Source organism: Pleurodeles waltl, chromosome 1_2 (genome assembly GCF_031143425.1).
Source record: "Pleurodeles waltl isolate 20211129_DDA chromosome 1_2, aPleWal1.hap1.20221129, whole genome shotgun sequence".
NCBI lineage: Eukaryota > Metazoa > Chordata > Amphibia > Caudata > Salamandridae > Pleurodeles > Pleurodeles waltl.
This window is the reverse complement of record NC_090437.1, coordinates 1,071,945,510-1,072,017,598: the sequence shown is the minus strand read 5'-3', so window position 1 is coordinate 1,072,017,598 and position 72,089 is coordinate 1,071,945,510. Positions and strand designations below refer to the sequence as shown.

Below are 72,089 nucleotides of genomic sequence, written 5' to 3'. Positions count from 1 at the left end.
TGTTAGACTTTGAGGGTCCGGACGTCCTTGGCGATGGCACGCCAAATACTCTTCTTCTGGTGGATGCTGACCTAGAGGAATTGGTACGGGGGAAAGGAAATTACTCACCCGTCCGGACCGTCATAGTAATTGCCCACCAGTTCCCACTCATGTCCTGAGGCACATACACTCACCATCCGCACATGCAGGCCTCAGCCCCCCCATGTATCTTCCATCCACACCACTCAAAGCAGGTATTGCCCATGCAGCATGCTCACAGTGTACTCACCTGTTTGTATGGAGGAATGTACAGTTGCGTGTACTGGGGGAGGACCCCATCCACTAGTTTCTCCAACTCCTCCGAAGTGAAGGCAGGGGCCCTTTCCCCAGACACTGTAGCCATCGTCGCTTCCAGACACAGGTCACAGCACCACTTGCAGTGTAGGTCCTCTCCAGTTAAAGGTCAGGTGTCAAGTGAGTGAACAGACAGAAAATGGTGGCCACGTTCATGGCGGTGCGTACCGTCACTGCCGGCGTACATCGTCATTGGCTCCTGGGACCCATGGGCCCAATGTTAACCAATGCAGAATTGTGCCGCGGTCTTCGACCGCCAACCGCGAAGGTGTACAACGCCAGCGCAGTTATCTCATATCCCCTTGTCCCACCTTACAGGTCAGGCAGCCGCCATTTCAGGGGGCCGCATGGGATGGATAAAAACTGTGTCACACCTATATAGGCAGGGAATACAGACAGATACCGGCACATTGCGGATTAATAAAGTTTCTGCAAATAACACATTGTGATACCTCAGCGTTGGATGACTCTCTGCTCGCTGTTCTTCTCCATAGGGCACGTCCGCTGGGGTAGGTGATGAGATGGCGGCATCCTCCGGTGTACAGACCCCTGGTGGACCTGTCGACAATGGAATAGAGACACATCATAATCACATATAGACTTGATCGTGCAACAGTCCTAGAACTGTGTGCCCAATTGGAGCAAGACCTGATGTCAGCTATAGGCCATCCCACAGGGATACCTCCTCTAGTGCAGGTCCTGTCTGTACTCCATTTCCTGGCCAGTGGGTCCTTTCAAACAACAGTGGCCATGGCATCAGGGATGTCCCAGCCAATGTTCTCTAACGTGTTGTCCAGAGTGTTGTCTGCCCTCCTAAAACACATGCGTAGCTCCATCATTTTCCCTCAAGTGGAGGATCTGCCACAGTGAAAGGTGACTTCCATGCCCTGGGACATATCCCCAACATCATTGGTGCCATTGATGGTACACATGTGGCATTTGTACCTCCCGCAGGAAAGAACAGGTGTCCAGAAACTGGAAGAGCTACCATTCGATGAATGTGCAGATGGTGTGTTTGTCAGACCAGTACATCTCCCATGTCAATGCCAAGTATCCTGGCTCTGTGCATGACGCATACATTTTGAGAAATAGCAGCATCCCTTATGTGATGGGGCAACTCTTGAGGCACTGTGTGTGGCTAATAGGTGAGGCCAAGGTCCCAATACAGTTGACATTGGTGTCAGGGTATGGGGTTGACCCTAAGGGTTAGTGTGTGTCTAACAGTTGTCCCTTGACATTTGCAGGTGACTCTGGTTACCCCAACTTGTAATGGCTACTGACCCCATTGCGGAATCCCAGTACAAGGACAGAGGAACGCTACAATGAGGCACACAGGCGAACTAGGAGGATAATCGAACGCACCTTTGGGCTCCTGAAGGCCAGATTCAGGTGCCTCCATATGACAGGTGGTTCCCTATACTACTCACCGAAGAAGGTGTGCCAGATCATCGTGGCCTGGTGTATGCTGCACAACCTGGCTTTGAGACGCCAGGTGCCTTTTCTGTAGGAGGATGGGCCAGATGGTGGTCTTGTGGCAGCTGTGGAGCCTGTGGACAGTGAAGAAGAGGAGGCAGAAGAAGAGGATATCGACAACTGAAACAACATCATCATGCAATATTTCCAGTGAGACACAGGTAAGAAGATGAAACTGCTTCCCACATCTCATATTATTGTTGGAGCTAGCATAAGTCTGTATTTTTCACTCAGTGGTCTCCTGGGAATGGTGGCAAGCTCCCATGGTGTAGGAGAGTCCCCCTGTCGCATAGCAGTTCTCCCAGCTTCCCTGTTATCCTGTGCCTCTGTCCCCTGAACCATGTGCCCACTGCCACTACCCCCAGGTCCCTGATCGCCCTGTGTTAGTGTGGTTGCCTGGGTTCCCTGTAGTGGTGGACACACTGCTGATTGATGTGTCCTGGGGACAGAGGGATGGGCCCGCTGGGTGGGTGCTGTGGTGGTGTTTCCTGAGGGGGAGGTTCAGTGGTGGTTTGTGACTGTGTCAGGGGAACCGACTATCCCGAGGTCCCTGATGGGCCGGGCTGGTCATCTTGATCTAGGCGTGCAGAGCTGCTGTCATCACAGTGGGTCTCTTCTGTGGGGGACTGGATATGTTTGGCACCTCCTGTCCGGTGACATTGGGTATAGGTTCTGTTGGGATGTAAATGCATAGTTATTGTATCTGTGTGTGCCATCTTGTGCAATGGGTGAGTGACCCTCTACTCCTGTGCTTGCATTATTGGCTTGGTCCTTGTGTGATTGGTGATTTTGGGGCATGAGTGAGTCTCAGTACTGGACATGCTTTGGTGATGGGTGTCCATGCATTGGTGTTACATGCAGGGCTTGATTTTGGGATGTGTGGGTTGTGTTAGTGGGGTGTCTGTGGGTTGTTGGGGTGATGGATGTGAGGGTAAGGGTAAGGGTGGCAGGTTGTGATGGCATGCAGGTGGGGTGTTGGGGATTAGGTAGTAAAGATTTGAGTTACCAGAGTCCAGTCCTCCTGCTACTCCTGTGAGGCCCTCAGGATGCATAATTGCCAAGATTTGCTCCTCCCATGTTGTTAGTTGTGGGGGTCCACTGCCAGTCCTCTGTACAGCAATCTGTTGTCTGGATACCACGGAACACACCTCCCTCGTAGGTCGTTCCACCACTTCCTGATGTCATCCTGTGTTCTTGGATGCTGTCCCACTGCGTTAACCCTGTCGACTATTCTGCGCCATAGCTCCATCTTTCTTGCAATGGATGTCTGCTGCACCTGTGATCCGAATATCTGTGGCTCTACCCGGACGATTTCCTCCACCATGACCCTGAGCTCCTCCTCAGAGAACCTGGGGTGTCGTTGAGGTGCCATGATTTTGTGTAGGTGATGTGTGAGGGGATATGTTGGTGTGTTTTGTTTGAGGGGCGTAGATTATGTGTAACTGATGGTGTTGTGTGTCTGTGGATGCTGGTGTTGTTTTAGGTAGTCTCTCTCTCGGGCCTTATTTCAAAATTTGGGTTGTAAGGGTTTGTGGGTGATGTGGGTGTGTGCTTTATATTGGAGTGGGTGTGTGGGAGGGGTGTGTGTATGTGTATCAGGTGTGTATATTTCGAATGGTCCAATGTGGTTGTGTTTTGTTAATGTATGTGTATTTTCGTGGGTCATGATAGTGTAGGCGTATTCCTGTTGGCGTGATGGTGTCAGTTTTGGTATCACCCGTTTATCACTGACCTTTGGTGTGGCGGATTTGTGTGGGTTTCTGTATTGTGGAGGATTCCGAGCTGTGGGTCATAATACCTGTAGCGGAATTCCGCGGCCACAGCGGTATGTTGGCGGTCTTCTGCACGGCGGAAAGCGGGATTTACCACCAGGGTTGTAATGAGGGCCATAGTGTCTTGTGAGTTAGAAATTATAGGACCCGTTTTGTTTCTGACAGACTCTATAGAACTGTGACACAATTGTTTGGGTGTGGTTAATAGAGTTCATGAGTAGAATGTGAAGTTTGTGGTTACACAGTTGAAATAAAGACATGTGCTCTGTGTGCAGCATAATCATTTACAAGTACAGAGGCTGGGTAGGATGCTACAATATAGTCTTCACTGTCAGGTTCATGCTGCTGATTCATTTATTTGAAGTTTATGAAGAAATATAAAACACAGTTGCAGCATAACCACAATTCAAAAGCAATCATCGGTTCATAAAAAGATGCCTCAGCATTACAGACTAATTATAAAGAGGTTCTTTTACCTTTCCCTGTAGTATGTTATTGGTGTCTGGCTATGTCCTTTCACAATAGTGTGGACTCGCTTCAGTTAAGTTATTGATTTCTGATTCTTGAGAGGAGGTTTACTCTTGCTTGGCTTGTTGGAGAAAGTAGCTGTTTTGCACACAGGCAGACTGACAAAAAAGGCCCTCACAGGCTGCATGTTCTCCTATCTACTTCTTTACAAGGGCAGGCGCTTACAGACTAAAAGCACCTACATTTCTTTTAGAAAGAGGGCATACCTGTTGGTAGAAAATAGGCCATTAGTTGTGTGGCCTGCACAAGTAAGGGGTCAACATTTGTCCTCATCTGAGAACCAAACAACCCCATTATAGCGCTTGACTCTCACAGGGTAGAGATGCAGAGCACTCCAAGGCCTATTCAAGAGAGATGGTATGGACTATCAACCCCATTCAAAGGTACATTTATAACTCACACACTACTCAATCTATGCAACAATTTACAAATATACACTGGTTGATGTAAATACTTCTGAATGACATTGAGTAATTATTTTTGTTCCCTCTAAGGAGGGATTGAGACCAACAAATCACATGTCAAAACATTCTCTTGCAGGCAAATGCAATACTTTTTTCATCAGAGTGGCTGTCATTATTTAAATAAAGCATGTGCAACAATAATCTATAGGCATGTTTGAGTGATTTGTTTATTCAGCAAAAACAATGCAATTCAAATGTAGCCGCTGTTAATATTGGATCGATCAATGTCAATGCGTACAACAACACATTTTTATACATGAATGAAGTTGCATCACCATTGTTAGATTTCCCCAGCAACAGCCCTCTGTCAACCTCAGCACATAGGTACGTGGTCAGGCAGGCTATAAGACATAGGCCAAAGGTTCGTGACTGACAGCTCACAGTTGGGGCACCACTTAGCCAGCAGCCAAATGCACAAACAGGAAAACTCAGATCAGATCCCACAGATAGGCAGCATTACTACAATGGTCCCTGGAGAATGACCCCAATAAAACGCACATGGCCAGAGAAATGCATGCATTCCCAAAAACACTATAAAGTTAAATGCCATATGTAGTTAGGTAAACTTATCCAATCAGGGCACAGCACACACAGCACACACAGTGACCACTCACCCCTCAGGCCGGACATGTGGACACGTACTCACTGGCCCATATTGTGTCCACGCCAGGTCAAGACCCACCTGTGTCCACTATCTGAAAGTGTATTTACAACTCCTTGACAAATGTTCACATTTTTACTAAGAAAATAATGTCTTTTATGGTTTTATTGCACTCAGAGAAATGTATAAAAACTTGCTTCAAACTGATGTACAATGAGGGACATTCTTCGGACCCTGGTTCTGTAGTGCTCTCCCTGCCGTAATGTTTATTGAACGAACCATTCCTGTTTTGCCAGATGCTTCATCTTTTGTTTTGTAAGGTAAATTCTCAAGCGAGCTACGTTTTTGGTCAGCCAAATAGGAGATGATTGTTTTTTTGGTCCCAACTGCCACCAAACCAAGGGGACCCCGCACAGACGGATTCACATGTGCGCAACAGGAAAGGTGAGCAGACGCCACAATTCAGCTAAATCCATGGGGCAGAGGTCCATCCTGAAGCTGCCATCTGAACGGTAAGAGACTACATCAGAGCCTTACTCCTAGCATTTGGTGTGTGGCAAACTAGGAAAATGCATAATCCATGGAAGTCACTGGGCATGACACAGATGGTACGCTTGTCCCCTGGGTGTGATACAGGGTTTTTGGTTTGCTGGTCGCTTGGCCCGCTGGGCGTGACACAGAAGATATGCATAAGGCTCTGAGAGTGACATAGGGCCAGCCCTCTGTTTTAAGAGGAGGGTTTCTCTTCGACTGCTGGGCATGACGCAGGTGGTACGCATAGGCTCTGGGTATGATATAGGGCCCATCTGGGTTTTCTCCGTACCACATGTGTCTTAACACCGGTGGTATTTGAAAGTAGTGAAAAGTGAATTCGCTTGGACCACTGGGCGTGACACAGATGGTACACAGGATCCCTGAGTGTGCAATGGGGGAATTCAGATGTTATGGAACTAGAATGATTGGGATCCAGGAGATCAGGCTTTGCCTATGTTTTTCCCAAAGACGGGTTGATGGCCAATGGACGTGATTCCTTTCTTTCATCGCATAAATTGTTGAAACCTTCACCTCTGATCTGATATTGACATGTTTACCAGGTTCCCTTAGTCGCGCACTGCACTGAACTTCCCTTAGTCACAGGATAACATGCATTAGGAGTGCGCTAAGGTATTGTGGGCAGGCTGTTCCCTTTATTTTTCGGGCCTTGTCAGCTTCTCTTGTGCCAGTTGAAATGGTGTTGTTCTGATATTGTGATAATGGTAGATCAATGTAACTGTGTTTTAATGTTGTGTTTTGTCAATGACTTAATGAATTTTGAGGTTATTGCTACTTCAAACAAATTGTTATTTGATGCCAAAGTAAGGCTCACTATTTTGTCACCAAATTCCACATTGCTATGAGTCAACAATTGCGCTTGTTCCTAGAATTGTAATCCTTCACATGCATTTGTTTGTTAAATATTTATTTTGAGGCATCTTTAAATAACTTTGAGCTCATTAGACCTAGGACCTCCCCTGTGTATATCCTCCCCCTCCAGATTAGATCCAGTAACTCCCTAGTGTATATTTTCCCCTCTACCAGAGTATACCTAGTGATACCCTTGTACATATTTCCCCACTATCAGAATAAAACTTAGAAAATCCTAGAAGAATAGAAAAGTTAGAAAATTTATAACTTAAAAATCCCCTACAAATGTTAAAAAAAAAAAAGAGTGGAAACCCCTTTAAAGGATATGCAGAGTAAGTTCCCCATCACAGGCTAAAACGCCTGACAAGCTCTGCAAAGAGTTACACACACACACACACGAAGTCACACACGTTCTCCTGGCCAAAGGGGGAACCTTCAACACCAATATAATTGAATACACAAGAACATACCTATAAACAAAATGCACAGGGCAAATGAAGAATGGGTAGCATTATTAGAATGATGGGCCATCTTTGAGGAAGCCCATGCCAATAACATTAAGCTGCGACCAGCAAGCAAGGCATCTTCAACTTACCCACCATATGTTGGTATCTCCTCGATTTCTGCTATCCTCGCATTAGGATACACTAACCCACCAGTCAAGGGAGCCCAAGGAGCCCCCACCAAACAGCAGGCTGTTAGGTCTCAGGATGATTGACTAACAGGCCAACATGCCTCAACACTCACTGCACCACCCAAGTCCAGTGCTAGAGCACCCTGAAGTTCAACCTCTTCTCCATGTCATTCGAAGGATTGAGCCTCAGAGGCACGGAGAATACATGCCATCCCTGGTTCTGGTAAGCAAATCCCAATAAAAGGGAGATTCATAGCTGTCTTAGACAGCGGGACAGCTAGTGAGAATGAGGGAAGGGGTCCCCAACCTCCAGTATCTGGTGGTGAGGAGGGAGCCACAGGGTATGCTCAAGTAGCCAAGGAAACCACAGAGTGCAAGCTTGAGAGTAGGTCCTCACTTAGAAGAACAGCACATAGCTCCGAGCCAGGGAGGCAGTCTAGATTGGAGTTAGAGGAAAGGCATGCACTAAGGAAGGAGAGAGAGCTCATGCCTTGGAGGCTCAACGAGAGAGTCGAGCAGTGCGTCCTTCACCTGAGGAGAACAGCGGTACAAACCCCAAGTCACAGATGAATCCAAGGTAAAATCAGAAGGTAAGCTTTCGACTGACTCTTGGTGTGCACATCTTACAAATAAATCCACTGTACACTATTATGAGGCTAATCCATAATGGCAGAATCTTTCTTCCCCTGAGAGAAGCGTGAGTGCCAACAAGAGGTGTGTTTAGGGAAATTGGCCAGTGACCTCCTGTCAATTACAACAAAATGGTTTTTGGGAAGCTCCTCCTTGCACTGGGCTGGTGTCATACTGTGTATAGCAGGCCTAGGGACCAAAAGGCTTCTCTTCCCCAGGTCTCCTGTTACACCTATTAATAATTGGGCAGGCTTCATACTGGTCCCTTTAAAGTTTGAGCAGATATCTATTACAAATTTCACTCCTCGGTTTTCCTGTCAAAAGCGTTAAGCATTGCGTGAAGCACTGATACACTCTCTCTGCTGGCTAATGCAAATGAACCTATTGGAAGTTAAGGTGGATAAAATATAACTTTTATAACTTTTTATAGGTTACTTTTCTTAACTACTTGCTAAAAACATGACAATTAATGTATTGTTTTCTTACTAAATATTAAAGAAATAGTTTAATCTATTTTCTTTGGAACTGTTCAAAGTTAGCAGACATATTATTTATTTTTGGGACTTTAAACACTAGGGGCCAGATGTAGCAAAATGTTGCGAGTCTCAAATGGCCCGAATCGCAATTTGCGACCCTGCAAAATCGGAAATGGGATGCAAAACCCCCATTCCCGAATCGCAAATTGCGACGCAAGCCATTACCGACTCGCAAAAATTGTGACCCCTTAGTGCGACCCGCAAATAGGAAGTCGCAATTTGCGAGTCGCAAACCATATGAAAAAGCCACTCGCAAATTGCGACTAGTCGCAAAAGGCCCATTTTGCACACCCAATTTACCACTAGCTCAGAGCAGGTGGTAACCAGAACCAGAGTATAAAAGGAGACCCAGAAGTCACCTGGGTTACTGAAGGTGGCGGAGATATATCTGATAGCAAGGAGGAGGAGAGCCCACGCAGCACAGCAGATGAGGAGGAGGAGCCAGAGACAGGAGAAGATATACAGAACCAGGCAGACACTTTTCCAACAAACTGAGGAGGAGATACATGATAAATACAGACTCAGCAGTGCAGCAATATTAGAATTAATAGATCTACTCAATCCGCAGCTTCAACGCCAGACTGTGCGCGGCAGCGCCATCCCCACACATGTGCAAGTGCTATGCTCACTGCACCTCTTGGCCTCGGGTAGCTATCAGGGGGTCATTGCTGTGGCAGGTGGGGTATCCCAAAGTGCACTCTCACGGTTCTTCACATCATTCCTAGATGCCATACTCACACACATGTCCAGATACATATACCTACCCAGGAATGAGGCAGAAATCAACAGCACCAACTTCCCGCATGTAATAGGGTGTGTAGACGGGACACATATACAAATATGCCCTCCTGCAAATCTGGAATATCTGCCCTGCAACCGGAAGTGTACCCACTCACTGAACATCCAGGTGGTATGTGACGCCCATAAAGTTATAACTGACATGGTAGCCAAATTTCCAGGGAGTACACATGACACTTACATTTTCAGGCACAGTGGGATACACCAACGCCTAAAATGTGGGGAGTTTGGAGACTGATATCTCCTAGGTATAGCTGAATACACCTTAAAGACATACACACAGGTCAATGTGGATACCATCCATGCCCTTCTAACATTGTTCATTTTTGCCAAACAGGTGACAGTGCATATGCGCTATGACCATGGATACTTACCCTGTACTTAACACCCAGCAATGAGACTGAGAGGCAATACAACAGTGCACATAGGAGGACCCGAAATGTTAAAGAGAGGACCTTTGGACTGTTGAAGGCAAGATTCAGATGCCTCCACAGAAGTGGAGGTGCCCTCCAGTATGCCCCAATAACAGCATTCAAGATCGTTGGTGCATGCGCTATACTGCACAACATTGCCACCAGACGTGGGCTACATCTCATCCCTGAAGACCCAGATTCGGAGGATGACGAGCATGAGCTACCACATCGCCATCCTGGGGATAGAAGCATTGCAAATCAAGGCAGACAGAGACGGGACCACATTGCAAACCAATACTTTGGAAGGTATGTGCTGCCTGTCACCACACACACGAATGTCACACACAAAGAGCCCAGGTGTGAAGTGGAACAAACAAGAACTTTAATTAAGTGAACCAAAAAACTATAGAACTGAACTATTGGTTAGGGGCTGTAAATGTCCACCTGCTATGAGGACACATTAACCTCATGTGCCTCAATTGTTCGTAAGTGCGTAGCTCAAATCCTATGCCTGGGACGCCCAGCATGGCTAGTGCCTGGAGCGTCTGCAGATCCCTGCCGTGCACTGCCACTCCGCAAGACCCTGGTGTCTGTGGGAGATGCACTACTGATAGTGGAGCAGTCCTCACTATCTTGAGGCGTGTCTGCCGCACCCCTAGCCACCTGTCTTGCCTCCATCATGTCCCCAGCGTGGTTTATCCGTTCCAGGCCGCGAGCCACATCGCCCGGAAAGTGGCCTATGTCGGCTTGTAAACTGACTGTCCGGCGTGACAGCTCTGTAGTATTCACAGCCAGGCGGACGATGGAGGCAGCCATGTGGTCCAAACGGTGGATCAGTTGGCGTTCACGGCACCTTGTACTCTCTCTCTCCGTAACAAGTTCAGTCACTAGTTGCCTGATGGAGAGTGCAAGGTCACCTACATGACTGTTCAGGTTTTGAAGGTCTGTGTGGACCTGTGCCAGCCCTGTTGTGTGATTTCTCTCCATTCACCACATGGCCCCTGATATCAGTCTCATTTGCCTTGTTTGCAGGCGCTGACGTCTGATGAGTGCTGCCTCGGTGGCGGACATGGAGGAGTCCCCTACATCTCCCTGGGACACTGCAGGGACATGGACACGTCATCTGCGATGCGGTGGAGCATCAGGGTCCTGTTGACTGGCACTGTGGCTGGGACCGGGTGCTGGGTCAATCTCCACAATGTCAAATGGTGCATTTGGAGGGGACTGTGATCGGGTGGTGCAGGGCCCTGTGGTGGCTGCTCCTGGTTCCTGTGCTGCCTGTTGGCTGACCTCTGCACCCTGGACGGTGTGGCTGGTGGTGGTGTCTTGTGGGAGACCTGTGGGACATAGGGAACACACTGTCAGTATCTACCATCTGTTGTATGCTTCCTAATAAACTGTTGCTGATCAGCTGCCTACTGGACTACATTGCCCATAATGCACCATTCTGGTGGTTGCTACTATGAAATGGAGCTAATTTGGTTGTGCATGCTGCTGTGTACTGGGTGGGTGGGGGTATGGCAGATATGGGTGTACATGCATGTTTCATGGTACTCACTGGTTGATGTCCTGGCACTGACGTGTCCAGCTCTCCTATTCCAGCCACTGCCTCTGGCTCCAGGGTCTCTTGCACTCGATCCTCCATGGGTGTGGGTGGTGGGATGGTAGTTGGGCCTCCTCCTGTGCCCCTCATCTCCCGGAGGCGCTCTGCCACCCTCTCCTTGGTCCTGGAGCGCAGGTCGTACCATCTTTTTTTCAGTTCGTCTATGCTGCTGTGGCTCACCCCGATTGCATTCACCTTCTCCTGGATGTCCGTCCAAATCCTCCTTTTGTCAGACTCAGGCACACTGAGGGCAGTTCTTCCAAATAGTTGATCATGGTGCTGGCAGCATTCATCTGTCAGCACCTCCAGTTCCTTTTCTGAAAATTTGAGTTTCCACTTCCTGCCTGAGTCCTCCATTGTTGCTGCTGTTCCTCCTGGTGGTTGTTCAGCAGTTGGAAATGGTTGTGGTCCTCCCTCCTCCCAGGTGTATTTGTAAACTTCCTGGCTGTGATGTCATCAGCAGGAGCCAGGAAGTGTTTTCCAGAGTGTTCTGCTGCACCTGCATGCAAGTTGCGGCACAGTCGCAATTTGCGACACCCACTCGCAATTTGCGTGTTCGTTTTTAGCGAGGTCGCAAAAAGCGACCTCACAAACAGCGGACTCGCAATCTGCGGTGCGACTTCATTTGCGAGTCGCAAAATGTAGTCGCTTCTTCTTGTTGGATACCTGTCTGCGAGTCAGAAATTGCGAGTCGCAAAGACTCGCAATTTCCGACTCGCAATTTTTTAGCTACCTACATCTGGCCCTTGGTATCTTACCATCTAGGCTACAAGGCCTCATTAGGAGTGATTTACTTAGGAGAATATTTAATAATATGGTTCTTTCCTGTCAAAAAGCATTACTGTGACATGTTCCCCTTTCAGATCGAAAAGCCACTACACATGTAGGCATGAAGCCATGTTTCCTTTGTCAGTCCGTTGGAGGGCACAAGATGTACTGCAGTCCACATGTGACATTTACGTTTTCCATGCCACTGATGTATTTTCTGCACCATATAAAAGGGCCTTACTGGTAAGTTACATTTTAACATGTGTTGGGAGTTAGAGCACATACGCTGGGGAATGGACAGCAGTACCACAATGTGCAGATTGCAAAAAGGAGCAGCATCAGTCCAAAAAGTTGGAGTGACTATGCAAAAAGAGTGATTTTAACATGGTCATGAATGTGAGAGCCAGTTGGATTTGGATGGATGAGTGAGGGAATTAGGGCATGGAATTGGAATGGGTAACAGAGCAAATGGATGGATGGATGAAGGGTTGAATAATTAACATATTCATTGAAAGAATGGTGGACAAAAGAGTGAGTGCATGAATTAGAGAAGGAGTGCACAAACAGATGCAGAGAGATCACAATGAATTTACTGGCCTAAGACTAAAACAGTAATAATGATAATGTAGTAGCAAGCATTGGTATAGCCAAAGGACCACAGCAGAGAAACCTATTGGAACAATGCATCCCAAGACAGCTGTTGGGGATGCACTAAATCTGCCTGTAGCTAAAGGCCTAAGCACGAATCTTTTGAAAGATCAAAAAATGGCAACTCGTACTGTGAAAAGTAAGGAATAATCTCATATTTACTATTGAACTGAATCTCTAATGCTAGAGTAATTATGCAATATCTAGAAAAGTGACATGAAATGCCATACACACAGGGTGATTATTACATGGTGTAACCTATCTGAAACTTGGGGTGCACACAATTCAAGCAGTTCACTTTTACATCACTAGCAAAATTACAGAAACATTGAGCAAAATTATGTGTACTTATGCACAATGCAAAAGTGGAAATTGGCACTACATGTTAGATTGAAATATGCCCTCAAAAGGACACATATTTTACTAACAAATCTGCACAAGAAATACAAGTGCTGCAAACAGAAGCAGCTCTTTTTCTGGTCACTCATGTTCTTCATGTCCATTTTTGTGGTGGCGTAATTGTGTAATTTCAGGAATTTACAGTATGAAGCACAAAGATAAGTTACTGAAATTATGTGAGGTTATGCTGGTGTAACATCAATGTAGCCTATGTCTTAATGCGACACCAGTCCTAGTCCTGGGACTTATTTTCATAGAACTTTATTTATTTGAAGCAAAAGGAGCATGGGACAGGCACAAGATATGCAAATATTCATATTTCACAAAAGGAAACTAAGGAAAAAGGATTAGATAGTAAACAGTCCGAATAAACAATGATGAAGGAAAGAGAAATCATAAAAAGATAGGACACTGAGGATACACTACATCAATATCACTCAAAGGTCTACAATTACATCTTTATCCCTTGTATTATGGAAAAGGGTCGCAGAACATCTCCTCCACAGGAATCCTAATCCCATGTAAATAAAACACAGTTAAAGTGAGGCCAGCGGACTTGCCCTTTCTGGTTTATGGTTTATGGATTGCATCTTGGCATTTAATAAGCATGAGGAATGGAGTCCATATTTTATTCAAAGCACAACATGATATGGTGAATAGTTGTTGATCATTCCATAGCATAATTATCCTACACTTAATTCCACCAAACAGTCAAGGTGGGCCTTTTAGGGCCTTTCTATTTGTGTGCAATTGAGAGCCTGATGGCAAGAAGCAGTTGGGAGATAAGTTTGTCAACCATGGAGCTTTGGGGATAGAGGCCAGCATCATCAGCTGCACCCAGGAAACCGTTCAAAGGGTTCACATCTAGTAATCTTGTGAATTTGTGTCCGAACCACTTCTCCAAAAAAGTGGATGACTGAGCGGTACTACGACATGTGCATGTAAGAGCCTCGTACATCTCACCACTTCCAACAATTATTACCTCTGTGGATGTGTGATAGGCACTTGGGCATTAAATACCACCAGAGGAGCACCTTGTAGGAAATGAGTACAGATAGAAGATCAGGCAGCTCTGTGTCAAAACGTGTTCCACTGGCTTTCAGAAATATCAATATCCAGGTCCAGTATTTTGGTGAGAAGACTAACATCTCAATTGAAAATCAAAATCAAATCAATAGGACCTACATAAGTCTTAGAGTTTATTAGTATTGTGCATTAGAGAGAGTGGACTCCATCATGGACAGGGTGGCCGCCTCAATTTGTACTGAAGAATGTCAATGATGGGACCAGGATTTCCTTGAAAATGAGTTAGGAAATTAATCCTGCTCTGCTGCCACAATATGAGGGAGAGTCTGTCTTTCTTCTTCATTAAGGGACTAATTAGGAGTTTGGTGGTTTTCAGACCGCCAAACTCGAGGTGACAGTCAGGCCGCCAAACTCCTAGCAGTAAACTGACTGTCCGGCGTGACAGCTCTGTAGTATTCACAGCCAGGCGGACGATGGAGGCAGCCATGTGGTCCAAACGGTGGATCAGTTGGCGTTCACGGCACCTTGCACTCTCTCTCTCCGTAACAAGTTCAGTCACTAGTTGCCTGATGGAGAGTGCAAGGTCACCTACATGACTGTTCAGGTTTTGAAGGTCTGTGTGGACCTGTGCCAGCCCTGTTGTGTGATTTCTCTCCATTCACCACATGGCCCCTGATATCAGTCTCATTTGCCTTGTTTGCAGGCGCTGACGTCTGATGAGTGCTGCCTCGGTGGCGGACATGGAGGAGTCCCCTACATCTCCCTGGGACACTGCAGGGACATGGACACGTCATCTGCGATGCGGTGGAGCATCAGGGTCCTGTTGACTGGCACTGTGGCTGGGACCGGGTGCTGGGTCAATCTCCACAATGTCAAATGGTGCATTTGGAGGGGACTGTGGTCGGGTGGTGCAGGGCCCTGTGGTGGCTGCTCCTGGTTCCTGTGCTGCCTGTTGGCTGACCTCTGCACCCTGGACGGTGTGGCTGGTGGTGGTGTCTTGTGGGAGACCTGTGGGACATAGGGAACACACTGTCAGTATCTACCATCTGTTGTATGCTTCCTAATAAACTGTTGCTGATCAGCTGCCTACTGGACTACATTGCCCATAATGCACCATTCTGGTGGTTGCTACTATGAAATGGAGCTAATTTGGTTGTGCATGCTGCTGTGTACTGGGTGGGTGGGGGTATGGCAGATATGGGTGTACATGCATGTTTCATGGTACTCACTGGTTGATGTCCTGGCGCTGACGTGTCCAGCTCTCCTATTCCAGCCACTGCCTCTGGCTCCAGGGTCTCTTGCACTCGATCCTCCATGGGTGTGGGTGGTGGGATGGTAGTTGGGCCTCCTCCTGTGCCCCTCATCTCCCGGAGGCGCTCTGCCACCCTCTCCTTGGTCCTGGAGCGCAGGTCGTACCATCTTTTTTTCAGTTTGTCTATGCTGCTGTGGCTCACCCCGATTGCATTCACCTTCTCCTGGATGTCCGTCCAAATCCTCCTTTTGTCAGACTCAGGCACACTGAGGGCAGTTCTTCCAAATAGTTGATCATGGTGCTGGCAGCATTCATCTGTCAGCACCTCCAGTTCCTTTTCTGAAAATTTGAGTTTCCACTTCCTGCCTGAGTCCTCCATTGTTGCTGCTGTTCCTCCTGGTGGTTGTTCAGCAGTTGGAAATGGTTGTGGTCCTCCCTCCTCCCAGGTGTATTTGTAAACTTCCTGGCTGTGATGTCATCAGCAGGAGCCAGGAAGTGTTTTCCAGAGTGTTCTGCTGCACCTGCATGCAAGTTGCGGCACAGTCGCAATTTGCGACACCCACTCGCAATTTGCGTGTTCGTTTTTAGCGAGGTCGCAAAAAGCGACCTCACAAACAGCGGACTCGCAATCTGCGGTGCGACTTCATTTGCGAGTCGCAAAATGTAGTCGCTTCTTCTTGTTGGATACCTGTCTGCGAGTCAGAAATTGCGAGTGGCAAAGACTCGCAATTTCCGACTCGCAATTTTTTAGCTACCTACATCTGGCCCTTTGTATCTTACCTTCTAGGCTACAAGGCCTCATTAGGAGTGATTTACTTAGGAGAATATTTAAAAATATGGTTCTTTCCTGTCAAAAAGCATTACTGTGACATGTTCCCCTTTCAGATCTAAAAGCCACTACACATGTAGGCATGAAGCCATGTTTCCTTTGTCAGTCCGTTGGAGGGCAAAAGATGTACTGCAGTCCACATGTGACATTTACGTTTTCCATGCCACTGATGTATTTTCTGCACCATATAAAAGGGCCTTACTGGTAAGTTACATTTTAACATGTGTTGGGAGTTAGAGCACATACGCTGGGGAATGGACAGCAGTACCACAATGTGCAGATTGCAAAAAGGAGCAGCATCAGTCCAAAAAGTTGGAGTGACTATGCAAAAAGAGTGATTTTAACATGGTCATGAATGTGAGAGCCAGTTGGATTTGGATGGATGAGTGAGGGAATTAGGGCATGGAATTGGAATGGGTAACAGAGCAAATGGATGGATGGATGAAGGGTTGAATAATTAACATATTCATTGAAAGAATGGTGGACAAAAGAGTGAGTGCATGAATTAGAGAAGGAGTGCACAAACAGATGCAGAGAGATCACAATGAATTTACTGGCCTAAGACTAAAACAGTAATAATGATAATGTAGTAGCAAGCATTGGTATAGCCAAAGGACCACAGCAGAGAAACCTATTGGAACAATGCATCCCAAGACAGCTGTTGGGGATGCACTAAATCTGCCTGTAGCTAAAGGCCTAAGCACGAATCTTTTGAAAGATCAAAAAATGGCAACTCGTACTGTGAAAAGTAAGGAATAATCTCATATTTACTATTGAACTGAATCTCTAATGCTAGAGTAATTATGCAATATCTAGAAAAGTGACATGAAATGCCATACACACAGGGTGATTATTACATGGTGTAACCTATCTGAAACTTGGGGTGCACACAATTCAAGCAGTTCACTTTTACATCACTAGCAAAATTACAGAAACATTGAGCAAAATTATGTGTACTTATGCACAATGCAAAAGTGGAAATTGGCACTACATGTTAGATTGAAATATGCCCTCAAAAGGACACATATTTTACTAACAAATCTGCACAAGAAATACAAGTGCTGCAAACAGAAGCAGCTCTTTTTCTGGTCACTCATGTTCTTCATGTCCATTTTTGTGGTGGCGTAATTGTGTAATTTCAGGAATTTACAGTATGAAGCACAAAGATAAGTTACTGAAATTATGTGAGGTTATGCTGGTGTAACATCAATGTAGCCTATGTCTTAATGCGACACCAGTCCTAGTCCTGGGACTTATTTTCATAGAACTTTATTTATTTGAAGCAAAAGGAGCATGGGACAGGCACAAGATATGCAAATATTCATATTTCACAAAAGGAAACTAAGGAAAAAGGATTAGATAGTAAACAGTCCGAATAAACAATGATGAAGGAAAGAGAAATCATAAAAAGATAGGACACTGAGGATACACTACATCAATATCACTCAAAGGTCTACAATTACATCTTTATCCCTTGTATTATGGAAAAGGGTCGCAGAACATCTCCTCCATAGGAATCCTAATCCCATGTAAATAAAACACAGTTAAAGTGAGGCCAGCGGACTTGCCCTTTCTGGTTTATGGTTTATGGATTGCATCTTGGCATTTAATAAGCATGAGGAATGGAGTCCATATTTTATTCAAAGCACAACATGATATGGTGAATAGTTGTTGATCATTCCATAGCATAATTATCCTACACTTAATTCCACCAAACAGTCAAGGTGGGCCTTTTAGGGCCTTTCTATTTGTGTGCAATTGAGAGCCTGATGGCAAGAAGCAGTTGGGAGATATGTTTGTCAACCATGGAGCTTTGGGGATAGAGGCCAGCATCATCAGCTGCACCCAGGAAACCGTTCAAAGGGTTCACATCTAGTAATCTTGTGAATTTGTGTCCGAACCACTTCCCCAAAAAAGTGGATGACTGAGCGGTACTACGACATGTGCATGTAAGAGCTTCGTACATCTCACCACTTCCAACAATTATTACCTCTGTGGATGTGTGATAGGCACTTGGGCATTAAATACCACCAGAGGAGCACCTTGTAGGAAATGAGTACAGATAGAAGATCAGGCAGCTCTGTGTCAAAACGTGTTCCACTGGCTTTCAGAAATATCAATATCCAGGTCCAGTATTTTGGTGAGAAGACTAACATCTCAATTGAAAATCAAAATCAAATCAATAGGACCTACATAAGTCTTAGAGTTTATTAGTATTGTGCATTAGAGAGAGTGGACTCCATCATGGACAGGGTGGCCGCCTCAATTTGTACTGAAGAATGTCAATGATGGGACCAGGATTTCCTTGAAAATGAGTTAGGAAATTAATCCTGCTCTGCTGCCACAATATGAGGGAGAGTCTGTCTTTCTTCTTCATTAAGGGACTAATTAGGAGTTTGGTGGTTTTCAGACCGCCAAACTCGAGGTGACAGTCAGGCCGCCAAACTCCTAGCAGTCCGATCCCCAGATTACGATCCTGGAGGTCAGACCACAGGGAGACTGCTGCCACCATCAGGATCATTGATTCTTACGGGGTTGCGGCGGTAGAAGTCATGATCAACCACGGCGGTGCCCATAACAGCACCACCATGTTGATCACGACTTCACTTTACTCCAGCCTTTCCATGGCAGGTGCATGGCAATGGAAAGTGGCTCCTGCCATCATCCTAAGAATGCGGACTGTCTGCTAAGCTGGTGTGTGGCAGCATTCGCCTTGTCTCCCTAAGGGCTGTGATATGGGCTGTGATATGTAGGGCAGCCACATCCCCACAGCAGAGATTGGATGGTTGCACCCCATAGAGATCCCAGTAGAAATGGACAAAGGCGTCTAAGGCCTTGTGCTCAAATTTCCACCACAATTTAAGAAGTTTAGCTTTTCTCAGCTGCAGACAAGCAGTTGTGTGGGAAATAAATTGGCCTCTCATAACAACTTTGCTGTATCCCAAATTGGTGCCAAAGTAATGTCTTAAATGTATATGGCCTGTTTATTTGCCCGCAAAATTGGGTCTTAGAATGCAATTCTGGGGGCGATGAATGTGTGAGTGAAAAGTCTAGTAGAAGTGTGACACAAACAAATTCTACTACAAACAAATGCAAGTGAAACAAAGGATTGCACACTACAATTATAAAGTTGAATAATCACACTCCAAGGTAAACCATTGTTAATAAAAGTGTTGCACACTAAAGGGGTGATGTGATAGTCACACCTCAACCTACACAAATGTGGAGAAGGTGTTGGACATTGAAGGAGTGACAAATACTATTCACATTGCTATCTTTACCAATTTGAGGAAGGTTTTGAACACTAAATGGGAATATTTACTATTCCCACTCCAATCTTAATCAATTTGGGAAGGTGATTTACTCTGAAAGGGTAACATTTACTGTTTGCAGTCCAATTTAGACCAACTTGGGGAAGCTGTTAGACACTATAGGGGTGACATTTACTATTCCCACTCTAGTTTAAAACTTATTAGGGAAACTGTTAGACACTAAGGGGGTGACATTTAGTCTTCCCACTTCAATCTTTACCAATTTCAAGGTGTTTGACTTTAAAACGGTGACATTTACTATTCCGACTCCGATTTAAAACAATTTGGGAAAAGTGTTGGACATTAAGGGGATGACATTTACTATTCCCACTTCAATCTATACCAATTTGACAAAGGTGTTGGTCACTGAAGGGGCGACATCTACTATTCTTACTCCAGTCTAAAACAATTTGGGGAAAATGTTGGAAACTAAAAGGGTGACGTTTCCTTTTCCCTCTCCAATTAATACCAATTTGTGGAAGGTGTTGGACACTAAAGTGGTAACCTTTACTATTCCCACTCTAATCTGTACACTTTGGGGAAGGTGTTGGACACTAAAGGGGTGAGATTTACTATCCCCACTGCAATCCAATCCAATTTGGGGAACTAAAAAAGTGAAATGTACCCTTTCCACTCCAAGATTAAACCATTTTATGAAATATGCTTCACGCTAAAAATGTTCCATATACACTCATTACTCGATACTCGTACAAGATTTAGTATGTATAAAATAAAACAAAATGTACATTAACAAAACACAGCAACCAAAACTACAAACCTGTATATTCAACTAAAAAAATATGTTTTAACAGTATTGAGAGTTCCTGTTTTTTTCATTATTAACTATCATTTCTAAACTTGAACACATAAAATAAATCATAATCCAAAATTACCAAACATTGAATTTATATATATATATATATATATATATATATATATATATATATATATATATATATATTATCATCCAAATTATTTTACAATAGTCGCACACTCAGGAAATAAAAAATAGAATATGTTTTATTCAACACAACGCGTTTCAGCTGATTAGCAGCCTTGGTCACGTGTATAATTTCACCAATACATACCAACTTAAATACCCAACATTCATGGCCACAGAAATAGGACTGAATCTTTCTACATAGATGCCATTCTCTTTTTTCTTTTTCCCTCTTTTTTCTTTTTTACAAAGATCCAAATATAAATAAGTATAAATACCAATATAACTATAAATATAAATATAAATGCAACGGGTGTGGGGTTGAATAAATAGAAAATATCAAATTAATATATTTATATATAAATTGCCATATGTCAAAGGCTGGAAAGGAACGCAAGTATGTTAATAAATAGTATCAATATATAAATATAAATATAAATATAATTATAAATATTGATACAGTTCATAGATACATCCAGTAAAATGATTCTTTTAAAAAACAATTAATTTTTCATAATATAGATGAAACTGGTATCACAATTCTAAATCGCATTCCCTTCCACCCAAGATATTGAAATTCACATACCATGTATATATACTATTTAAAACTTCTTCACTCAACCGGGAACCCAATTATTAAATAACATCAGTATTGTTCTTATTATAGGAAAATTAAAATACATTCTCCCTTATATGATCTTTAGCAAAAAGTTATTTTTTTCTTTTAGGAAAAGTACTCGTCACTATTTTTATATGGTCAAAATCTATCACCATGTGAGAAAACAAACACTAATCAATCCACGAATCAGGAATCCATCCGGATCCCACCATTCTAAAAACTATAAATGAAATGAATACAATGTAACCCAAAATAATAATTTGAAATACAAACTCATTAAAAACATCCTTACTAATCATAGTATAACTGCCATAAAGTGTAAAATTCATGATGCAGAATCACCAGTTCCTTATATTTAACAATCTTTCATATTAATTATCAAATAGGTGGGTATTCAACTCTTCCCCAGTATTCAATCCTTTCGGCATCTTAGTTTCTAAATCCAAAATATATCGAGATTCCTTTTTCCGTAAAATCAACTCTCTATTGCCACCTCTGTTGTGTAGTGGCACGTGTTCAATACCAAAATAAGATAACAATGTGGTATCAGAGCTGTGATTATCTTGAAAATGTCTTGCTACAGGATAATGTGGATCCCTTGTTGTAATAGCACGCATATGTTCTAAAATACGTTTTTTTACTGCATGTTTCGTACTTCCCACATACCTAAGATGGCACGGACATTCCAATACATAAATAGTAAATGGAGTACTACATGTCACAAACTGCTTGATTTGTCTGTTTGTTCCTGGTTTACTTGTAGAGTACTCTTTCCTAGATACACTTTTGCGGCATGCCTTACAATGGCCACATGGAAAGAATCCCTGCAGATTGTGCTCTTTTACTTGAGAAATAGGTGAAACATCATTTGATCTCAGCCTCTCATGAAGATTACGCCCTCTTCTATAGGTAATAAGCGGCCACCTCTGAATCTCTTTACCAATAATAGGATCACTATTCAAAATACTCCAATGCTTAGAAAAGATCTTTTTAATCTGTGTAGCATCTTCATTATAGGTTAGGACCAATCTGATGTCCTCATTCTTGTCATAATCCATTTTTAAGGTATTATCAAAAAGTGTCTGAATTCTTTCCACTTTCTTGATTTTATCTGTAACCTTTTTGATTACCCAATCCGGGTAACCCCTTTGTTTGAACCTTACAATCATATCTTTCTGTTCTCTTTCAAAGGCCTCATTTGTATTGCTAATTCTTTGGGCCCTTAATAATTCCCTATAAGGGATACTCCATTTAAGTTTGTCGGGATGTCCACTGGTAGCGTGCAGTAAGCTATTACCTGCAGTAGTTTTACGGAAAAGTACAGTATGGATCATCTTATTCTTAATCTTGATCCTTGTGTCCAAAAAATCAATCGACAGACGACTGATATTGTATGTCAATCTGATGTTACATTCATTCTCATTAAGTTTCTCAATAAAACATGTGGCCTCATTCTCAGATCCTTTCCAAATTATGAAAAGATCATCAATATATCTCAGCCATTCTATGGCCTGATTAGTTTCAGGATATTTTTCTTCATTTTTGAAAATCCCTTCTTCCCATAAGCCCATAAATAAGCAGGTGAAACTGGGAGCAAAGCATATATATATACACATGACCAAGGCTGCTAGTCAGCCGAAACGCGTTGTGTTATGTAAACTTACTCTTTTTTGACCTCCTGAGAGTGCAGCTGTCATAAAATAATTTTGTTGCTGAGAGGAGATTAACCGGAGTGCTCTGCCGTTTTTTTTGCTGCACCACCCCTCTGGGGCCGGTTGGAGCTCGTTTGTGAGCACGTGTATTGAAGAAAAAAAAATATATATATATATATATATATATATATATATATATATATATATATATGTATATATATTTATATATATAACAGCAATTTTAAAATATAATTGTAAAAATAAATTTAACAAATGACATTATAATTTTCAACATAAACAATGGAAAATTATTTCAATTCTAATATTCAAAGTAAATGTTTTAAAAACATTTTACTGTATTACATTTACTGTGCATATTTCTTTTATGTTGTTTTTTAATCATTCATGTTATTATTTTTAATAAAATATTTGTGGTTAAAATATATTATAATTAAGATATTTAAATTATTTAAAAATATTATTTATAAAATGGATTATTGTAACAAAATAAATTTATAAATTTTACATTATTTATATTCAAATCATTAATATAATTAACTCAAAATTAATTTAAAATATCCACTTTTTAAAACTCTCCCAAAAATTATTCCCTACTAACACAATATCCTGCTGCTAAATGTATTATTTTAATACATTAATACAACTAAAAACACAAATTTTAACAATTTCATAATTAATAGATATTTCATATAAAACACAAATTAAAAAGAAAATTAAGAAACATAAATATTAAAGCACACTACAATAAATTATAGACAAAAAACAATTATGAACAATAGTTAATCAAATCAATTTATTTACACCTATATTGAAAACCACACTTCAAACAATATTTTTAACGTTGATATTCCTGTTGATGATATTTTTGACATTCCAAAATACTTGACACAATATTTTTGTATCACAATAGGTTTTATTTCCAATATTTTATTCAAACACTCCAAAGCACACATCAAAATGTTTGATGTTACAGGGCTCTATTAGCAAAACAGTTATACCCCATGGGATAGTGGCTAATTTAGGAACAGTTCTTTGTCAGGATACATGGACCCTCACCCCAAATTTACTGTGATAAAGAATTGGTTATTTATTGCTTTTAAATGCTGGAAAAGGTATATAGATGTGTAGGTATAAATATAGATATAGATATAGAATTAGTTATAGCTGCAGATATAGATAGAGATGTAGATGTTGATATAGATAAAGGGTAGTTGCTATGTTTTAGGTAGGGGGAGATCCTTTATATGAAGCATGCTACAATACAGCCAACACTCCAAATCTGCTCTCTTTTTGAGAATCAGGGGACAATGAAGTCCCAAATGGTACTGCTGAAGTTGGCACGTGGTCCTGGAGGGCGGTAGATAAGGATAAGGGTGCCTCTCAGGGTGTAGTTGGTATTGATGAAGAGTTTGAAAGTGACATGTTCCATGTTGCTGCCAATGCTTTCTGAGGTGGTGGAGCATTGGATGGATTCTTTGAAGATGCTAGCTATTACAACTCTTTGTCCCATCTTGTCTTGTGATCATGTATCCGGTAGGCATTGCCGTTGCGATGAATGGGGCTGACAAGGGAGTTAGCCAGATTTTAGTCAGTAAAAGCAAGTCCAATGTGCGGTTCTGTAGTGGAACCCCTATTTTGGTGGTATCTTTAGTGAGGGAGCACATGTTGAAGAATATGCAAGGGAAGGATGGGTGTGGTGGAGTGGGTGGTTGGGTGTGTGGTTGTATGTCTTCAATATGTTTGGTGTGTGAGGTGCATGGGGGTGTGAGGTGGGTGCTGGAGGGTGCATGTGAAAAGGCAGGTGGTGCAGAAAAAAGCATTGTGCAGCATGGCAGCAGCAGTGTGAAATGTCACTGGGGTCCAGATCCCTGAGAGTTGTGGTGGATTAGCGATGGGGAGAGATTGGTGGGAAGAGGACAATGGTGCCTGGCGGGGGCACGGCCAGACACACAGGCTCACAAAAGGCTTGCCTTTGGAGCTACTTCATCTACACTGCAGCCTCAATTAGGTGAAGATAGTTTTGACTGTTAACCAGTGATATCACTAGTGCAAATTAAGGTTTTGTAAAATATAGTGATGTCACTTCCTTTGGTGATGGATAATAGGTAATCAACTGATGTCACTCCCAATTCAGGGAGATGATGAGAAACATTTCAAATTGCAAGTCAATTTGCACTGCGGCAGCTATGAAAAACTCTCAAAACATCTATGCCTTGTGTAAGTAGCTGATCTTGTCTTATGTCCAATGACAGACTACTTCGTTCTCCGAATGCAATATAAATGATGCAAGGCTAGAAATACAAAAATTCAGAGGTGTAAACAATTACGATTTTAATTAAGTATTCCCACATGATAAAGAACTACCCCTTCCTTAGCCACATTGAAGCTTTGGTGAGACTTTTCTGACTGCAGATCTTGAGGAAAAAGCTCATTGACAATGGATAGATGGGCAGGAAGTTTGATGGGTGTATAGGGGCTGAAAGTAAGGGTAAATACTGTAACACAAAAGAAACAAGATGTGTAAGAACACACACAATGTTGGCAATGATTTTTGCAGTGAAAAAAACTAATTAAGTTAATAAAAATGACAGCCCCATCTCTTCTTCAATCAACAACGTTTTTATCAATTTTGGTGGTATTAGGTAAGACCTATACCCGTGAAAAAGGACAACTACCACGAATGAGAAAGAGTTTATTTTGCATGTCCCGGCCAGAAAGTCAAATAATAAAAAACAAGAAAAATTATATTTAAGTATTGGAAAGTAGAAAGCTATTTGTAGGAAGGTAGCCTCTTTCTAGCCTTGTTACCCCCACTTTTGGCCTGTTTGTGAGTATATGTATGGGTGTTTGTACTGTCTCACTGGGATCCAGCTAGCCAGGACCCCAGTGCTCATAGTGGAAAACCTATTTTGTCAGTGTGTGTGATATGTGTCACTGGGATCCTGCTAGCCAGGACCCCAGTGCTCATAGTTTGTGGCCCATACTTGTTCCCTGTGCGGTGCCTAACTTTTTCACTGAGGCTCGCTAACCAGAACCTCATTGTTTATGCTCTATCTGCTTTTAAAATTGTCACTGCATGCTAGTGACCATTTTCACCAATTCTGATTGGCACACTGGAACACCCTTATAATTCCCTAGTATATGGAACCCAGGTGCCCAGGGTATTGGGGTTCCAGGAGATCCCTATGGGCAGCAGCATTTCTTTTGTCACCCATAGGGAGCTCAGACAATTCTTACACAGGACTGCCACTGCACCCTGAGTGAAATAATGTCCACTTTATTTCACAGCCATTTTGCACTGCACTTAAGTACCTTATAAATCACCTATATGTCCAACCCTCACTTAGTGAAGGTTAGGTGCAAAGTTTCTAAGTGTGAGGGCACCCTGGCACTAGCCAAGGTGCCCCCACATTGTTCAGAGCAATTTCCCCGGACTTTGTGAGTGCGGTGACACTGTTACACACGTGAACTACATATATGTCAATACCTATGTGTAGCTTCACAATGGTAACTCCGAACATGGCCATGTAACATGTCTAAGATCATGGAATTGTCCCCCCAAGCCAAATGTGGTATTGGGGTGCCAATCCCATGCATCCCCGGGGCTCCAGCATGGACCCCAGGTACTGCCAAACTAGCTCTATGGGGTTTTCTCTGCAGCTACCACTGCTGCCAACCCTCAGACAGGTTTCTGCCCTCCTGGGGTCTGGGCAGCCGAGTCCCAGAAAGGAAGAACAAAGGATTTCCTCTGAGAGAGGGTGTTACACTCTCTCCCTTTGGAAATAGGTGTTAAGGGCTGGGAAGGAGTAGCCTCCCCCAGCCTCTGGAAATGCTTTGATGGGCACAGATGGTACCCTCCTTGCATAAGCCAGTCTGCACCAGTTGAGGGAGCCCACAGCCCCTGGTCTGGCACGAAACTGGACAAAGGAAAGGGGAGTGACCACTCCCCTGTCCATCACCACCCCAGGGGTGGTGCCCAGAGCTGCTCCAGTGTGTCCCAGACCTCTGCCATCTTGAATGCGGAGGTGTGAGGGCACAATGGAGAACTCTGAGTAGCCAGTGCCAGCAGGTGACGTCAGAGACCCCTCCTGATAGGTGCTTACCTTTCTCTGAAGCCAATTCTCCTCTGAGGGCTATTATGGGTCTCTCCTGTGGGTTTCTCATCAGATAACGAATGCAAGAGCTCACCAGAGTTCCTCTGTATCTCTCAATTCGACTTCTGCCAAGGATTGACCGCTGACTGCTCCAGGACACCTGCAAAACCACAACAAAGTAGCAAGACGACTACCAGCAACATTGTAGCGCCTACTCCTGCAGGCTTTCTCGACTGTTTCCTGGTGGTGCATGCTCTGAGGCCTGTCTACCTTCACCCTGCACTGGAAGCCAAGAAGAAATCTCCTGTGGGTGGATGGAATCTTCCCCTGCTAACACAAGCACCAAACTTCTGCATCACCGGTCCTCTGGGTCCCCTCTCATCTTGATGAGCGTGGTCCCTGGAACACAGGAGCTGGATCCATGTGACCACGACAGTCCAGTGGTCCTTCTGTCCAAATTTGGTGGAGGTAAGTTCTTGCCTCCTCACGCCAGACAGTAATCCTGTGGACTGCATGATCTGCAGCTGCTAGGGCTTCTGTGCACTTTTGCATGGATTCCTTCATGCACAGCACAGCCCAGGTCCCCAGCACTCCGCCCTACATTGCTGAACTCGCTGAGTTGACCACCGATTTCGTGGGACTCTCTTTTGTTGTGTTGAGATGACTGCCGTGCTCAGATTTCTTTAATGCCTGTTCAAGTGCTTCTGCGGTTGCTGCCTGCTTCTGCATTAGCTATCTCTGTTGCTGAGCGCCCCCTCTGTCTCCTCCTCCAAGGGGCGACCTCCTAGTCCTTCTTGGGCCCTGGCAGCACCCATTATCTTCAACCATGACTCTTGAAGCTAGCAAGGTTTGTCTGTGTTCTTTCTGCATGGAAACAACTCTGCATCATCCAGCACACTTCTGTTGTTGCAGAATCTTGAGCTTCTTCCACCCAGAGGCAGCCCTTTTGCACCTTCATCCAGGGTTTAGTGGGCTCCTGCCCCCCGGACACTTGCGTGACTCTCAGACTTGGTCCCCTTCCTTTACAGGTTCTCAGGTCCAGGAATCCGTCTTCAGTGCTTTGCAGTCATTTGTTGCCTTTGCAGAATCCCCTATCTCGACTTTACTGTCTTTCTGGGGTAGTATGGTAACTTTGCTCCTACTTTTCAGGGTCTTGGGGTGGGGTATCTTGGACACCCTTAGTGTTTTCTCACACTCCCAGCGACCCTCTACACACTACACTAGTCCTGAGGTCCATTTGTCGTTCGCATTCCACTTTTGGAGTCTATGGTTTGTGTTGCCCCTAGGCCTATTGTCTCCTATTGCATTCTATTGTGTTCTACAGTGTTTGCACTACTTTTCTAAGTGTTTTACTTACATGATCTTGATTGTGTGCATATTTTGTGTATTTTACTTACCTCTTAAGGGAGTATATCCTGTGAAATACTTTTGGCATATTGTCACTAAAATAAAGTACCTTTATTTTTAGTAACTCTGAGTATTGTGTTTTCTTATGATATAGTGCTAAATGATATAAGTGGTATAGTAGGAGCTTTGCATGTTTCCTAGTTCAGCCTAAGCTGCTCTGCTATAGCTACCTCTATCAGCCTAACCTGGTAGAACACTACTAATCTACTAATAAGGGATAACTGGACCTGACACAAGGTGTAAGTACCATCAGGTACCCTCTATAAGCCAGACCAGCCTCCTACACTATTTAATACTAAGATTATTTCAGGGGTGAAAAGGGGTAATTTCATGAAGAATTAACATTATTAAAAATTAATAAGACGATGCTGCATCTGACAAGAACCCAAAGGCAGGAAGAACACTGTGTGCAAGATTTACAACGCAAATATGTAGTTCATACTGCTGAAAGTTGAAACTGATATATTGGGGGCTAGAACTCAAGAGCAAAGTGAACAGAGAGTCAAAAATACTATCTGGCATGCATCACTAAAACTCAAACTGACGCACAGTACACACTAGTTAAAAGCAAGGAAGGAGCGCGCTCCGAAGAGACTCTAGTAAACAACACTTACAAATTTTATCAATGAAGAATTTCAGCACAATAGGTGCATGAATAATTAATTAAGGGAAAGAAAACTAGAGAGATCTGTGGAAAATTCCGCATTTTGAACTTTACATATCAATAGGCCAAAATAATAAAACTGTGTTGACAAAGATATCCCTACTATAACCATAATTTTGTCTGGGACCTCTTTTTCAACTGGACCGGATTTATGCATATTTTAAAATCTCATGGAGTATACCACAGAGTTTCTGGTTTCACACTTTTGGCCTATTGATATGAGTAGTATAAGGGGATACCTTTCCTCATCAACTGTTAAGTGACAGTTATCCCACCCTGAAAGTGACATCACTTCCGTTACTGGGACTTCCGGTGCCCTAGAGAGCCCTTCCCGGAAGTGACATGGGGTGTAGAGGTGTCACGTGGTTTATGACCTCATGATGTCACGTGTTAGCCATGTGTCTGGGTCCTACCCCTGGGTGTTGGTCTATGGCCTGTGTAAAATGAATGCTTTGGTGTTGTGCAAGCAGTTTCAGAGCCTAAGAGGACAGGTCTGGACAGGTCAGACATTCAGGACCAAGTGGCTGTTTGGGGCTCCCCTGGTTGGCTAGTCCAAAAAGAGGGAATGGTCAAATAATGCAAAAGCTGTGACATGTGGTTAGCACCACATGTAACCCGGCAACGTATCAGAGTCGCCAATGTGTGCATGTGATAGTTGTGGGTTGTAGAGGCATACGCCCTTTTTTGAACCGTTGAATACATATAAGTGACGGTGAGAGCAACATGTCAAGCCATGATCTAGCTTTGGAATAGGGTGTTGAGGCAACATGAAGACATACAAGCCAGAAAAGCCACTGCCTCAGGAGTCCAGAACCCCATCAGCAGATACTATCGGACCATTGCACCAGTGGTGATGGATGAGAATGGACAGCAGACTCCTCCTAAAGACTGTGGTTCCAACATTACAGGGTTGCACGAGGAACTCTGCCAGCGACTTGAAAGCTCAGCCTCAAGGATTTGCCACAACTGGTGTCACCTATCAAGGTTGATAGCAGCAACAGCAAAGCCTCGAAAGACAAACTAAGTGAGGCAATCAACTTCAACGACAATGAAGATGTTGAAGAAAGTGTAGCACCACCAAATTCGCCAATCTATGAAGACATGGGTTTTCAGGAGGGCTCAGGTCCAGAGACCATCCTGATGCAACCAGTAGCTGTAAAATCCGAAGTCACTTATACACCAATGGACCTGTGCGACTCGCAAGATTTCAAAGGCGCCCCAGAGGGTGGCAAAAATGTTGACAAATATCCTGTATACAGCGTTATCATACTTTTAACTAATAGTAGGTCTTTTACCTTTCTGTTTGAACCATAGAAAACAACTACTGAAAGAGATGCGCTAGAGGGGTCTATGCCAGAGGTTAACAGTGTTAATTTGTACTGCTTATGCTGTTCCAGACAGTCTGAAAGTATTACGAGCCAGAACAAAAAGCAGCGTAAGAAATGTGTCAGCACTTACATTAGCACCGATTATGAAAAGGAAACTCCGGGCGTGCCCTATGATGCCATATGGCCTGTTAAAGGTTTTGCAGCAGCTGTTGTGAACACATGTGTTAAACGTGACTGTCAAATCAAATCATCAAATCATTAATATTTATAAAGCGCGCTACTCACCCGTGCGGGTCTCAAGGTGCTAGGGGAAAAAAGGGGGGGGGTTACTGCTGCTCGAAGAGGCAGGTTTTTAGGAGTCTCCGGAATGCGGAGTGGTCCTGGGTGGTCCTGAGGCTGGTGGGGAGGGAGTTCCAGGTCTTGGCTGCCAGGAAGGAGAAGGACCTCCCACCCGCCGTGGAGCGGCGGATGCGAGGGACGGCAGCGAGCGCGAGGCCCGAGGAACGGAGGAGACGGGTGGGGGCGTAGAAGCTGAGGCGACGGTTGAGGTAATCCGGTCCCTTGTTGTGGAGGGCTTTGTGTGCGTGTGTGAGAAGTCGGAAGGTGATCCTTTTGCTGACTGGGAGCCAATGCAGGTGTCTCAGGTGTGCGGAGATGTGGCTGTTGCGGGGTACGTCGAGGATGAGGCGGGCCGAGGCGTTTTGAATAAGTTGCAGGCGTTTTTGGAGCTTGGCGGTGGTCCCAGCATAGAGGGCGTGGGTCACGGTTTTTCTAGTGTCGGCGGGGATCCAGCGGAAGATCTTGCAGAGCATGCCGAGGGTGAGGAAGCAGGCGGAGGACACGGCGTTGACTTGCTTGGTCATGGTGAGAAGAGGGTCCAAGATGAAGCCGAGGTTGCGGGCGTGGTTTGCGGGGGTCGGTGCGGTGCCGAGGGCCGTGGGCCACCAGGAGTCGTCCCAAGCGGATGGGGTGTTGCCGAGGATGAGGACTTCCGTTTTGTCAGAGTTCAGCTTTAGGCGGCTGAGCCTCATCCAATCTGTGACGTCCTTCATGCCCTCTTGTAGGTTGGTCTTGGCGCTGGCGGGGTCCTTGGTGAGGGAGAGTATACGTTGGGTGGGGTTGAGAGTATAACCTGTGTTACAGGCATAAAATTAACAAGCCACAGCAGGAGGCTCACGACTGTCTATATGAGTCGTACATTGCCAGAACAATTCGAAACATATGCAGCCGTTTAGACCCGCACAAAGTATATAGGTTGTTAAGGGTGGTGTACGGGTTGGCAGCTGTGAAGAAAGGGGTCCACGACAATATGATTAAGATCTTGGCAGATACTGTCAATGAGATCCGATGCGCTTCTGAGCCCTGTTCAAAACTGGAGCGCATGCAGGGGCTATGTACCTATTTTGACAAAAGTTGGATAGAAAGGGTTATAGAACAACGTATGTGTGATATTTATTATAAAAATAGAAGAAGAAGAAAAAATAGAAGAATTACATCTTTAGCCCCCCAAAAAGTTGTTTTAAAATAAATAATAATAATAAATGAATAAAAACAGCAGTCTTGGACAGCAGACCATAACGGGGTTACTTAACGATCCATACTTACTCACTTTTAGGACGAGAATCAGAGTGTCGTGGGGCAAGATTTCTATGAGTTACACCTTGGCTACATCTGTATCGGGAGATTAATATATGTGTTAGTTAAAGAAAGAATAGCTGAAATACACCCTGTGACTTTGCGTTATCTGAACATCACGGAACCAGCGACGGTGCTGCAGTGCAACAGTCCAGTGTGTATAGCCAAATGGTGCATCAACGCATGGCTACCCGCAGGGGATAAATACTGGTGTGTGGCCCGAGACTGGACGTGTGAGTTAAGACGTTCACCAATGATGGGGCTACACAGTGCTTTGGAGCTCATGACTGAATATTATTTCACAAATAAAGGTTCTATACTGTCCGACCTAGAACTGTATGAACTGTTTAATGCTGTCAGCATCCTGAGCGTCCAGAGTTATAGGCGGGGGGAGTGGGAGGTCATATCTAGAGCTATTGAGAGCATAGCTATAAAAATATCAAAGCCTGTAACGATGAGACCTTGTAAAAGGAACAACTTGGAGTAATATGTGTAACATGTGTCATGGTATGTATACGCCGTCATATGACCTTAAGGTGGCTAGCAGTCTTTTATGTTTTTTACATTTAATAAAACGAGCTTAGACAAAACAAATGTCTTTCATTTCGTGGTTGCTGTGTGTGACAACATGGCAGGGTCTACTTTAAGGAGGTTTTATTACGATGGACGGGGGTTGGAAGTTTCGGTGGCAGCAAAGCTCTATTTAGAAGGGCACAAGCTAAAAACGAGTCTTTAAACCGCTCAGTGTTGAAGACCTGGTTAGCGGGGGAAGAGGTGTATTCGCTCCACAAGCTGGCCAGGAGACGTTTTAAGAGGAGGGCCACAGTCTTTTAGACGTGTGCAAATATACATCTGGTGTCGGATAACGTTAGAAGAAAATTGTTTCTTAAAGCCCCGGAGCTCAGTACAGTGTTCAACTGCTCTGGTAAATTACAGAGGTTTTTAGGGCCTGTACAACATGTGAAAAGGCGGGTGGATCCAGACCCTACGTGCCCTGATATCAACAGCGGATTTTATACACTCTACGTGTATAGCGACATCGTAGAACCACAGAGGATTGGTGATAGTTATTCGCCATTGTTGAGATGGGTCCCAGTGAAAGGGGAAAATAACACAATGGTTAAGATACAACATCACAAGCCCGACTACGTGGTAATTTCCAAAACCATTTTGACACTATAACTATCATGATCTACAACAATCAGTCAGAGCCGGTGGCCTTTAAATGTTAAGCTTCATTTAAGGCCTTGTCATGACGGTGACTATTAGGACAGGTGCAATGGTCATTATGAAAACGTACGGGGATCCCTTGAAGTACAGGGATTATTACAGAGTTCAGGCCGGTTATGGGGGCACACCACCCTACTTTCAAGGAGCCCCCCTAATGTACGGGCCGGATTGGGGGCTTCTTTCGGATTTTGTTTAGAAGAGCCATGCCGTTCTTGAGATGGGAATACGAAATTGCAAAACCTCACGTTAAAACCGCTGCCTCAAACATAGCCCATGACGTTGTGGGCTCTGTAACGTCGGCTGTCGCAGAGCGCATGAATAAACAACCCCAGGAAGGAGCAGGGTTGCTGTACAAGGCGCTCTCTGGTGTTATAAGGGGGCGAAGGACTTCGCGGCGTAGGGGTCCGCCAACGCCTTATAAAAAAACAGAGGACATCTTCAAAAGGCCCACACAAAAGAAGAGTTGTAAGATGGAGGAGACCCTCCAAGAAGAAGAAGAGGGTGCGTTCTAGTGCAAATATTTTTTTAAACCGCAATCATGGCCTTCGTACACTGTGCCTCGGGTGAATGTGCCAAATCAAATCTAGATCTGTTTTCACTTAAACCCACACAGACCAGCATCAAGAACAGTTTTTTCATGGAAGTATTGCACCCTAGCCTCTCTGACACCTCTGGCACCGATAGAGTTTTATGTGTCAGGGTCAACGGACATGTATCTGGATCTCAACAATACCCTGTTACACCTCGTATGTAAAATAACCAAAGTGAACAGCACCAACATCGAGGATGATGCTAAAGTGGCGCTGATCGCCTTCCCCATCGCAACCATGTTTAATCAAGTGGACATTAACATGGGCGATCGACTCGTCATGCAGAGTGATAACATTTACGCCTACAGGGCATACATAGAGAGTATTCTAAATTATAGTCGTGAAGCCCTGGACACACAACTTTCAGCTGGCCTCTTCTACAAAGATACTGAAGCACATTTTGAGGACACGGCATTGGACGGTTCCAACATTGGTTTTAAGAAAAGAGCTAGCTTCGCAGCAGGCAGTAGACAATTTGATCTCCTGGGGCGTATACATTCAGACCTTTTCTTCCAAGATAAGCTTCTAATCAATGGTATAGATCTTAAGATCAAGCTCAACCGCAACAAGGACGCATTCTGTCTCATCAGAGGCGATGTGAAACAATATAAACTGGTTATATTGTCCGCGAGTCTGTTTGTAAAGAGAGTGAAAGTGTCACTGAGTGTCAGACTGGCCCATGCTGAAGCTTTACTACTATCCAACACAGAGTACGCCATTGAAACAGTTGCTCTGAAGATATTCAACATCCCCGCCAGAACTAGATTAACACAGCAGCAGAACCTATTTCTGGGTCAGTTATCGAAACTCATCATCTTAGAGTTTGTGGACAATACAGCTTTTAGCGGGTTCTATACCTCAAACCCTTTCAACTTCAAACACTACAATATCAACTACGCCGCTCTGGTCCTCGAGTGCACTGTTATCCCAGCAAAACCATTAACTCTGAGTTTTGGAACATCCAATTTTGTCCGGGAATATCTCAGACTGGTCTCGATAACTGGGAAACATCTGCGGGACTCAGGGGTCGTTGTTTCAAGAGAGAGGTATGGGGCTGGCAGTACATTGTTTGCGTTCAATCTGACGCCTGATATGGAAGATGGTGACCACTACAATTTGATCAAAAATGGAAATCTAAAAGCTGAAATATGTTGTACACAGGCCTTGGCGACCAATGTGAACATAGTTGTATTCTCTGTATTTGATAGCGTTTTTCATGTCAATCACGCCCGCTAACTTATGTTTGACTATCATTAAAAGCTTGTAAAATGGACACTACTGAGATATGTGACTTCTTAAGTAGACATACATACGCTAAGAAATACTTTTTAGGTGTATTTCCGAGTGGTGCACTACCTGAAAAGATTGGCCCTGAAAGACCTTGCACCCTAGTCTTTAACACTGACCCGCATTACAAGGGCGGTACACCCTGGGCTGCAATGTTTCTCAATGTAGACAAGGTTATAGTGTTTGACAGTTTAGCTGAGTTCCCCGAGCATGACATTTATACAAAACCAATATTCAAATAAGTAAAAAAAAACATCACCCACTGTTGTGCATAACAAACTGCGTATACAGGATTCTCTAGCCATCACATGTGGGGAACATTGTATATAGTTTGTTAGTAAAATGTCTGAGGGTATGACGTTTAGAATTTTTTTTAATCTGTATTCCGCTGATCTAGTAAACAACGACGGTATTGTTATGGAATATGTGAATGAAAAGACTAGGCCACTGTCGAGCATTGTTAAAACAGAATATGGTGTATGCCAAAGGTGTAAGGCTTTGGAAAGCCTCTATAGTACTGGTGATTGTCTAAAATAAAAATAAAATAAAAAACGTTGTAATCTGAAAACAGACTATACATTTTTATCCCCCAGCACACATTTTAAATCCATTAAAAAAATTAAAAAATAAAGATGTCGGACTACTGATGAAATGTTAAAAGCGTTTATTAGAAACAGTTTTCACCACAAACATGTACAAGGGTAAAAATAAAATGAGGTAAAAATCTTACGACATGCAAACCAATACTGTACATTGGTTCAGATTTCGGGATTATATTAGAGCGTTAACCAGGTGTCCATTCAGAACAGACTCTTTTTGGGAGCCAGCGCTCCTAGACGGTGTTAGCTGCGGGTAGAAAGGCGATGTGGGAATGAGGGGTCCCATGGTAAAAACACCAGCGCCAGAACCTTTTAAACTTTCAAGCCTTCGCCGGTGGTCGGCATTACCGAAGACCGTGAAGGGGATTTTGAGTTCCACAGCGGCGGTTAGGAACTGCTCCCAACATCTAGGAGTGTCTTGTGTCAATAGGGTTTTACTGTGAGTGAGACCTCTGACCAGATCATACATTTGGGATCCAGCAACCGGCTGCCCCTTGTAAACAAATTCACCCCTGTCGTTCCATGAGGTCAAATCTTTAGTAGCAGCCATTTTACTGAGCAACATTTGAGCAGCCCCTCTATGCTTCTGACTTATATTTTTTAAAAGGTCTATGACAAAGGCGTCCGTGGTGGGTGAGGGTCCAAGTTCTTGAGGAGCTACTGTGTCAGCGGCCGGCTTACCTCACCAGGGGTGTACAGCGTTAGTTTCTTTTTTTCATTGTGAAGTTGTTTGTAATACTTTAAAAAGTTTTGAAGTGCTCCTGAGTAAAGCCCCGCTTTGTCGTGTGGTTTTAAATTGTTTTGGTTCAAAATGGTTTTGATCTCAGCATCGAGACGATGTGTCTCATTTCTGCGGATGTCCCAAACGTTGGTGGTCAAGGGGCCCAACTGTTCCAGCTAATGGCGAGGCACAAGGTACATTTTTTGGGAGTGCTCCATCATGTCCTTGACAGGAGACCCGTTATTAAGGGTATAGCTATGCCCAGCAGGGAACCTATAAAGCCTCCTGACTGTTTGACCAGTTTCCTTTTAGAAAGGAGCGATGCCCTTTTATTGCTGAGCTTCTTAATAATGTGGCACTTCTTCAGCACACGGAAATGGCTCGTTGATATCAGAACATTACCTTTTAGGGTGTTTAGGGCTATTTCTGAAATGGCCGCTACTAAATCGTCCGAGGCAGTGCATAGGATAGCTTTTCTTTTCATGGGGCTGGCTGTGACCAGCATTTTTAGGAGGTCTAAATTCCGTTGTAGCCGTGCAGACATTGTGGTGACCGTATATTACAAGGTTTATAGTATAAATGTTAAAAAAGTCTTCTTAAGGGGTCTTTTGATAAGCTTTGGGGGCTGTTTTAGGTATGTAAGTGACTGGAAAGTCAGGGGGTAAATACTGGTGCGTAGGCGGTAGTCTTCTAGAGTGTTGGGTTTTAAATCGACCAGTAAATAACCATGGGGTTTTACGGTGGCATCGTTAAAAGCTTCCATGAAAAACTGGGTGTTTCCGGGGTACATCTGTTTAGCTATAATTGCTCTCTGTAACTTGTCGCAGGGGTTTTTAAATAAGACCAGGTATGAGGCATTGAGAGTTATAGAACGACTGCTTTTGCCCTTGTAAAACAAGTTCTGCATGATGTAGCATATACTCAGATTATGATGATGTGAATATTGAGTAAAACGCTCTCTCGATCTCGGGGTGGTCACCTCCTTCACGCATGAGATTGTCCACAACGACCATGTTTACAAGGTGTTTAGGTAGCAAGTCCTCATCGTTGAGGTTATTAGGGATGCCTTCTATAAGCCAGATGTGTGGGAACTTTAGGGAGAGTTCCGTTTTAAGATCTTGCCAGCAAGAATAAAGCCATACAATGTTGTTAGGGGTCTGAGATAAAACACCAGGAGCATTTTCAAGCAGTTCCTTTATAAAATAACTTTTACACCTATTTGAGGGGCCGGCTAGAACGCATGAGAATGGGTGTTGCAGCCTGGTGTCCATAGTGGTTGGTAGTCGTCACGCTAATGTTTTTGAATAACCGTACGGTAGTGTTTTGTAATCCTCAACAAGGACCCTTTTATCAATCACTATGTGCAGTGTTTTATACAACGGTTGTGTTGTAATTTCCCACCTCTTTTTGGACCTGACTATGCTGGGGTGATTTACGACTATTGCACTGCTATTTTCATGGTCGTTCGATGCATAGTACTTATGCACCAGCCCTTTCAGACTGTCAAAATGTATTTTAACCGTGTTGTTAATGTTTAAAGTGATGCCTTTGACCTTCATGCAGACCGTGTTGTTAGAGGTTTTGTAACTGTAGGTCTTGGGCCCTGAGGGTGTATATTTGAGTATGTACTCATTCTTTTCAAGTTCGCTGGTCAAATCCCCTAGATAATTGTCCAGTAGAGGATCTTCATCACCTTGTTTACTAACAACAATAACGGAGTCTGTGTCATGGTACAAACATTGTTCCTGAAGCTTATCCAGCAGTCTGTAAAGCTCTAGATGAGCGTGAGCGGTTGTGAAGCACACTATGAAGATGTTTATATTGTTACAAGTTGTGGGGTATTCTTTGGTGTATTTCCAGCATAGAACAGCAGTCTCATCGTCCATAAATTCACAACTGGACACGTCATAAGACGGGGCAAATAGATACTTAAAAAGCTTGTCAGGGTCTGTGACGATGGATGTGTTTGACAGATTGGTGCGCTGTGCGAATTTACCCCACAATGAATTAAGACAGAGCTTGGCCAGCTGGCGTCTGGTGGTGTTAACCTTAATCAACTCAGGTCTCAATGTAATACCCTCGTGAGCATGGTAATCAGCAATATACTTTTGGTTTGTGGGTTCATCAATACACCAGTCAGGATACCCCGATGCCTCCTGTTTGTCTCTGAGAAACAGGTTGATGTACTCAAAAAAGAGACGAGTTGTGGTGTGTGGAAAGTGCCAAATCTCCAGTATTTTACTGAGACGGTAACCTTTCTCGAGGGCCACTTGTACCTCGATGGTACACCATGTCCCCTCCAGCAGCCTTTGCTCATCACTATGTGTACACACGCTGGTCTGTTTACTTTCAGCACATGTTCGACATAGGGGGAACATTAGCTTGCCGTTGACTCTTTACGGAAGTACTGGGAAGTAAAGCTTCTGTGGAAGGTGAATATGACACTTAACAAGCCCAAAGTACTCGTTGAGGGGCTTAAAGTTCCTGTTTATGATCCTAGGATGCCCCACTGGGTACACCTTCACATTGTTCACATAGGGATACAGACTGTTGAACTCATAGTAGTGTATTTTCTCACACTCACCAGCGACCCGGTACAGTTGTATGGTGTTTGTACGACCGCCGAATAAAGCGTAGTGGGATTCCAAAGGTGCTGGTAACTGGCGACTCTTAATAAAAGTGCTCAGTTCAGCAACTTTTGCTAACGAGTCTAACCACTCATGCTCCCAGAAGGTTCTCAAAGCAAAACCACGCAGATGTTCAAATGTGGTGCTCTGCAGTCTATTATACTCATAGGGCTTGTAACAACGTGGGCAACCATTATAAAAACAACCGTTGAACTCAAAGGCGGTTGGCACCTCGTTAATTAGAGCATATCCGTCTAGGTAGTAGCGGCCAAGGCGGTATTGACCACCCTGCAAAGCGTGTTGGATGAAGATGTTCTCTTTTTCCGAAACGTACATGAGCCACTGAATAGACGGGGTGGAGTAGCGTTTCTGCTTACCGTCATAGAGGTCGGGTGGTACTAGAGCTATGGTTTCAGGTTTTCAAAACGTGCTGATAAATAGACATGCGCATCGAAGCCAAAGTAATGCTCCTAAATGGGTCTAGGTATTCAATTATTTGTTTTCTCTTGCAGGATTTGGTTTTAATAATCCCAATCTGTTGTGTCATCTCCACCACAATGTCTCTGAAAAGGTTACACACTTTACGCAAGATCATGACATCTGCTTTACAGTAAACTTTCAAATCTGTTTGAAAATGAAACCGATTTTCACAGTTTTCATCGTACCACTGTAGAAAGCTCTCTTTTTCAGACAGCATCATGTACTCTACACCGTAACTGTCGGGCAGAGGCATAGGACTATTGTAATTATGATTAGCCCACGTGTTAAAAAAGTGAGGATAATAACCTTTACAGCCTTCAAAACCAAAGGCTTTTGGTAACTTGCTCAACTTCATGGGCAAAAATGTCAAGGTGTCTATGAGTCTAAGTTCAAAAGGGACATCCTTTAACAACATCAGTTTGGAACCCTGGGTGATGAGGTCCACAGCCAACTTTTCACGGATCAGGTCCCGGAGAATAAAGAACCAGTCGTACGCTTTTGAGTTGTGCGCTAACATTGTATACTTGTAGTATTATGGTTGCTTGAATGTGTTGAGGAAATCGTTCACGCAAGACCGGCCTTCAACCTCCCAGTTTTCTTAGGATGTTTGATGATGGGTGTAAATGTAGTTAGGCTGGTGCACACCTGTGTCCTGCGTACACTCTATATCGAATACAATATAGTCTTCAGTTTTTCTCTGGGGGTGTCCTATGAGCATGTAACATTTCTGCGACAACCAGGGTATAAAATACGCTTTACAATGGGGACATTGCATACCCTTACAATTGTGGGCTTTGGCCTTGTAACGACCGCAAGCCCCACAGTCTGATTTACGGACGCACTGTGCGAGGTTTATGTGCACGTTCAAACAGGCTTGTGATCGACAAAACATCTTGCACGTCGAACAGTTCACCTTCTAAGCGTCACTGGCGACACATCCGTCCCGCGGACACATTTTACAGTGCATTTCACATTGATGTCTGGTTCAGTTGTTGTATATGTGTTCGCAGTGTTCGCACACATACTTGGCTCCTAGAAAACCCTTCAGGTTCAAGATACCGTAAAAGTGGTTTTCATGATGTAGCACATAAACAGTCTTGTTTCTGACACGTTCATTGGTAGTAAAGTACTTCCAGGAACGGCTGCGGTACAGAACTTTTACCGTAATGGCAAAATGGTTCTCAAAAAAGACCCAGGTCCCCAAAACCAACCACTCTGTCGGGTGGTAGTTGAAGCGCCTCATGGGCTGCAACTGCCATAGACATAATGACGTTGTCTGGGGTGGCCCAGTCCACCAACAACCCCGCAATGCTTGCCGCGAGACACATGTTGGTACCGCAGGTGTTAGAGTCAAGTAACCAACGTCATTTTTTACCGATGACATTACTATACATGATGCTCTTTAAGGTTCTGGAAGCACCCTCCTCACGAACCTTAACAATGAGGGTGATTATTCTAAAGGTCCTGTATGCCAGTGATTCGGCCTTGCTCTGTAAAAGCTTAGACAGGTTCTCTAGAAACGTCACAGCGTCAAACACATCTCGAGCCAACCATCTGGTGAACAGAGGACTACTGAGACCCTGCCCTTGAAAATGCATCTGAAAGAAATCATTAGGACCCACATCTTGTAACAAGCGTTCTATGAGCGTTTGCACTGCCTTCTTGTAGGAAGGTTGCCTCTTTCTAGCCTTGTTACCCCCACTTTTGGACTGTTTGTGAGTATATGTCAGGGTGTTTTTAACTGTCTCACTGGGATCCTGCTAGCCAGGGCCCCAGTGCTCATAGTGAGAACCCTATGTTGTCAGTGTGTTTGATATGTGTCACTGGGATCCTGCTAGCCAGGACCCCAGTGCTCACACGTTTGTGGCCTATATGTGTTCCATGTGTGGCACCTAACTGTATCACTGAGGCTCTGCTAACCAGAACCTCAGTGCGTATGCTCTCTCTGCTTTTAAAATTGTCACTGTAGGCTAGTGACTAATTTTACCAATTCTGATTGGCACACTGGAACACCCTTATAATTCCCTAGTATATGGTACCTAGGTGCCCAGGGTATTGGGGTTTCAGGAGATTCCTATGGGCTGCAGCATTTCATTTGCCACGCATAAGGAGCTCAGACAATTCTTACACAGGACTGTCACTGCAGCCTGAGTGAAATAACGTCCACGTTATTTCACAGCCATTTTTCACTGCACTCAAGTAACTTATAAGTCACCTATATGTCTAACACTCACTTAGTGAAGGTTAGGTGCAAAGTTACTTAGTGTGAGGGCACCCTGGCACTAGCCAAGGTACCCCCACATTGTTCAGGGCAGTTTCCCCGGACTTTGTGAGTGCGGGAACACCATTAAACGTGTGCACTACATATATGTCAATACCTATATGTAGCGTCACCATGGTACCTCCGAACATAGCCATGTAACATGTCTAGGATCATAGAATTGACACCCCAATACCTTTCTGGTATTGGGGGGACAATTCCATGCATCCCCGGGTCTCCAGCATAGAGCCCGGGTACTGCCAAACTAACTTTCCAGGGTTTTCTCTGCAGCTACCGCTGCTGCCAACCCTCAGACAGGTTTCTGACCCCCTGGGGCCTGGGCAGCCCAGTCCCAGGAAGGCAGAACAAAGGATTTCCTCTGAAAGAGGGTGTTACACCCTCTCCCTGTGGAAATAGGTGTGAAGGGCCTGAAAGGAGTAGCCTCTCCTGGCCTCTGGAAATGCTTTGAAGGGCACAGATGGTGACCTCCTTGCATAGGCCAGTCTACACCGGTTCAGGGATCTCCCCAGCCCTGCTCTGGCACAAAACTGGACAAAGGAAAGGGGAGTGACCATTCCCATGACCACCACCTCCCAGGGGAAGTGCCCAGAGGTTCTCCAGTGTGTCCCAGACCTCTACCATCTTGGGGTGGGGTATTCCTCTTGCATCCAGTGTTTTGAACGTTCCCATCCGTGTTCATGGGTGTTACCCCTGGAGTCGCACACCCGAAGGGGGCCCTCGGGATAAAAAAATAAAATGTTACATTTACAATATAATGCATACACTATACATGTTCTCTGGGGGCTCCACCGACACAGGGTTTATGGGGTTTTAGATTTTCAAGGTGTTTACACCTGGACTCCTTTATTTACATGCATAAGTGGTATCCTGAGACACTGTGCCTGGAGCGTTTCGAACCTGGAGGATCTGTTGCAAAGTGTCAACTGCAATCTGTAGTTCTGCATCATAACCTGTACAAGCACAAAACACCATGGTAACTATTAAAGGTAAAATAAATAAAATAACACTCACAATAACTCTGTTTAGATTGGGCTTTGTCCATAACTCTCCTTGTTGCATGATCTCCATTTCCTCAGGGGACTTCGCAAGCTCCTGGAGGGCCTATGTACAAAAGAGACAGAATTGACTTTTACCACAACTCATTTAACGTTATATGTATCACCCTTTCATAAAACCAAGCAATGTGCAAAAAAAAAAAATATATATATACTTAAAAAATGAAAAAAATAAAAAAATCTCTCGAGATACATCTTGTTCTGCACCTTTGTTCTGGAAGTATAATACACAGAACCATTTGTAGACCTTTTCTCAAAAACTATACAATGTTTAATAAACAAAGTCCACAGGGTGGCGCCCTTGTACAATATAAAGTCTAGAATTCTCTCTATATAGCATTATTTATATAATTCTAAAGACCCCAAAACCTTATTTTACTCTTATTACAAGGCATCCAGAGGCCTTTCTATTGACATATAATTACACCCGTTATAACAATATATAACAACGCACTACTTAAAAAACATTACAAGTCCTAGAATTTATACATATACAAAAGACCATAAGCCGAATCCTAGGATCCAGGCCGTGTTTTAACATTCGCTCAAGAAGGCTCTGAACCCTATGCGGGGCGGAGCTTGATCTAAACTCCCGCCTCCTGGGTGGAGCAGACAAGCTGAGCCAGTTCCAAATGCCCAGACACAGTCTTTTTTTAAAAATGGCCGCCTGTGGTAGCAGCATGTGTGGTGTGTTTTTCACTGTGCAGACCCTGAACACCAGATTCCCTTGAACTATGGTGAGTGGCTTTGGGGGGGGGGGTTGGGGGCCTGGGGGCCTGAGCCTACTGCTCAATACCCCCAATAGTCATTGTATTTTAGATTTTTTATTTTTTTTATTATTATTACTATTTTTATTATTTGCACCTGGTGCTTTATTCATTAAAAAAAAAAAAAACGAACACGTGGAGGCTCTGGGGTCCCCAGTGTCACACATGTCTTTTTTTGCATTTTTTTCCTTTGTTTTCTTTTCTCATTTTTTTATTATAAAAAAATGTTTTTTGCCCCCCTGGGGCCCTGGGGATCACCCCAGAGGCCAGAACGTGTTTTTTTTTTATTAAAAAAACTGTCAAGGGCCCAAGGGCCCAAGCGTGCGAGGTGTGGGCCCTCAGGCCCCCACCTCGAGCAGGCTGTGCATTAGGATGTAGGTACACTCCGTGGCGCCTTTCTCAGAGATCGCGTGGTCTCTGTGAACGGCTTTGTTAAGTTAACCACTGTGGTCTCCGAGGCTCTGAACACCTCGGAGCCCATGTTATCAACAAAGCCAATCAGTTCTCCGAGGCCGCAGTGCCTCGGAGAACTAATCGTTTTTGTTGATAATGAGGCCTCCGAGGCGTTCAACGCCCGGAGACCTCCGTAATTACATGCCAAAATTTGCTCTCAAGAGAACACACAGTCTCTTGAGAGCAACGTTGAAATGTTATAAGGAGGGTCCCCAGAGTGCTGGACGCCTCTGGGGACCGCCGTTATTAACTTTTGCAGAGTTGTTCTCAAGAGACGTTGCGGTCTCTTGAGAACAACTCTGCAAAAGTTAATAACCACGGTCCCCCTGAGCACAGGCAAGCCCTGAGGACCACAGTTATTAAATTTAGAGCTCTGCTAACCCAAACTCGGAACGCAGAGCTCTAAAGTTAATAACCATGCAACCCCAAAGCTCTCCTCTTAAACACACAACCGCTACAATTAATTGCGTGAACACATAATACCCAGACCAAATGCCATGACTTTTAGCCCCCTATAAAATACATGCAGACCCTCAAAAATATCTTCAAATACATAGTCCCAGAACCTACAAGTACAAATTAAGCATTGCCACCACCCTATAAAACAAGTGCAGACCCTCAAAAATATCTGCAAATACTCAATACCAGAACCAACAAGTACAAATTAAGCCTGGGCACACCTCTAACAAAATACGTGCAGACCCTCAAAAAGACACACAAATACGCAAAACCAGAACCTACAAGTACTGATTAAGCAATTCCTCCAACACCCAAAACAAGCGCAGAGCCTCAAAAATACACACAGATACGCAACTACAAAACCAGCACGTACTAATTAAGCCTTGTCTGCATCCTGTAAAATAAGTACAGACCCTCAAAAATACATACAAAAATACCTTCCCCAGAGCCAGTAGGTACAAATTAAGCACTGCCTCCACCCCAAAGGATTAGTGCAGACCATCGAAAATACAAACAAAAACTCTGTCCCCAGAACCAGTAGGTACAAATTAAGCATTACCCCACACCACAAAATTAGTGCAGACCCTCAAAAATACATATAAAAACACAGTCCCCAGAACCAGCATCCATAAATTAAACCTAGCCACCACCCCACAAGATCAGTGCAGACCCTCAAAATACATGCAAATATATAACCCAAGGACCAGTATGTGCAAATTAAACATTGTCTCCACCCTACAAAATTAGTGCAGACCCTCAAAAATACATACAAAAACACAGTCCCCAGAACCAGTAATGACAAATTAAGCCTAGCCACCACCCCACAAGATAAGTGCAGCCCCTCAAAATACATGCAAATATATAACCCCGGGACCAGTATGCACAAATAAAACATTGTCTCCACCCTACAAAATTAGTACAGACCCTCAAAATACATACAAAAACACAGCCCCCAGAACCAGTAAGTACAAATTAAGCCTAGCCACCACCCCACAAGATAAGTACAGCCCCTCAAAATACATGCAAATATATAACCCCAGGACCATTATGCACAAATTAAACATTGCAGCCACCAGCTTACCACTGACAATCTCCAACATACATTAATATCATTTTAAAAACATTTTAATCTTACTCTGCTATGTATAGTTAAACCGGTTGGGGCTAATAGCAATGATAAACTACCTTAGAACATATACAAACACCACACTGTTACAGACCTTAAGTAGAAGAGGTTTAGCAGCACCAGTCTGAGCTCTGCCCTTCATGTTTTCAGCCAGGATGTCCTGATGCTTGGCGCAAGCTTCAGTATGTAGTTCAGAAAAATGAGGCCTGTGAAGGTGGGGGTTCTTATACCAGGCTCACTATGCTAATTGTGCCTAGGCTTTGTGCTGGGTGGGGCCTGGAAATAGACATCTGTTTTAGATTTGCAATACTAGTCCTTTGTTTTGTTTCAAACTTTTAATTGCTTGACCAGTTTCTAAGTTATTTTATAATTTAGCCTCCACTGTAGCCCAGGGAAATCCTCTAGGCACATATCTGTTTTAGATTTACAATGCCACTCATCCTTTGAGGACAGTCCTGGGAAGACTTGGGGCTACATCTGTTTTAGATTTGCAATACTAGTCCTTTGTGTGGTTTCAAACTTTTAATTACTTGGCCAGTTTCTAATTTAGCCTCCACTCTGCCCCAGGGAAATCCTGTAGGCACACATCTGTTTTAGATTTACAATGCCATTCATCCTTTGAGGACAGTCCTCAGAACACTTGGGGCTACATCTGTTTTAGATTTGTAATACTAGTCCTTTGTTTTGTTTCAAACTTTTAATTACTTGGCTAGTTTCCAATTTAGCCTCCACTGTGCCCCAGGGAAATCCTGTAGGCACACATCTGTTTTAGATTTACAATGCCACTCATCCTTTGAGGCCAGTCCTTTGGTGGCCAACAGGTGTTTTAGATTTACCTCTCTAAATGGATAGGCTGGCACTAACAAAAGCATAATTTGACCATTCCCTCTTTTTGGACTATCCAAATGGCCCAGTGATGGAAGCCCCAAACATCCACTTGGTCCTGAATGTCTGGCACATCCAGACCTGTCCTCTTGGGATCTGAAACTGTTTGCACAACATCAAACCATTCATTTTACACAGGCCATAGACCAACACCCAGGGGCTAGGACCCAGACACATGGCTAACACGTGACATTATGATGTCATAAACCACGTGACACCTCTACACCCCATGTCACTTCCGGGGAGGGCTCTCTGGGGCAACGGAAGTCCCAGTAATGGAAGTGATGTCACTTCTGGGGCGGGATAACTGTCATTTTACAGTTGATGAGGAAAGGTATCCCCTTATACTACTGATATGCGAAGTGTCTGGTCTGGACATGGATAATCGGGGGCAATTTTGTCATACCTTTTTGTGTGCAACTTCTCTCCTTTCAAAATATTTAATATTGGTTGTTGACACAGTTGACAGTTATCATTCCCTTTCCGTTTGTATTTGCGCAGATTTGTGTAAAACGTGTCAGGAGATTTATGAACAATACAACTTCACGCTTTATTTGCCACCAGAACCTTAGTGAGCATTATTTCATAATATGCTGTATATTTGTGCTGCCTATAGCATATGGGTGTGTGTGTTTATTTTACTAGCGTTGTGAGGACTGGAATGTGATAACACACTCACGCTGTGGAGAATTGATTGCACCCGTTCTTCAGTCCCCACAAGGAAATGCCTTCCAAATGATGGAAAATGACTTAAAACCTGTCTGTGCCAATTTTCATAACGTTTCAATATTTTTTTTTATTATGTGTATTTATTTTATTGCTTAGCTCTGCCCCTGTAGACAGGAGGTGGTACTGAACTCTTAAACACATCAAGGACTCAAAACACACTCAAATGATTTGATCCCAGACTAATAGCGGGCAGGCAAACCATAAAAAAAAAAGTAGCAAAACCATCACCATATAATTTACCCTAATGCATATGGTATTTTTAATACTAAGAGATATTTGCTGTTTTTAATTTTTATGTTAATAACACAATTAACTTTATTTGTTCTTCATTTATGAAATATTTATTTTGGCCAGTTTTTAAAGAATATTTTTTAACAATGTCATCCACTGTAATAAATCATGTGCATCCAGATGCCCAAGTATTTAACTGGCTCTTCTCTCCAGGCCAGTGGGTATTCCACCATACAGGGTCTCGTGGTGGGTGTCAGTGGTGCGATAATGGATTTGGCCCAATTAATTCATATTTCCTAATTAATTGAATAATTGCTTTTCAGGGTCCCGTTCATACAGCACAATATCATCGGTGTACAGAGATATGATAAGGGGGTGCCGACAAGAGCACAGCGTAGTCTGCTTGTGTTTTATTTTTTACTAAACATGCCAGGGGTTCCAGTGCTAGCGCAAATAATAATGGTGATAGGGGTCATCCCTGGTGGGTCCCCCGATGTCTTGTAAGTTGGTCTGATGTCACACCAATTATGCACACCTGCGCTACTTGGCTGGTGTACAGTAGTCTAATCCAGGGTAAAAATGCTTGTGACATGCCCATGCGGTTCAGCACTGTGAGCATATATATCAGGTGTATAGAACTGAATGCTTTCGCGGCATTGAGTTAGACTGCCGGAACTTGCATCAAAGGATTTAATTGATGAAGGACTGCAAACAGTGTTCGCAGACTGTGAGTTGTGGACAACACCAGTATAAAACCTGCTTGGTCTGGCAGGATTAACATGTCTAGAACGAGCTGCAACTGCATTGCTAGTATCTTTGCCAATATCTTAGAATCCGTGTTGATCAATGACAGTGGGCGGTAAGATTCACATATGTCTGTTGGCTTATAAGCCTTCAACCATGCAATTATTAGAACCTCATGCAGGGAGACAGCCATGGTCTGGTTCTTATAGGCCACGGTGTACATCACAAGCAGGGAAGGGGCCAGTATATTTTTGTCTTCTTTATAAAATTCACTCGGGAGGCGAACCACGTCTGTTGCCTTCGCATTAGGCAGCTTTTGTATGGCCTCCTTGATCTTCACTATAGTGATAGTTTACTTTAGAAATTCCCTCTGCCCTGGTGAAAGCCTTGTTAATGCTATATCCTCAAAGTGTTCTGCAATCTCCGCTTCAGTTGCGGACTCTCGGGCATTATACATGTTTGCATAAAAGTCCACAAAGCATCTGAGAATAGTCGGGCTGTCATGGGCTTTTTCCCCTTCCTGTGTTGTTATGCTCACTATATAGTGTGGTGCCTATGGCTTTTTAATAGTTTGTGCTAGATTGTGGCTCAGGAGGCCTCCCTCCCCATATGCTATAGCCACCCACCGTCCCGAAAGATGTTTTGTCTCTGTGCATTTGTTTTATAGTACTCAGTGATTTGTTTGCTAATGGTTGAAAGTGTGGCAATGATAGGTTGCCATTTGTATGTCACTACAGGCATTGTAATGTATCCTCTAAGGCACTTAATTGAGATCTAATGGTTTGTAAGATCCCAGCTTGGAGGCCAATAGATGCCCCGTATGGTTACTTTGAATGCTTACCATAAGGTTTCCATTCTTTCTGCTGATCCTGTGTTTTCATCAGAGTATTGGGTCATTGCTTTGTACAGTCCACTTCTAAACACAGGGCCTAGCAGCTCCATAGGCTGAAGTTGCAACCGAAACTGCAGCTGTGTATGTTTGGGGATCGTTAGTTCCAGTAGTACTGGTGAGGGGTCAGACAGGGTACGTGGTAAGGGGCAGATTTATGAAAAGTGGGGTGCACCTCCATAAACTCAAGATGTCAGCTAGTTGGTGGTTATATAGGGTGCTGCTCACTAAAAATTGAAGAGTATTGCATGCAGGCGACCTAGCCAGCACTGTGCATCAGGCACACAGATGGCTGGGTAGGTCGTCTGTATGCGATGCTCTTCAACTTTCAGTGAGCAGCACACTACCCTCTGCCTCCGCCCTGTGAGGCACTGATACTTGCAGGACTGACATTCATGTCAGATATTTTCATATACCTAGGGGTACTATGGTATTTACTTACTTTCTAGACTGCACAACGGAAGAGGTCATTTGTTAAGTTTTACAGTGGTAGCTATTTAAACACCACCTAGCTGACACCCTCCCATTTAGGGAACTATGAGTAATTTGTGGTCCTGAAGAAGTGCTGTGGATCTGACTTTTCTGGATTGGTGGGTGTGAAAAACCTCTGCTTTTATTCACTTTTGATTTTTATGACTACCAGGGTTCATTCCCAGAATAGTCTATAATGCCTCTGTTCTGGTAGCTTTTTAATCCCAATAGGAGTACCTTATAATTAAATTAATAGATTTTGGTAAACTCCTAGATGGTTTTAACCATTCACTATTTTCGCTCAATGACACTTAACATTGTATATTTGGCCTCATATTTTTAGGATACCCTCACACTTCTAGGCTTCACAAAATGGCATTCAGCAAAAGCTTACAGCAAAAGACTGCCGTTCCTACGAGGAACAGCCTATGATGAAGCATGACACCTTTTGACAGAGTGTGTGAGGGCACCTAAAATTAAGGCAGTGATTTCCCTCTTTTGACCTGGTGCCAGTGCAACCTTTTAAGACGCTCTAGGTTATGAATAGTATCCCCTTCTTATGTTAATTGATAATTGTATAGAGCCAGAAAACTGGATCTTTTTTGGCTCAGCCCCCCTTCCTTTTTTTGAATTTGGTTATCAAATATTGTCGCCATGGTGTCCATTCTTAGATTGAGGGTGTCAATTTTACTATTGATGTACTGCAAACTTTTATGTATCTCCAGCAGCGTAGTCTATAAGAGGAAAGGCTGGGCAGGCACGTCCTCTTCTGAGTCAGATGTGCATGCTGGGAAGGGTGAGCAGATCTCCATGCCTGGAAAGTAAGGCATGATTGGTGCTTGTCTGTTTTCCCCATATTGCAGACGTTGACCACCATCCCTACAAGTGAGCGCAATATGGGAGGCACACTCTCCTGGGCCCCTTTAATGGAGTTAGTGCTAACCTCTCAGGTGGACAATTATGGTTTTGTCTCGATGAGTGACAATGTATTACATGAATGAGAGAGTCACTGGCATGCCCACACCAATGGTGAGGAACTCTGAAGGAATATGGGACCCCTCTCTTCTCTTGGCCCTCACCAATCCCGCTGGGGATTCCGCTTCTCAGCAGGCTATCGTGTGCATGCTGTGTTTAGGCTCTCCCATGCATAGCCAACCCTATCCACAGCATACAGTTTGTCCAAAAACTTAGTCTTGGCTGTCTGCAGGTTCCAGGCTGCTTCACACCGAGATAATGGCATTTACTTGAAGTGCCAGATTAAGCCTTATCTCGCGCCTAGTGGGCCCTCTTCGCGTCTCAGCACCAGATCAGCATCAGCTTATTGCTTGCTTAGTTAATAGGAATAATGTCCTGACTTCAGCTCACTGCTTGTCTTGCTTACTTCTAATCCATACCGATAGACGCTGGACTCTTCTGAGGCCCCTCTATTAACGCGCTGGCCTCCTTGGTGGCCAGAGGGAACCTAAATTTAAAAGCGATGAGCCACGGAGGGGAGATCAGCACTCCTTGATTGCTCTTGTAGAGGGCGGACCCCCCTCCTGAGGCCACTCACTGCTTGCTTGGTCCGGCACCGTACCCCCAATGCCACACTTGTCAGTCACTAATCTATGCAGAAGATCACCACACTGGTGGACACTGGTGGCCCGACTCCCACTGCATCCCGATCAAGGATCTACAGCGCTGGGCTTTGGGCCTCACGTGGCAAGTTCTATATGGCTCCATTTAGCAGGGAACGTCCACCATGCCACTGCTGCTGTCTCATCGTACTGTCAGGCCACTAACCTGAAGGGCCACTCGCAGCACCAGCATCCCTCCGGCACAGAGGTAGCCCTGTCTCCATCAAATCGCTGTACCTCACTCCCCTGTCTCTGAACCTGTAGGCCTGGCGCTATTTGTCTCTGCCGCTATGTGCTGCTGTAGGCCACGCGGCCTCCTCAGTTTGTCACTACGCCGGGTCCTGGGTTTACTACCATCTTTAATTATTGATAATTTCTTTTAAATGTCTTTTTTTTTTTTTTCTATTTTTGTATTTTAGTTTAATTATTGTTCTATTATTTTTTAATGCAATTGTTTATTTATTTTTTTCATTGTAATTTTATATTTTATTTCAGTTTATTTTCATTGTTATTTTAAATTTCTTTTTTTTTTTTTTTCATTTGATTTTTTTTTAAATGTCTTGTTTTTATTGTTATTTAAACTTTTGTTTTTTAATGTTTTCACATTTTTAATTCTTATTTTAATTTTATTTAATTGTACATTTTGCCTTGATCCATCCATCCACATTCATTCCTCCATCCATCCACCAAAAGACGCACAGTCGCACTACAGCATTCAGTTTCCTTAGCTGTGCAATAATTTCATTTCCTCCTGGACACTCTGGCTGCCAAACACTGCAGACAAATCAGCAAGCTAATTAATTGATTTAATGATTATCCCATTTAACTTGGGCCACTTTGTCACCATGGTTTTTTAAAAAGATTATTCCATTTACCCATAGACCTCTCTTTGACTACCCAAGGTGTCCCCTTAAAAAGAGATGAAGATTTCACAAAAAGCTATATCTGCATGTTGTGCTGCCTGATTTGAATTGCAATTTTATGGTGTGGTGGTGTGGTGATGTGGTTTGACATTAAAATGTTTCATTACATTAATATTTATTACATAAGTAACCAACTGGACTAAGATTGCATTTATCTGTACTATTTCAACCTGCAACAATGCCACATTTCACTAACTACATGTTTTTCTTGTTTGGTTGCTTTTAGGTGCACAAAAGAAAAGACCTCTCATCACCCACAGCACTGCCAAAGAGAAGGCCGTACAGTACTTCTGCCCTCCAAACTCTTCTGCTTGTGCATCTCAGTGCCACTGCCAACTTATGGACATACTTATCAGCCCCTAGCACCACCTTGCGCCACATCTGTGGCATTTATTACAACACAAATGTGCCATAAAGGTGGCATTTCCCAAGCGCCATATTTACAAAGTGGCACAACTGGATTTGCCCTAGTACTCAATCATTTCAGCAAACAGAGCAGAGTGGACATCAGCAGCAGCCAGCAATAGTAGATCTTCCCAAAGTTGAAGCAGATGTGGAGGTTGAGCTTCCTGCGAAGCAAGAACCTCTTCTTTTCAATGGGTCCCATATCTCTAGCACGAAAAAGGGAGGGTACTACTCCACCATCTTCTTCAAGCACCACTTCTGAGGACGATGATAGGGACATGGAGTGGACCCTGGCAGAGTTTGGGAGACACAAGGGGAGGCAATGGAAAGTAAAAGTTCCAGAAAGCTTTAGAAACATGGAAGGGGGGTGAGGATGAGGAGGATGATCATGACAAGCCAGTATTTGTGGAAGCTGTAACGGAGGAGTCTGACATTACTATCCAACCTTCCCTGCGGGATGTGGCACAGGCAGCACCACCAGTTCCCATATTTGTCAGGCCCCAGCAGAGACCTGCATCAACCCATACCTCATTAGAAGTATGCACTGCAGAGAGGCAATTGACACACCCACCTATACACAGTTCTTTTTCAGAGATTGGCAGTGGCCCAAGAAGAAAGTACTTCCCCCCAGATTGGGACTTTGTTTCAACTAACAAACAGGAAGAGAGCATTGTGATATGCTCCATTTGCCATGCAAGTGTTGGTCAAGGTAAGCCTGGTTCACATTATGCTACTGCAGGCCAGATAACCCATGTGAAAAAACACCACGCAATCCAGTGAGAGGAGCCCCATAAGAAAAACTGCTGAACGTGGTCACTGTGATGAAGGTGAGGAGAGCCAGGAAACATCAGTTACAACTGGTCAAATCATGGTGGAAAGTGAGGAAGAAGAGGATGACATCCTCAAGCAAAGCAGCCCTGTCCCAGCAAGCCTGCAAGGGCACAGGAAAGCCTCAGAGTCAGATGGAGACACCATGGCATATGGTGACTGCACCACAATGCACATTGAGTCTGCCACCACCTGCATCTCAAATGTCACCTGCGTCAGTGGACCCACAAAAGAGGAAAATCCAGGCTACAATTATGGGCATGTTACTGCAGGAGGGGACCTACAACTGCAACCACCCAATAGCACGTTTGTACAACAGAAGTCAGCTTTTTCTTTTGAGGAAAGAGTGGGATTCTTCAAGTCTATGGCAGCCATATGCCTGAAAAGGAAGGTTCCATGTGGGACCTATTTGTAGATCAGCAGCCTATTCTTGGCATGGTTAACCAACTTTATGCCTGTTGTCAGTAGGCTTTGACTGTGTCCAGAGAGACCCTGCTAATGAGGACCCCAGTGAAGGTGCATTAAGCATACTGGTGCCCACTTATAAGTCCCTAGTATATGGTACCAAGGTACCCAGGGCATTGGGGCACCAGGGGTCCCCCATGGGCTGCAGCATGAATTATTCCAGCCTGGGAAACCCACGCAAAGTGTGTCTGCAGGCTTGACATTGCAGCCTGCATGAAAGGGTTGATGCACCCTTTTCACTACAGGTCACTGCACAAGATCACTGTAAGCTACCCCTCTGGTGGGCTCTCCTAGCACAGAGGGCAGGGTGCAGGTACATGTGTGTGAGGGCACCCCTGCATGAGCAGAGGTGCCCCAACAAACTTCAGCTCTATTTTCCTGGACTTCGTGAGTGCGTGGACGCTATTTTATGTGTCTGTGTCCAGCTACATAATGGTAACTCCCGACCTGGGCAAGTTTGGTATCAGAATGACAAAATCATACTCCAATACTGGTGCCAGTATTGGTTGTATGATTGAATGCACTCCCGGGGATCCTTAGAGGACCCCCAGCATTGCTCCTGCCAGACGTCTGAGGTTTTCCAGGCAGCCAAGGCTGCTGCCACCACTCAGACAGGTTTCCGCCCTCCTGCTGCTTGACCAGCTCAAGCCCAGGAAGGCAGAACAAAGGATTTCTAGTGGGATAGGGGGGTAACAACCTCTCCCTTTGGAAATGGGTTTTACATGGCTTGGGAGAGGTAGCCTCCACAAGCCACTGGTATTCTTTGAATGGGAACATTTGGTGCCCCCTTTGCATAAACCCATCTGCACCAGTTCAGGGACCTCCTGTCCCTGCTCTGGTGTGAAACTGGACAATGGAAAGGGGAGTGTCCACTTCCCTGTCCATCACCACCGCAGGGGTGGTGCCCAGAACTCCTCCAGATGGCTCCTTGATTCTGCCATCTTAAATCCAAGGTGGACAGAGGCCTCTGGGAGCATCTGAGTGACAAGCGACAATCTGCAGCTGCAGTGAGGACTCTGCTCTGCAACATTTTTTTCTCTTTTTTTTATTTTATAAGTGTTGCCTGTCTCCTAGATAAGTTGTGGCTGCTCATTCACAGCTACCTCTAGAGAGCCTGGCTTCTAGACAATGCCTACACTTCACTAATAATGGGATACCTGGATCTGGTATAAGGTGATAATATCATAGGCATTCACCACACACTAGGCCAGCTTCCTGCACTATTTTGCTGTAGTTGCTATTTCAGTGCTGCATCACAATGTACTGCAATTGGTTGGACAATCTTTGCAGCAAGGTTTGTCCACACTCTCCACCTGACAACAGAAATGTGGACCAGTTGCCAGGCTTACATGTGCATCACTGTACACTGGATCTCTTTTTTGGTGTAAAGCAAAAGCTACCTAATGGTCTTGGACCAGAAGAAATTGTTAAGAGTGTTCAGTGGCATGCAACAGTATCCATGCTCACCTTGGAGAAATCACACACAGCTTGAAACATCTTGGAGGAATTTAATAGCAAGGTGCGTGAATGGCTGTGACCCATATGTCTTCAAATTGGATTTGTTGCCATGGAAAATGGCAGTAACATAGTCAAGTCCATGGCAGACAGGGGCTACTTCAGGGCACACTGCAGCAACCTGGTTGCGCAAAACTTTCTTAAAAAAGAAGACTAGGGGGGTCATTAGGAGTTTGCCAGATGGAAACATCCATCCACCAAACTCCAGATGAGGAGACCACTTTGGTGCTGGCGGTCTCCCCACCAATCCTATTACAATGTTCCAACTGGGCTGACCGTTGTAAACCAAGGTTTCCCCCGGTCAGTAGAAACGTTGTAGCAGCATTGTTCCCGGCTCATACTTGAGCCAGCAGCAATGCTGTTGCATGCAGAGTTTACCAGCACCATTGAAATGCATAATATCTGCACAGTAATGGGGCTGGACATGGGGACTGCACTTGTTCTCCACCAGCCTTTTTATGGTGGTGAAACCACCATGAAAGGGTTGCCGGAGAACAAGGTTGTAATCAGCAGGGCAGCGCTGAGTTCATTGCCGCCCTGACTGATTACAACCAGGACCACCGTCAGCCCATCTGGATCTTGGATCCTTGCAGGGATGTCGGTAGGTTGGCGAGTGTAATGTGGTGGTCAGGCTGACACAGCAGAGGCAGTCTGACTGCCACTGTGGACTCTCCAGACTTGTAACTGGCCCCATAGTCAGCAAAATACTGACCACCTTTAGACATATCTGCAATAATTTCAGTCATTCGTTTAAAGCCCTGAAACAGTTGAGGATTTTTCAGGATGGTACCAGAGCACTAGTTAAAACCCTGATACAGGAAGTACCAACATGCTGGAATTCAACCTACGATATGTTGAAAAATCTGTTTGAGCAGTACAAATATTTAAATGACCATGTCATTCAACAGGAATGCAATTGGGAATGCTGTTAACATGGATGAAGACAAATGGGGGCTAGTCATATGCCTCACACAGATGCTGCCCCCGTTAGAGGTTTTCATGTGGGAAGTTAGCAAGGATGACAGTACAATGGAAAAGCTATCCTGTTATTACATCTGCTACAGGAGCCGCTAAAGAATGTGTCTGAAAGGTTTGGATTTTTGGGTGTGAATAAAATCCCAGAAGAGCATGCCTCGGTTGAGAGCCTAAGATATCAGTTGACTTGTGATACAAGGCTGCAAAATGACATTATCTCTTCCAAACATTATCTCGCCCAAAAAGTACATCTGTGCCACCATACTTGATCCACGCTACAAACAAATTCTTCCCACTTTCATTCCTCTTTCTGAAGGGGATGTTTCACAATGCAAGAGGTTGACTGTTGAACAAGCAGGAGAACTGGAAGAAGAATTGTTGTCCCACTCTGCAGTTCTGGGGTGCCACCTTCAACTTCCAGAGAGGACAGTCTTGTCTCACATCTGACAACCCTACCAACAAGAAAACCGAAGGCAACAGCAACAGAAGAATCAGACCCAACCTCTGCATTTGATTGGTTTCAAGTGAAAGGTCCTAAGTCCAGTGCAGAGGTGAAGGTAAAAGCAGTCAAGCAAGTGGCAGCACCAATGACCATTCAGAGGATGTTCCAGGAGTATCTGGATGACCTGAAAGAGGTGTATGTGGATTAAAATCCAGTGTTGTATTGCTATGGGAAGATGTGCCAATGGCTAGAGCTCGCAGGCTGGCAATAAAGTTCTGGCATGTCCTGTAGCCCGCATGTCTGCTGAACATGTGTTTAGTGCAACTGGTGCGGTTATTACAGTGAGAAGGACCAGTCTCTCACCTCAAATCATGGAGAAATTAACCATGATCAAAATGAACCAGCATTTTATACCACCTAAATACACACTTCTTGAAACACCACAGAAGGAGGAAGAGGATGATTAGTGTATGTTAGCTGACCAACTTCTAGGTGAACCACCAGAGTCTGAGGGCAAACTTTTCTACCCTGACTGAGTATGCCAGAACCACCATTGAACTTTCTTAAATATTTCTCATTGAACTTCTTTTTTTATTTCTTTCTTTGTAAAATAAAATAACTGTGAGTGGGACATTATGTTTGTGTCAGATTTATGTTGCCAAACCACTTTATAGTCACATATATACCTGGATTGGAGTTGGACCAGTGTGCAGTGAATTAGCCCCCCTACTCATATTCCCCTATGGACATTTGAAAAATGCCTTCCTACCTCACATGCCATTACCTTTCCTACTTTTTTACATCACCTAGCTGAGCTACCCTAGAAGATCATTTATGAAACAAGTGTCAGTGCCAATGCCAAATTCCAATGTGTTGATAGCATCAGAGAGGAGATATTTTGTCCAATATTGCTTGGAATAGAAGAGGTAACTACTAAGTAACTATTGTACCAATGAGTGGTGATATATTGAGTGATTGTGAATCTGTGAGTGATGTGACTGATGTATGTTGTGGTAGACAGTAAGAGAAGGAGTTCAACAACTGTCTAACCTTGTTTCCAATGTTTGGGGGGTGATGGGTGATCATGTTTTCCTGAACATGATTGGTCTTTCAAACTTAGTGAAATTTACCTGTAGGGTCCACTCTTTTTTTCCGGTTCCTCAGTACAGACCAGCCACTTTAGTTGCCAAATACAGATCTACACAAAATACTCCAGTTCTCTATTTGTTCTTCAACCATAGTGCAGTTCACAGGTCTACCTTGCTCAATATGGGACTGGGACAGAGTTACTCAGAATCTGGAGGACGAGGATGGAAGGACTCAGGGCAGGACTACCTCAACAGCTAAAAGGAGAAAGTTATTGACTTCAAAGCGAATCTATGATGACGGCGAAGACTTTGAGGCCTAGTACTCACTCAGCTCTGTGAGAGGTGTGTTGATTTGAAAATGGTGCTGAGTATGTGTTTTTTACATTGCTGGGTCAAAAGTGAAACTCACCTTCTGTTCTTGCTCTGCCTCTTAGCCTTCTTTGTACACCCCTGACTCCTCATGAAGCTTACCTTGCTTCCCTTTGTCCTTCTCTTTTTCTCTAGAATACAGCTACTGTTTGTTTTTCAATACATAAGCCTCTCCTGCACAAACAAAACTTGGGGAAAGCTGAAAACTCCAGGGTACCTACTGGACAGGTGCACACAGGCACCCAAGAGTTACGGAAGTTTCACGAAGAATGGAGATGCTCCCCCCATTTGGCAGTACAGTATCACTTTCCTTTTAACAATCATCATTTTTAGAACGGGGTAGGTTAACTTAAATCTTCCAGAACTAGAAGACATAATATTTAGGAAATACAATTTGGGGTCTCTAGAGAAGAAGGGCTGGTTGCAATGCATTTAAGTGAACTGTGTTATACCTATCCCTTTTTTTCCCTTCAGAACAGATTGATGATGGTATGCTGCTCAGGGCCCAATTAATATTGTTGTGGTCTTTCTTTTGTGTAGTGTTTGTCTTTGTCACACCTTTACCCAAATCCCATTTCTACCCATTTATAAAGCCCCAAACCCTCTTCCCCTGGGCTGTGTTATTTATGGAGGTGTGACTTCATTTGACCCATAAATTAATCACACACTTGCTGAGGTGGATGTGCTGAAAGCGACACCAACTCACTGCATGGCCTTCTACCTTCTATTACCTGAGCAATATTCCAAACTAGCCCCATCAACATCATCATTCATGCCTTGTGTGTGTGTGTTCTGCAAACGCTTAACCTGGTCCAACCATTGTTGAGTCTGAGCCCACTGCTCCTGACTCAATGAATTAATTTCCTTAGTTTAGTTTTATAGTTCCCCACCATTGCTCAAATTGATAATGCAAAATTGTATTATCATATCAGGTCTTCTTTGTTGTATGACCAGTGCTTCATTGTGGTAGTCTGGTCTCAGTCTTCCTAAAGTTATGATCGATGACCCACTAACTCTCTGTTTTCTTTTACTCTAGTTGACATTGATGGATAACCCTTTTATTAATCCTGCAGTTGGAGTTTCCATAGGAGGGAGTTGCACCTTCTGTCTTCCCGGTTAGCATGCTAACCTGCTATAATTACTACCTACCACCCACATTAAGAAGCACTTTGGGAAATATCCTGCAGTAAGTAGACTCCTTCACTTCACTTATTCAGGTAAGAGAAGAACTATGGATTGAAGTGACCTTGTTACTTGCTAGTAGAAGATGTTGTCTGTGTGTAGTAGGTTTCTGTAGGCCAAATGGGCAATGACAGTAATCCCCTATTGGTCAATATATACTTTCAAAGGGCTATAGGGCAAGGGTATAAGTTAAAGACATACACTATTTTTTAGCAGATGAAAAAAAAGCTGCACCAAGAGACAGCAGTGCACACTAAACATGAAAATAAAGATTAGAGGTTCAAATGAAGTAAAAAAAAATATCCCTTTTAACTATTTACAAATAGAAAACTCTTCCGCCCAACCTAAACCAGTCCCATCCCTCTCCCCAAGCAAATATTAAACCCGTCCCTAAAAAGTCCAAACTAAATCCAAAGTCCATCTCTACTCATTCCCACCATCTCCACTCACACAAGTCCCTACCACCAAAACAATTGTTTTTAGAAGGGGCTTAGAAGAGGGCACTGTCAATATGGGTCCAGAGCTGGTCCAGCCTCTGCTCAATCCTGCCAAGCCGACTCTCTATTCATTCCATCTGCTGCAGAATGTGGTTCAGCAATGCCCTGTTGGAACCGGAGAGTGCAACAGCAGATGCAGTCAGAGACCCTGACTTGTGGCAGTGGTCCCAGCGATATACTGACATGGAGGCTGGCATTCTGTTGTGCAGGGTCCTGGGTTTGAGGTATGTGTTTTGTCCTTTTCCTCGTCCAGGACCACCATCCTCTGCCGCAACAGATGGTCCACTATCTCCTGCCTGGCTGGTGGTGGTTGTTGAGCAGGAGTCTCTATATTGAGAAAAAAAAGAATAAAACAATCCAATTGTAAACAATGCTTTGAACAAACACTTCTTCAGAAGCAGGCAGTGGGTGGCACAGTAGCACTACATTGCTGGTCCCATAGGGACATTGAAATTTGATGTGATTATGATTAAGAGAGTCACAAGGACATTTTTCATTTGTTTACCCACACATGCCTCACATAAAAAGCACTCACTGTCTTGTAGAAAATAATTAAGTCAGAATAACACCAGATTAAAAACAACAGTGAATTATTTTTTTACTTTTAAAAGCTTTTCTAGTACCTGAAAAGACACATTTAATTGAAAAATAAAAATGAATTACCTCTCATGTATGATGTTTAAGGCATTATACTCTATGGTGTACAGGTTGTTGTGCTACGTTATTGGAGGCATGGTAGCCAGTGCTCTGAGTACTTTGCTATCTGCAGCTAGAGCAGCTGGAAGTGAAAATTGTCTATCTTTAATTCAAATGGCCCTGCTCTTCCCCAAATGCCTTTCACTTAATTTCTACCCTGTCTCCAAAAAGGCAGATGAATAAATAAGATATACCACACATATCATGTATAAAATGTTGATATATTTATCCTGCCTGCTGTAAGTAGATGTGGGGAAAATGATGCACTGCACTACAGTAAAAAGAATGGGCTATATAGGCTGTATTTGGCATGTACGTCACAGTGTATCCTTTATGCAAACTTGAAATCAAATCAGGCACTTACTAGTCCTACTTTACTCACTGGTCTCGACCACCACCAAAAATCCTTTCCAACAAATTAATTCACTGAGCAGTAAGGAAAGGAAACCTGACTCACTCTACTGCAGAGTAAGGGAGAGGGTTTAGGCAGGTAGGTAAAGTTTTTGCTGTAGAAGAATAGAGGGGCATCACTGTTCATCGATTCATTATGTGCATAAGCTTTGGTTTATTCAGTCACTGTATAGGAAAAGTCTAAAGGGAAAAATCTGGGCAGGTGTAAAATAAATCTGTTATCGTAATACTGGACTTCTTTGGTTATGGGTAGCAAAATGCCATCTGCCGGGATGGTGTTGATGAATGATGATGGGATACATATCTGCCTCATTTAACAAAAACTGTGAGTCAGGGGATTAGAACACAAAGTCAAATAGCTCCCACTTTTAACCATAGCTTTGATAACCATAAGTGATAAAACACAAAGGGGGTCATTACAATCCTGGCGGACGGTGTTAAAGCAGCGGAAATACCGCAAACAGGCCGGCAGACAAAAAAAGGGAATTATGACCCTGGCGGAAACCGCCAACAAAGACAGCCACTTTAACACACCCCCGCCACGGCGGTACAGACAAGCAGCACGGCGGTCACCGCCAACAGACAGGCGGAAGACAATGTACCGCCCACACTATTACAACCCGCCAATCCGCCACCTTTTCCGGGGCGGATTCACCGTGGATAAAAACACGGCGGAAACAGCTTTTGCTATGGGAAAATGCTCACCTGAACATATCCCACGAGGAACGACGAATCCATGGAGCCGGAACTCCAAATACTCCCTGCCCTTGTGTTTCTGCTCCTCTACGACCAACACCTATGTAGGTGCCGCAGACAACGGTGAGTACTGCACCTACGACATGGGGGAGGCAAAAGTTAGGGGGACACCCACCAAACACCCCCACCCTCGCATATTACAACATACACACCAATGCATTCTCAAAAAATCACAGTAACAACCCACAATCCCCCCGGAAGAATGAATATACAAAGCGAAAATCGGTCAAACAATGTAATGTGCCAATATACAAGTCATACAAAAATATACATATGAAAATCAGTCATAATTATATACAATACGAGAAGTAGTGCAGATATGTACATGCACCAACAGTCCAAAAATGCATGGGCGAGTCCCACTAACGATACCTGACCACAATCGGAGAGAACACTGCCGGGGCATCAGATAGAAATACTACAGGCACCTCAGGGGGAAGAAAAGGGGGGGCCCCTCAGCCAGATGACTGCAAAGCCAGATCCACGACGGGGCTCCATGCCCATTTATGCCATCCTGGGAAGTGCAAAGCCACAGTCTCTCAAGTCTCTACAGTGGGTGGTTTGCCCACTCTGTCATCCTGGGGAGTGCAAAGCCACAGTCTCTCAAGTCTATACTGTGGGTGGTTTGCCCACTGTGCCATCCTGGGGAGTGCAAAGCCACAGTCTCTCATGTCTATACAGTGGGTGGTTTGCCCACTGTTCAATCCTGGCGAGTGCAAAGCCACAGTCTCTCAAGTATATACAGTGTGTGGGTTGGCCACTGTTCAATCCTGGGGAGTGCAAAGCCACAGTCTCTCAAGTTGATGCAGGTCTCTACTGGTACTGGGGGGGACTGGTGCCCAGACTGGATGAGTCTCCCAGTGAAAGGTCGTGTCCTGTCACTGTCCCAGCCACACATGGGATAAGGATGCCTGATGTGGCGGTCCTTTCATTCATACCCGGTGCATTGCCCTGTTCAGCGGTGCTTTGCCATGGCGGTTCAGGACTGTTCAGCAGTGCTTTGCTATGGTGGTCTTTGCCCTGTTCAGCGGTGCTTTGCCATGGCGGTCTTTGCCCTGTTCAGCGGGGCTTTGCCATGGCGGTCTTTGCCCTGTTCAGCGGTGCTTTGCCATGGCGATCTTTGCCCTGTTCAGCAGTGCTTTGCCATGGCGGTCTTTGCCCTGTTCAGCGGTGCTTTGCCATGGCGGTTCAGGACTGTTCAGCTGTGCTTTGCCATGGCGGTTCTGATAAGGACATTGGTATGTGGCATGATGTTCTCTACACTGGACATTGGTGTGTGGCATGACGTCTTCTACACTGGACATTGGTTTGTGGCATGACGTTTCATCATTGCCCAGCGGGGCTGTGGCAGCCGGGGCCCTCCAGGGCACTGACTCCGGCGGTGGTGGTGGTCTCCTGACCATTGACGATACTTGGGGCCTCCTGGGCTGTGACTCCGGCGGTGGTCTCCTGACCAGTGGCGATACTTGGGCCCTCCTGGGCAATGACTCCGGCGGTGGTCTCCTGACCAGTGACGATACTTGGGCCCTCTTGGGCAATGACTCCGGAGGTGGCGGTGGTCTCCTGACCAGTGACGATACTTGGGCCCTCCTGGGCTGTGACTCTGGCGGTGGTCTTCTGACCAGTGACGATACTTGGGCCCTCCTGGGCTGTGACTCTGGCGGTGGTCTACTGACCAGTGACGATACTTCGGCCCTCCTGGGCTGTGACTCTGGCGGTGGTCTCCTGACCAGTGACGATACTTGGGCCCTCCTGGGCTGTGACTCTGGCGGTGGTCTCTGGACCAGTGACGATACTTGGGCCCTCCTGGGCTGTGACTCTGGCGGTAGTCTCCTGACCAGTGATGATACTTGTGCCCTCCTGGGCTGTGACTGTGGCGGTGGTCTCGATACTTGGGCCCTCCTGGGCTGTGACTCTGGCGGTGGTCTCCTGACCAGTGACGATACTTGGGCCCACCTGGGCTGTGACTCTGGCGGTGGTCTCCTGACCAGTGACGATACTTGGGCCCTCCTGGCCTGTGACTCTGGCGGTGGTCTCCCGACCAGTGACGATACTTGGGCCCTCCTGGGCTGTGACTCTGGCGGTGGTCTCCCGACCAGTGACGATACTTGGGCCCTCCTGGGCAATGACTCCGGCGGTGGTCTCCTGACCAGTGACGACGGTGCTGGCGGTTTTGTCTCGACCGCCGGAAATGATGGCGCACTTCTCCGCCGTGACACTCACAACAGGCTGGGGAGACTTCCTCTGGCCCTTTCCCACCTTTGATGGAGTCACAGCTGACTCTCCAATCCCCTTGGAACCCATGTCAGTTGTTTTCCCACCAGGAGTCTTAACACGGTCCCGTCGTCCACTCTCCAATTTTAGAGCCTTTACAGGGGGTGGGCTGCCAGTGCCTTGGCTCCGGGTCCTACTGCCTGCCCTGGTGGCCGGTGCACTCCAAAAACCTTGAACAGGCACCACTGGTATTGGAGGCTTTTTGGCTGAGGCGCTACGACGGGACTGATGAATTGGAGCGGGGGTGGGGGCAAAAAGGTCAACTTTACAGAGGGACAGTTTCTGACGAACAATAGGATGGGTAGCTGGAGGGGGTCTGGGAGTGGAGGAAGAGGAGGTGGTTTTCGGAGGTGTCACTTTAGGTGTTTTGGGTGCAGGTGCAGGTACTGGAGGCTGTCGCGAGGTGGATGGATGTTGGGTGAGTGATTGCCGGCGTTTGTGTACTTTGGGAGGGGGCGTCACAGACACACTGGGAGAGGACACAGGGGACGTGTAAATGGCAGTGGAGGTGGTGAATGCAGGTGAGCAGCTTGTGGTGCTGGGTGTCCTGGTGCGATTCATGGTGCCTGTAGATGTGGTGCATGCAGGTGTGTGTGTGTAGACGAGCCTGGGAGGGAGGAGGGAGAAGAGGAGGAGGGGGTGGAGGCAGTGGATGTTGTTGTGTCTGTATGTGGCTGAGGCTTGCATGAGTGCCTGTGGTGTGTGTGGTGCCTATGTTTGCTTGAGCTACTTGGGTGTGTTGACTTGTGTGCATGCTGGTCTGTAGGTGTGCTTGGGATGGGCTGGGGTACAGAAGATTGGGTCTGGGTGGAGGAAGTTGGAGGGGGGAGGCTAGACACAGGGACAATGGCTGCCATCAGTGCTGAGGCCAAAGATTGCAGGGTTCGCTGAAGGACAGCTTGACCAGAATGAATGCCCTCCAGGAATGCATTACCGTGTTGCATCTCTCGTTCTACACCCTGGATGGCATTCACAATGGTAGACTGCCCAACAGTGAGTGACCTGAGGAGGTCAATGGCCTCCTCACTGAGGGCAGCAGGGGTGACTGGGGCAGGGCCTGAGGTGCCTGGGGCGAAGGTGATGCCCACCCTCATGGGTGAGTGGGCACGGGGCGAACGCTGAGGGGCTGCTGGGAGGACGGTGCTCGTAGGGTAGGTGGCGGCTGTACCTGTAGAGGTGGGGGGCACAGATGGTGCCGCCACCACAAGGGAGCCCACAAGGGAGCCCACATCGTCGAACGAGTCCGTGTCGCTGCTTGGTGATCCGGTAGCCGACGTGAAGCTTCCCTCGCCCTCCGTCCCACTGGTGCATTCATAGTCCGTGGTGTGGACCTCCATCGCCATGTGGGATGCAGCTTCCTCGTGCTCCGGTGCCACTGTACCTCCGCCTGTTGATGCTGAGAAGAAAGAGGGTTTTAGTGCATGGCATACCGCTACCGTTGGCGGACAAAACAAACGCAGGTGCCCCCTGCATTACGCCGTGCTCCTGCCAACTGCACATGCAATTTCTGGGATATGGCCTATATGGCAATCTGCGCACATGGATGCCACAGGGGCAACTATACCTCAACTTGGCACTCTGCTGAGGTGGGGTAGAGTGCCACATGGCCTACATTACAGAGGGGCCTTGCCTACCTAACTCGCCCTGGCCTAGGGACACCCACAGCCCACCTCCCCACCCAGACACCTCCACTGCACGCAAAGTCCACAGAATGAGGTTGTACTCACCCCCTTGTGTCTGCTGTGATGCCCTCAAGCACCCATCCAACTCCGGGTAGGCCACCGCCAGGATCCGGAACATCAGGGGGGTCATGGTGCGACGGGCAACCCTCCCACGTTGGGAGGCCATCCCCAGCTGAGCCTCCGCCGTCTTCTTGCTGCAGCGGCGAATGTCCTCTCATCTCTTACGGCAGTGGGTGCCCCGTCTCTGGTAGGCCCCCAGGGTCCGGACCTCCTTGGCGATGGCACGCCAAATGTCCCTCTTCAGGTGGGCGCTGATCTACATGACATGCACAAGGAAAGAGGAACAGTCATTACCAAATGCACTGTTGTTGTGAGTGGCCCCATCCCTACTCTGGCCATGTGGCCCATTCATTCCCATGCATTAATGTTCTATGAACTCTGCCCCCTTCCCTCTTCCTACCAGCCCTCTCCTCCCAGGCCTAGCCCATACAACGTGCTCCCTGTGTACTAACCTGTTGGTCTGGAGGATCGTAGAGTAGCGTGTACTGGGGGAGGACCCCGTCTACCAGTTTCTTCATCTCCTGTGCAGTGAAGGCAGGGGCCCTTTCCCCAGACGCAGCAGCCATCGTCGCTTCCAGACTGAGGTCACAGCAGCACTTGCAGTGTAGGTCCTCTCCTGTCGAAGGTCAGGTATCTAGTGATTGAAGAGATAGAAAATGGCGGTGACGTCCGCGGCGGTGACATCCGCGGCGGTGCGCATCATCACCGCCAGCGCACCTGTTCATTGGCTCCTGGGACCCATAGGGTCCAATGTTAACCAATCCAGCATTGCGCCGCGGTCTACGACCGCCTACCGCGACGGTGTGCAACGCCAGCGCAGTTACCCCACAATCCCATTGTCACACTTTAGAGGTCAGGCAGCCGCCATTTCAGGGGCCCACATGGCTTCATTTCCTACTGCATCACACATAGCTAGGCCTACACTCATCACACATACAGGAAGGGTTTTGTGAGTGGTGTAGTCTTGTGTGTGACTGTGGGTACATACCTGGAGGAATAATGACTGGTTCTTCGCTGTTGTCCTTCGTAGGCACCGTCTGCTGGGACATATGAGAAGATAGCGGAATCCTCCGGTGTACCGACCGCTGGTGGACCTGTTGACAATGGAAGAGCGACATGTCATCGTAACCTACCGGTTTGACCATGCCACAATCCATGAACTATGTACCCAGTTGGAGCCAGACCTGATGTCACCAATCCGCCATCCGACTGGAATCCCCCCTGACGTGCAGGTGCTGTCAGTGCTCCATTTCCTTGCAAGTGGGTCTTTTCAGACAACTGTGGCCATGGCATCAGGAATGTCCCAGCCTATGTTTTCCAACGTGTTGTTCAGAGTGTTGTCTGCCCTGCTGAAACACGTAAGGAGATAGATCATTTTCCCTCAGGTGAAGGATTTGCCTACAGTGAAAGGTGACTTCTATGCCCTTAGACATATCCCCAACATCATAGGTGCTATTGATGGAACCTATGTAGCTCTGGTCCCCCCCCACAGGAGCGAACAGGTGTACAGGAACAGGAAGAGTTATCATTTCATGAATGTACAGATGGTCTGTTTGGCAGACCAGTACATCTCACAGGTAAATGCTATGTTCCCTGGCTCTGTGCATGACACCTACATCCTGCAGAATAGCAGCATCCCTGATATGATGGGTCAACTCCAGAGGCACCGTGTATGGCTATTGGGGGACTCTGGTTACCCCAACCTTTCATGGCTATTGACCCCAGTGAGGAATCCCAGGACCAGGGCAGAGGAACGCTACAATGAGGCCCATGGGCGGACTAGGAGGGTGATCGAACGCACCTTCGGCCTCCTGAAGGCCAGGTTCAGGTGCCTCCATATGACAGGTGGATCCCTATTCTACTCACCGAAGAAGGTGTGAGACATCATCATCGCCTGCTCCATGCTCCATAATTTGGCTTTGCGGCGCCAGGTGCCTTTTCTGCAGGAGGATGATCCCGATGACGGTATTGTAGCAGCTGTGGAGCCTGTGGACAGTGATGAGGATGAAGCTGATGAAGAAGACAACGACAACAGGGAGTCAGTCATACAGCAATATTTCCAGTGAGACACAGGTGAGAACATTTTCATTTTTAGCATTACATTAACTTTCACACGTCTACCTCTATCCTGTTTTTCGATTTAAATCACTATTTGGTAACTGAGTTGTACCCTCCCATTACGGTTTCACAGGTGTGGTTACCTACGTGTCAACTGCTTGCATCCTTCAAGGGCTTGTGATGTGTGACATAGGTATGTTAGCTTTACAATGGTACACCCATTATGACACTGTCATTGATAATACATTTTTACTAAATCACAGACTGACTCCAGATTGTTTTGTATTTCAAGGGTGCTTATTGAAGTGCTCAGAAATGGGAGGGGGCTGTAAAATGAGGATGGGTGATGGCGGAGGAATGTCCATGGCAGAGTCCAGTCTATTAGTCTCACAGGTGCACTGCCCATCTGGGCATAGGAAGTGGAGCTGGGGCAGTTTAAGTATGGACAGGATAACAAAGTGGGACAGTGGGGTGACAATCAGGGTGGTCTCATTTCCTGGCAGGGGTCTTGCCATCTTGCTCTGTCCTGTTCCTGTATCTCAGGGACCGCTTGCGTGGTGGTTGTCCGTCTGCAGGGGGTGGGGTGCTGGCGTGTTGGTCCTGTGGCGGGGCGTCCTGTCCACTAGCGCTGGCGGAGGTGGTGGGCAGTTCATCGTCCATGCTAGTGTCAGGGGCCCCTTGGAGTGCCACGGTGTCCCTCAAGGTCTGCTGTATGTCCTTCAGCACCCCTACGATGGTGCCCAGGGCAGAGCTGATGGTCCTGAGCTCCTCCCTGAACCCCAAATACAATTCGTCCTGCAGGCGCAGGGTCTCCTGCAACTTGTCCAGGACCGTCGCCATCGTCTCTTGGGAGTGGTGGTATGCTCCCATGATGGAGGAGAGGGCCTCGTGGAGAGTGGGTTCCCTTGGCCTGTCCGCCCCCTGTCGCACAGCAGCCCTCCCAGTTCCCCTGTGTTCCTGTGGCTCCGTCCCCTGGACCGTGTACCCACTACCACTGCCCCCAGGTCCCTGTTGTTGTTGGGGTGGTGGGTTACCCTGGGTGCCCTGTAGTGGTGGACACACCGCTGATTGACCTGTCCTGGGTAGGGAGGTTTGGGCCCGCTGGGTGGGTGCTGTGCTGGTGTTACCAGAGGGTGGAAGGTACGTGTTGGGCTGTGCCTGTGCAAGGGGAACCGACTGTCCCGAGGCCCACGGTGGTCCAGGCTGGTCATCAGGATCCAGTAGGGCAGAGCTGCTCTCATCACTGTGGGTCTCTTCTGGGGTGGAGTGGTGTTGTCTGGACCCTCTGGTGTGGTGACGGTCCTTCGGGTTCCTGCAGGGGCATAAGAGCATGATTATTGCATGTGTGTGTGTAATGGTGTGCAATGGGTGGGTGTTTGTGCACCCCAGTGCAAGCATTCCTGTGTGTGGGTTTGTGTGGTGATGGTTGGGGGGGGTGTACTGGGTATGTGCAGTGGGCATGCTTTAGTGATGGGTGTCCATGCTTAGTTGTGTCATGCAGGGCTTGGTGTTGGGATGGGTGGTTGCTGTCATGGGTAGATGAGTGAGGAGTTGTAGTGATAGGGCAGGGGGTGTGTGATAGCATGCAGGTAGGGTGGGGGATATGATAGTTAAGATTTGACTTACCAGTGTCCCATCCTCCACCGACTCCTGCGAGGCCCTCAGGATGCAAGATGGTCAAGACTTGCTCCTCCCATGTTGTTAGTTGTGGGGGAGGAGGTGGGGGTCCGCCGCCAGTCCGCTGTACCGCGATGTTGTGCCTGGAGACCGTTGAACGAACCTTCCCCCGTAGGTCGTTCCACCTCTTCCTGATGTCCTCCCTATTTCTTGGGTGCTGTCCCACGGCGTTCACCCTGTCCACTATTCTGCACCATAACTCTATCTCAATTAGAAGCACATGTCTACATCTGCTCACATTAGCAAACAAGCATTGGTAAAACAAGCAATGATAAAACCAATTGTGTAACACAGCACATTTTGTTTACTTAGAAACATGAAGGTTTAACCAAGAACAGAGGTATGATTTAACCCAAATCCCTGGAGATGCTGACAGATAATGCAGGAGGCACATTGGGGATTTCTGACAGTTACCCAATACTCACCCATATATCCATTTTCATCCACCCACACATCCTTTTCTTTCACTCTTTTCACCCATCCTTTCTTTTAACCTTCCTATCTTTCACAATTCAATTAGACCATCATTTTCAGCTTCCATTATGTGTGTTTCAGCTGAGTTGCAGATAGAAGAGGCCATAAGCAACCCAACCACTGCTGTAGTTGCAATGCGATTTACAAATCCGATCATGACAACGCCCTTGTAGTTAGTGAATAATAGTAATTGTTAATAGTCAAACAATGTGACTCACCATTGCCCATCCCTTCTGGCTCCACTGGTCGCACTAGACGGTGTGCCTAGAAAAAAATAGTATAGTTTTTAGATGTCAGTTACACCTCCCCTTGTTAATTGTTTCAATCAAACAAATAAAACTGCAATACATTACAATGCAATACATTAAAGAGCAGTTAGCACTGCAGTATATTCTATCAAAAATATAACTCTGGGCATTTTGTTGGAATGTTAGAAAAGCCAGGTAGTCAAACAAACCAAAAGCTTTGCATAATGGAGGGGCAGAGCTATAGCATATGATAATGATTACTTGGAGTTATTAAAGCCCAATGAACGGGTGGAATATAAAATGGTCAATGAAAGACAGAAAAAAAGATAATCCACGGATAACAGGAATGAAACAAAACTTGGATAGAGGATTAGGAAAAAAGGAAGGCAGTATAAGAAAGCAAACAAGGCAACATTAAAAGTAGTATAAAAGTAGGGAGAGGTAAAAGTTAGGGTAATAATAATAATAATAATAATAATAATAATAATATTCAATATTAGGACTTACTGGGATAAGCAGAGCCATAAGCATCAGAATTGGTGGTTCATGCCTCCCCAGGTCACCCAGACCCGCGTAGTGCCCCTCTTCTTGCACTTGGGAGTTGATGTAAGAAATAAAGAAGATTATAAAAAATACATTAGTAGTACGTTAACGTCTAGAAAATTATTACACAACTGGCAAATACAATAACATTGTATTTAAATCAGATGGTCTATGGTACTTGTGTGATCAACTATTGTTGAGTTGGCAATACTCCTAAAATCCCCTTTCCAAATTTCCTTAACAAAAACTACATTTGCAACTAATGCATTGCAATGAATGATCTTTGATTCTATTGTCATTTCTCAACCCCCTTGATAGACCAATTCAGTCTCCCTTTTTAGCAATGCGTAGCTGCATACTCACATCACTGTGAAATTGCATGGGATATTACGAGCTGCATAAAGTCACGGAGAAAAAATAACCCACTGATATCACTAATTCACTATTGAGACAGGAGAACAGAGGATTCTGCATTGCAGTGGCTTTTTAAATAATCAGCTAAAGCAAGTGGCTGTGAGTACGATGATGGGGCGCTAAGTACCTGCCTAGCTCTAACTGGATCACATAATCAATAAAATTCTTAATGTAAACTAAATATAACTTACCTCTGAGTGCAAGTTGCATGCCTCTCAGAAAAAAAGTTTAGCATTACAGAACACAAACACAATAATATAATGCTCACCAAGCCCCAGAATCTAGACGGCTATCAGGTCAAGCAGGTCCTGCTCTTGGTCAATTATATCCACCCAGAGGTGCATCGGCTGCTGCATGGTGCACTGGACCTGTGTAGTGGCTGAGACATCTGGCGCACCCCAGCTTAGGGGAACTTGGACATCCCAATAGCTACACACTATCTCTGTGCGGACTTGAACATCACCTTGAATAGGCCTATAACCACACAATATCTCTGTTGGGACTTGAGCATCCCAAATAAAAGCATAGTTCTCTTGATTGCACTAGTATTTCAGTATAACATAAATTTGACCATTCCCAGGCATAGATATCAGCATATAGCAGCATTGAGTGTCAGATACAAACTGGGTCAGTGCAATAGCAGTCTAACCCTTAATCAGGGTCCAGTGTTAACAAATGAGAGCTTAATGGGTGCCAAAAGTCAAATGGCCAAGCAGCCAATGGTAAAGTTAAGACCTATGCCCCCAACAATTCCTCACAGAGGGACATATTTTTGAGCCAATCTAGAAACTTCAATGCATTCCTGCTTTCCCACATCATGGCAACTCTACTTTTACCCAGAAGCAGACCTGTGGCAGTAAACTTGCAATAGCTTTTCGGGACATTTGTAAGATAACCTAGGAGCATCATATCAGGAGTTAGCTGGAAAATGTTAAGCGGCGCTGCTATAATCAGGTCCCATAACGTGGCAACTGTTGGGTAGGTCCACGCCAGGTGGAGAAAATCTGCTTCCCAAGTACCACATCACTTACCTTTCTCTGTGGGTACTTTTACGACAGCCACCAACTCTGCAGAGACCATGGTGC

At 45.1% G+C, this 72,089-nt stretch overlaps 1 protein-coding gene across 1 annotated transcript; it reads left to right on the top strand.

Moving 5' to 3' along the window:
- Positions 1–33,722: 33,722 nt before the first annotated feature.
- On the top strand, positions 33,723–34,838 carry LOC138256209 (uncharacterized protein F54H12.2-like). The gene has a single exon (XM_069205857.1). It carries the CDS (start codon positions 33,723–33,725, stop codon positions 34,836–34,838), a length of 1,116 nt encoding a protein of 371 aa, XP_069061958.1.
- Positions 34,839–72,089: the final 37,251 nt, after the last annotated feature.

What these genes read in the sequence shown, in the direction of transcription:
- LOC138256209 (XM_069205857.1), top strand. Translation starts at nt 33,723, where the DNA reads ATGTATCTGGATCTCAACAATACCCTGTTACACCTCGTATGTAAAATA.